At 41.3% G+C, this 72,089-nt stretch overlaps 1 protein-coding gene across 1 annotated transcript; it reads right to left on the bottom strand.

The window, feature by feature from the left end:
• Positions 1 to 24,604: 24,604 nt before the first annotated feature.
• Positions 24,605 to 55,012, bottom strand: LOC141105360 (membrane-spanning 4-domains subfamily A member 8-like). Its single transcript, XM_073595223.1, has 7 exons — positions 54,955 to 55,012; positions 48,782 to 49,069; positions 44,521 to 44,631; positions 43,464 to 43,520; positions 41,187 to 41,318; positions 33,291 to 33,413; positions 24,605 to 24,994 (listed from the first exon to the last, which is right to left on the bottom strand). The coding sequence occupies exons 2-7, from the start codon at positions 49,055 to 49,057 to the stop codon at positions 24,854 to 24,856; spliced, it is 840 nt and encodes a 279-aa protein (XP_073451324.1). The 5' UTR covers positions 49,058 to 49,069; positions 54,955 to 55,012; the 3' UTR covers positions 24,605 to 24,853.
• Positions 55,013 to 72,089: the final 17,077 nt, after the last annotated feature.

The following is a 72,089-nucleotide window of genomic DNA, read 5'->3' as shown; positions in this document are numbered from 1 at the left end:
AATTAGCAATTAACGCTCTTAAACCAAATAAAAGTCCAGGCCCAGATGGCATCTCTACCCTATACTATAAGAAATTCTCTCATATCCTTGCTCTAATTTTAACATTTAATTCTCTCAATAACGATCAATCCTTTTGCACCTAAACATTAACGGCTATAACTTCAATGATCCCCAGACCTCAGTCAGACTATACATCTTGTTCTAACTATAGACGCAATATCATTACTCAACCTTGGCATTAAGTTACTAGCGAAAGTCTTAGCGACCCGCTTAAATAGTATAATAGGTTCTTTAACCTCTTGGCATCCGCGCTATAGCCGAATAGATTGCGACCCACTTTCAATAACCAACCTCCTATGGTCTAATTCCTCCCACCGTAAAAAACTCAATAATCCTATAACTAAACATACATTAGCCATTTGGGATAAATGTAAATTAGTAAATGGACTACAATTTCCCATACAATATCTCTTTTATCATTTTTTTCATCTTTTATAATTTCTTAAAAATCCACTTTTCTATCCTGCATGGTCTTCCCCTAAATCTTTTAAAGCATGGACCTCCAATAATCTAACTCAACTCTGTGAACTAGCATCCTCTACTTCATTCAAAACTTTCCCTGATTTATGTGAAAGCCAAAAACTTCTTAATTCAGAGCTCTTTCGATATCTTCAGATTAAAAATTTTTTATGCCTTATATACAAGGAAAAATTAATTTAGATAAATGAACGTGCTTTGAAAATATATGTAAACGTGACCCACACACTAAAGTCACTTATTTCAACTCTTTACAGACCCATCATCATATGTGGCAAGATGGATCTTGGGTTTTTCGTGGGAAGCAGCCAATTGGGATCACAACTAAGTCATCCTCACAAAATATAGCTACCTTAGATACAAATTACAAAGTACTCACGCTGTGGTATTTGATCCCTGTCAGAATTTAGAAACATGCTCGAAATGATTCTCCATCTTGTTTTCGTGGCTGTGGTGATCTAGGATCACATCTCCATACTTGGTGGAATTGCCCGGTAGCAAAACATTTCTGGAAAGATGTATTTCTTATGATTTCAACACTGTTGGAAATTCCTATAAATCCTGATCCTACAATAGCACTTTTAAACTTAAAACCGGTCACTCTCTCCCCCCGCCAATTCAAACTCCTCTTACAGATCACTACATCCGCGAAACAAACAATTGCCAAAGCTTGGAAATACCCATCTTAATAATTGCTGAAACTAAAAATACAGTCAATCAAGTAATGATCCATACCAAAACAGAGGCTATAACTCAAGATAAAATATCGAACTTTGAGAATATATGGAATCCCTGGGTGACTCACTTTTTGCCTTCCAATTTTGATGCTTCCCTACTAAGACCTTGGTAATCTTGATTTATACTTCCATTCTCTCCATTCATGGTGTGTGTTTATTACCATGTACTACCCCAGGGACCCCTACTACCTCTCATTTCTTTCTTCCCTATGTTTTTTTTTCTCCTACCTAAGATTACTTTTTCTTTTATATCCTTTCTCTCTTCTACTTCCCCCCTATTCTTTCTCTCCACTTTCAATTTACTCTTTATATAGTTCTGGTAGAAGAACTTTTATTTCCTTTGTTATCATTTTACCAATCGTACAATATGTAGTATAAGATTTTAGATTCTATAATAAACTATTTTTTTTTTATTTAAAAACTATACCCTTACTAATAATTAAGACCTTTTTTTTTTTTTAATCTGAGGTCATCTTATGTTAACCTGGTCTAAGTTGGTTTTATCCTTTCTTATACAATGTATGACGTAATATTTTGAGTAGTTAGATCCATGCTAAAATAGTTTTAATTAAACTACTTTTAGTTTATGTTGGAACTACAACTCAATATTATTACCATATATGTGATATTTTCTTTTGCTGCCACCATATGTACTTATGTATGCTGATTGTTAAAATTCAATAAAGAAATTTGACAAGAATAAGGAAATTGAGACTCGCACTCTATTTTAGCCATATTTTAGGAGAAGGGCCTTATTACAGTTAATTCTCCATGTCATTCAAGGTAGATGCTTACACACGTTTACTCATAGTTACATAGCTACATAGTAGGCGAGGTTAAAAAAGACACAAGTCCATCAAGTTCAACCTATGTGTGTGATTTTATGTTAGTATTACATTGTAAATCCCTGTATGTTGTGGTCATTCATGTGCACGTCTAATAGTTTTTTGAAATTATCGATGCTCCCTGCTGAAACCACTGCCTGTGGAAGAGAATTCCACATCCTTACCACTATTACAATAAAGAACCCTCTACGCAGTTTAAGGTTAAACCGCTTTTCTTCTAATTTTAGTGAATGGCCGTGTGTCTTATTAAATTCCCTTTCGTGGAAACGACATAGATGTATATGTACATTGGTATATATATGTGTGAGTGTGTGCGTGTATAAGGTATATATCTGTATGTGTATGTGTATACATGCATGTATAAGTGTATCCTTATGTATGTGACATTATTTATTATTTCACAGAGGACCCTTATGGTCATCTTCCCCCTATGGATATGGATATTCGATCCATCTTGAGCTTTTCTGGGGGGGTGTACATATGTCCCATCTTGTTAGTAAGTACACACTATCATACCTTTTTATATATATATATATAATATATAATTGCACTGACAGGCTGACCCCCCCACCCCTTCAACCTCTGCAGCAATGCTGGCAGCACTTATACGTCTATTTCCCAAAGACAACCTCTGGATATGACGCTGAGCACGTGGTCTGTTCTGAGAGGAAGCTTTCCTGTTAAACTGCTGTATGGTCTTGGCCAACATGCTGCAGCTCAGTTTCAAGGTCTTGCCAATCTTCTTATAGCTTAGGCCATCTTTTTTTTTTGTTTACAAAAGTTTTATTTGGTAGATTCAAGAAGTAATTACAAAGTCCTGAGGACAATATCTTTTGAATATACAGTAATGTACATTAAGAACAGTATACAGTATTATATGGATACTCTAAAGATATATAACATATATAGCCAGTTACGAGAGAAAGAATACAACATAACCACATAGATCCTAATGCTGGGTAGAAATGAAAAGTAATTCTATGGGAATGTAACGAGAATATTGGTAAAAACATCTGAGAGTATGTACGGGGTAGGCAAAATGTAATAGAGTGGGATTTAATTATCAAATCCAGTGAATCCATTTCTTGTTGAAAGTATGCATACTGTCATGTAGTGTGTAGTGGATTCTCTCTGATAATTTAGGCATTTCCATCCTGCATAGGACCTGAGGCCAAGGTAAGTTTTTGGATTTCCAATTGAGGGCTATCATCCATTGGATAGAACTGAATAAGGAGTGAATCAGTCTAACACATGAAGGTGGTATATCAGGGATTGTTGCATACAGTATGCATAATTGTGGTGAGAGGTTGATTTTCTTTTTTGCTACTAATTCCATTTTACTAGCGGCAGCCCTCCATATTGTTTAATTTGAGGATTTTATGGTGAGAGTTTAGATTGGACCATAATAAACCTTGTAGGAAGTGTGGGAAGATTGAAGTTGTTTCGAAGTTTAGCCATGGAATGTGTGGGGTAGGGGCAAATTATTGGGCCATTTGTGTGAGTTTGGTTGCTAAGAAGTATTGCCAAATGTTTGGGAGGCCAAGTCCACCTTTATTTTGGGGCCTGAACATGAGGGTAGCTGCATCTTCGTCTCTTATTTGACCAAATCAATCTGTTAATCTCTCTTTATAGAGCTTCTATTCTGGATTTGGGGACGTTAATAGGTAGAGCACGGAAGTGGTATAAAAGTTTGGGGAGGATCGTCATCCTAAAGGCACAGATCCTACCAAGGAGGGAGCTATCATATGAGGACTATATTTTAAGTAGAGAACTAATGTGTGAGAAAGGGAGGTGTAATTAGTTTTATATAGAAACTTGTGATGGGATGTAATGTGGACACCAAGATATGTAAATGATTTGGAGCACCATATAAATTTGAAATTTTGTTGTAGACTGGTGGTCAAGTTAGGGGAAAGATTGAGTGGGAGGGCTGAACATTTGTTAATGTTGATACCTAAACCTGATAGGGCATGAAAAGAGTTAAGTTCAGATATAAGGTTGGGTATGGATGTGAGAGGATTAGTAAGAAATAAGCGTATAGACTTAATATGAATTCACTTGGGCCTTTACTATATCCTTTGATGTCTGAACTTTTCTTTTGGCTTGAGCTAGGGGTTCTATTGCTAATGCAAATAAAAGTGGGGAGAGGGGGCAGCCCTGTCTAGTACCTCTACTTAAGGAAAAGAAGTCTGAGTTGTGGCCTGGGATTTTAATTCTAGTTTGAGGGAGGTGGTAAAGGGCATTAAATCCATGGATAAATTTGTCTGTGATACCAAATTTAGGGAGTAAGTGGTTAAGGTATGACCAGTTTACACTGTCAAATGCCTTGTGTATGTCAAGGCTGAGAAGGCAGACTGGGGGTTTATGTTCTTGGTTAAGTTTTTTCGCAAACATGGCAGAGGTAGAATCGCCATGTAACAGAAATTTGGCCTTCAGTGTCTGCTGAAAGAATCGTATCTAGGGCCTGACGTTTAGATTGAATGAGTTTTGTGGTTTTGGGGGGAAGGGGATTAGATCAGCTTGTTGTAGAGATCTAGATCTCTGGTGAGGCTCTTAATTTCTGTGAGTTTAGCTTTATTTTTGGCTGCTGTTATACTAATCAGATGTCCCCTAAGGACTGATTTATGTGCTGAGCAGAGTGAGGTAGGGGAGATGTCGTTGTTTGAGTTATTTCTGAAGTAGTCTTCAATATGTGTGGTTATGTCTTGGAGTGTGGATGGATCTGATAAGATCGAGTCGTTCAGACGCCAATTGAATGGGGTAGGGGTAAGACCAACATAAGAAGTTTCAAATTCAACCATGTCATGGTCGGACCATGGACAGGGGTGGATTCGAGATCTCGAAGGAATTTGCCAATAGGATAGGGGTACTGAAGATGTAATCAAGCCTGGCATAACAGTCATGTGGGTGGGAGTAGTGGGTAAAAGCCTTCACACCAATGTTATGAGCTCTCCAGGAATCAATTAGTTGGAATTTGCTGAGTGAACGATTAATTGATTTGGAGAAGGCTTTCGAGGTGAGGGCAACTTTGCTTCTGTCTAAAGAGGGGTGTGCGGCTAAATTAAAGTCTCATCCTAGTACCATATGAGGGGAGCTAAGGTGGTCTAGAGTTTCAAAAAATTTGTTGAAGAATGATGTTTGAGCATCATTAGGGGCATATATGGAGGCAATTGTAAGTGAGCGTTTATTCATTATGCCTTTCAGTATGATGTAACGGCTTTCTATGTCTTTATAAATGTGTTGTATTTCAAATATGACAGAGTTACGAATAAAAATTGCTACCCCCCTAGATTTATAAGAGAATTTAGTATAGTAAAGTTGGTTATAAGTTTTGTCAAAGTAGTGCAGGTGATTTTCTGAGGAGAAATGGGTTTCTTGAAGGAGGATAATGTTGCACCCAGTCTTTTATAGTGTCTGAAAGCTTTTTTGCGTTTTTGTGGGGAGTTAAATCCTTGGATATTGTGTGAAAAGATCTTAAGACCCATTTTTAATGAACATATATGGGCAAATTATTTTGACTGGGCTAGAGGAAAACCTATATGAGAAGTGAGCTAAAATTGTACATATAGTAGGGTATAACAAGCTATTTCCAGTGCCAACACTACCAATGTGGATTAGAGATGTGCAATATAGTTTAAGGCTATAGCATAGAGCAAGAAAACAACTGTTGTATAATAAATTGAATCTCCTCTTGAGTAAACCTGTAAAAGGATAAAGGTAGAATCTTCCAGAAAGTACTATATTTAGAAACAATGCCATAAGAGCAAAAGAAAAATGTAATTTGTAATTTACCGTAAAGGGGCCAGAGGACTCAGTGTCATCTGACCTTACAAATTTTAAAGGAGGACAAAAAAAAGTCCTAAACTCACAAACCAGGTCTGCTGTGGCACTCAAACCAGTGGAGGAGCCGCACCAGGCCATGGATGAGAGCATAGGGTCAAACCAGCGACGGCGGATGTGCCAGGTAAAAATTATTTATCAATCATCAAGGTGCGAGGTAGGAACAACAATCTAAACATAACCTCAAGGGTAACCGAACGATTAAAATGTAATGCAAAGTGCAAACATGTGAGTTTAAAGCTATAATATTCACTCAGGAGAGAAGAGGTAGAGAGTAGAGATACCATCAGGAAGGGAAAGTCAAGTTCTGCATTGTATTGTATTTTGAAGGAGGGGTGGTGAACCCTCAGGTGTTATGGGCTGGATCCGTCACAGGGTTGTTGTGAAATAGGACTTTGAGACTCTGGTTTTTATGCTGCAAAGGGGGAGTTAAGACAAATGTATAAAAAGTGGATAAAACTAAAGATCTCATTTCCTCTTCCTCCTTTTTCCTTCTTCTTCTTAGGGGAAAGAAAAAAATAAAAATAAAAAAAAAAGTCTCTCCATTCAGATCAGTATAGTTGTTGTAAGAGACTTCTTAGCATGAAAGTTTAATGTAACGACAGTCAGATAAACTGGAGTAATGCAAAAGGAAGAAAAAAAAACAGTAACTTTTCTTTAAGGATTTGCTGCTATATATTTAGATTCAGAGCATGTGGCAAAAGAACTGGAAAAGATTCTTAGGCCTGGTCTTGGAAGGATTGGCGCCATCTTCTCTGGTCTCTTTGATTACAGCGAGAAGTGGGGGTAGATCAAATAGGTGATGAACGGGATGTTGCAGGGAGATGGTTCGGGGGTTCTGGTTTTAGCAAGCCCAGTTTGATAAGTAGATCTTTCCCTTCGATGATGTTATGAACCATGTGTGTGGTGCCATTGTGCATCACCGACAGTTTAAATGGGAAGCCCCAGAGATATTTGATTCTATTTGTCTGAAGGATTGTAGTGACTTCTTCCATCCTGCGTCTGCGGTCAAGGGTAGCTGGGGAGATGTCAGGATAAATTTGCAATCTGATACCATCTACGGTAGCTCAATATTTGGTTTATTTCTGGATGCCCTCATGATATCCTCTTTAGTGAGAAAATCCTTCATGCACAGTATTATATCGCGTGGAGGCTTATCAGGGAGTGGTTTGGGGCGAAGTGCTCTGTGAATCCTGTCGCAGGTAAAAGCTGACAAGGGCTTGTCTGGCAAAAGCATGTGGAAGACTTTTGACACTGCAGGGAAGAGATCTATGGTAGATTCAGGGATACCACGCACTCTAATATTATTTCTGCGATTTTGATTGTCCAAATCCTCCACGTGCGCCCGCATAAAAGAAAAGCTGTCTGCAAGTGTTTCATAGTCTCTCCTGAGGTCACTGTGTGCAAGGGAGAGTTTATCATGCTTAGTTTCCAGTACATCTGTCCGGCTTCCTATATCCTGTGTTAAAGCATTAGTTGATTTGTGAAGTTCAAGCTGTATCTTATCAGCTAACTTCTCATATATGGCCAAGAGACTGACGTCTAGGTCTGCTTTAGACAGGGGAGTGTTGTACTCACAGTCATTTGTAGGCCTCGGATGTGTCGGTGTGGAGCTGTTAGAGGCAGCCTGTGAGCCGACGTCATTTTGAGACATCTTTCCCTTCTGCTGTTCCAGGCCGAGCAGGTAGTTGGTTAAAGAATGTCCGGAGCACCGTTTGCTCCTCTTTTTGCTTGTCCGCATGCATCTCTATGTTCCTCAGGGGTGCTGGAGTGTTTCAGAGTGTTTTAGAGAAAATTAGCCCTGGGAATTTGGCCTGACGATCCCGGTCAGACGGAGCTCTCAGCAAGCATGTCCATCCCGCATCGCACCGTGCATGCGCCCCCTTGCCTAGGCCATCTTTATGTAGAGCAACTATTCTTTTTATCAGATCCTCAGAGAGTTCTTTGCCATGAGGTGCCATGTTGAACTTCCAGTGACCAGTATGAGAGAGCGATAACACCAAATTTAACACACCTGCTCCCCATTCACACCTGAGACCTTGTAACACTAACGAGTCACATGACACCGGGGAGGGAAAATGACTAATTGGGCCCAATTTGGACATTTTCACTTAGGGGTGTACTCACTTTTGTTGCCAGCGGTTTAGACATTAATGGCTGTGTGTTGAGTTGTTTTGAGGGGACAGCAAATTTATACTGTTATACAAGCTGTACACTCACTACTTTACATTGTAGCAAAGTGTCATTTCTTCAGTGTTGTCACATGAAAATATATAATAAAATATTTACAAAAATGTGAGGGGTGTACTCACTTTTGTTAGATATTGTATTTCCAAATTGAGTAACTGCATACAAGGTTAGTGATATTTCCATGTCAAAACTATGTCCCTCTAATTTAAAAAAAAAAATTAAGGAACCTGATCAAAGAATTCTCGCTAGTTACCTAGATCAGAAAATATCATATACTGTATTGGGGGCATTAGTGGTAGGTTAACCAAAGCACAAAAACACAAGGTGAGTATAGTAGCAAGTCCAAGTTGCAATCTTGAAACACCCAATACGAGGACAATATGCGACCGGTCTAAACTATGTGGCATGTTCACCAATGCCAGGAGCCTGGCGGACAAGATGGGTGAACTAGAGATACTGTTGTACAAGGAGGATTTGGATTTTGTGGGAATTTCAGAGACCTGGTTCAACAGCTCTCATGATTGGCTGGCAAACATTCAAGGGTATACCCTATACCGCAAGGACAGAGAGGGTAAAAAAGGGGGAGGGGTATGCCTATATATCAAGAATAATGTACAAGTGAATGTGAGAGATGACATCACTGAGGGGGCTAGGGAGGAGGTGGAATCTTTATGGGTAGAGCTCCAAAGGGATGAAGCTAAGGGGAAAATAATACTGGGAGTATGCTATAGGCCCCCTAACCTGAGGGAGGAAGTGGAGACGGATCTCCTATCACAAATTGGATTAGCAGCAAGGATGGGAAATGTTATCATAATGGGGGATTTTAATTATCCAGACATAGACTGGGCGGAGGGAACCGCGCATTCATTTAAGGCTCGCCAGTTCCTTAGTGTCTTGCAGGACAATTTTATGGGTCAGATGGTAGACGCACCAACTAGAAATAAAACATTACTAGATCTACTGATTACCAACAATACAGACCTGATAACAGATGTGGAAATACGGGGCAATTTAGGTAACAGCGATCACAGGTCAATTAGTTTCAGTATAAATCACACAAATAGGAGACATGAAGGGAACACAAAGACACTGAATTTCAAAAGAGCCAACTTCCCTAAACTACAAACCTTGCTAAAAGGCATAAATTGGGATAAAATATTAGGAACAAAGAATACGGAGGAGAGATGGGTTTGCTTTAAGAGCATATTAAATAAGGGCATTAGCCAATGTATCCCATTGGGTAATAAATTTAAAAGAGCGAACAAACATCCTGGATGGCTTAACTCCAATGTAAAAATGCATATAAAAGCAAAGGAGAAGGCCTTCAAAAAATACAAGGTTGAGGGATCATCCACAGCATTCAGAATTTATAAAGAATGCAATAAGAAATGTAAGGGTGCAATTAGGATGGCTAAGATAGAACATGAAAGACACATAGCGGAGGAGAGCAAAAAAAATCCCAAGAAATTCTTTAAGTATGTAAACAGTAAAAAAGGGAGGACAGACCATATTGGCCCCATAAAGAATGAGGAAGGACATCTGGTTACAAAGGATGGGGAGATGGCAAAGGTATTGAATTTATTCTTCTCCTCAGTCTTCACGAGTGAATCGGGGGGCTTCAGTAACCAAAACTGCAGTGTTTATCCTCATGACAAAACACAGGAAGCACCTACATGGTTAACAGAGGACGGAATTAAAATTAGACTTGAGAAACTTAACATTAATAAATCACCGGGACCAGATGGCTTGCATCCGAGGGTACTTAGGGAACTCAGTCAGGTGATTGCCAGACCATTGTTCCTAATTTTTACAGACAGTCTATTGACTGGAATGGTACCAGCTGATTGGAGAAAAGCCAATGTAGCACCAATATTTAAAAAGGGCCCAAAAAACATCCCTGGGAATTACAGACCAGTTAGCCTAACATCAATAGTATGTAAACTCTTGTAGGGGATGATAAGGGACTATATACAAGATTTTAGTAATAAGAATGATATCATTAGCAGTAATCAGCATGGATTCATGAAGAATCGTTCTTGCCAAACCAATCTATTAACCTTCTATGAGGAGGTGAGTTGCCATCTAGATAAAGGAAAGCCCGTAGACGTGGTGTATCTGGATTTTGCAAAAGCATTTGACACAGTTCCCCATAAACGTTTACTGTACAAAATAAGGTGCGTTGGCATGGACCATAGGGTGAGTACATGGATTGAAAACTGGCTACAAGGGCGTGTTCAGAGGGTGGTGATAAATGGGGAGTACTCAGAATGGTCAGGGGTGGGTAGTGGGGTTCCCCAGGGTTCTGTGCTGGGACCAATCCTATTTAATTTGTTCATAAACGACCTGGAGGATGGGATAAACAGTTCAATCTCTGTATTTGCAGACGATACTAAGCTAAGCAGGGCAATAACTTCTCCGCAGGATGTGGAAATCTTGCAAAAAGACCTGAACAAATTAATGGGGTGGGCGACTACATGGCAAATGAGGTTCAATGTAGAAAAATTTAAAATAATGCATTTGGGTGGCAAAAATATGAATGCAATCTATACACTGGGGGGAGAACCTCTGGGGGAATCTAGGATGGAAAAGGACCTGGGGGTCCTAGTGGATGATAGGCTCAGCAATGGCATGCAATGCCAAGCTGCTGCTAATAAAGCAAACAGAATATTGGCATGCATTAAAAGGGGGATCAACTGCAGAGATAAAACGATAATTCTCCCGCTCTACAAGACTCTGGTCCGCCCGCACCTGGAGTATGCTGTCCAGTTCTGGGCACCAGTCCTCAGGAGGGACGTACTGGAAATGGAGCGAGTACAAAGAAGGGCAACAAAGCTAATAAAGGGTCTGGAGGATCTTAGTTATGAGGAAAGGTTGCGAGCACTGAACTTATTCTCTCTGGAGAAGAGACGCTTGAGAGGGGATATGATTTCAATTTACAAATACTGTACTGGTGACCCCACAATAGGGATAAAACTTTTTCGCAGAAGAGAGTTTAATAAGACTCGTGGCCACTCATTACAATTAGTAGAAAAGAGGTTTAACCTTAAACTACGTAGAGGGTTCTTTACTGTAAGAGCGGCAAGGATGTGGAATTCCCTTCCACAGGCGGTGGTCTCAGCGGGGAGCATTGATAGCTTCAAGAAACTATTAGATAATCACCTGAATGACCGCAATATACAGGGATATGTAATGTAATACTGACACATAATCACACACATAGGTTGGACTTGATGGACTTGTGTCTTTTTTCAACCTCACCTACTATGTAACTATGTAACTATGTATGTAACGAGCAAACATAAGTGTCCCATGTATTTATAAAGTTATATATTGTCCATAAAAACAAACTTTTTTTTTCTAACATACTACACATTGATAAGATATATTCTTTGTAGGAGATGTGTAAGATTTAATGTTTTACTTATTTACAACTGTATTATGTTCAGTCCAAAAAAAACACAAATCTATTTTTTCTATGTCCATCTGAAATATTGCAAATGTATCTTTCCTATTTAAAGACCAACTGAACCTTAGGGTTAAATCAGCCAAATACACTCCAAAACCATACATATGAGGTATCACCAAAAACCCCAAAATTTGCAAAGTCTTATGCCCTGTACACATGGTCAGACATTGATCGGACATTCCGACAACAAAATCCATGGATTTTTTCCGACGGATGTTGGCTCAAACTTGTCTTGCATACACACGGTCACACAAAGTTGTCGGAAAATCCGATTGTTCTGAACGCGGTGACGTAAAACACGTACGTCGGGACTATAAACGGGGCAGTAGCCAATAGCTTTCATTTCTTAATTTATTCTGAGCATGCGTGGCACTTTGTGTGTCGGATTTGTGTACACACGATCGGAATTTCCAACAACGGATTTTGTTGTCGGAAAATTTTATAGCAAGCTCCCAAACTTTGTGTGTCCGAAATTCCTATGGAAAATGTGTGATGGAGCCTACACACAGTCTGAATTTCCGACAAGGTCCTATCACACATTTTCCATCGGAAAATCCTATCGTGTGTACGGGGCATTATGGTTTGTTTTCTTTAGAAAGCAGCCACAGCCTTAGTAGAAAACCTTACCAGTATGGTGTAGAGAAGGACTGTTGCATACGAAGTTGTCTTTCTGTAGAAGCCCAACACTCCCCATAATGAGTCAAAGTTACAACTCTTCAATCAGCAGGGAGCATGAGCTTTTCTAATTAAAAAAAAATACATTGACCCATAACCATTATAGTTGTCCATAAGCAATCTGAGAAAATAAATGGTTAAGCTACATGGTACACAAAAAAAATATTACCTCATCACACGATTCTCCAATTTGTGTAAAATCATGATCACATGCTGTTAGGTTAATGCTAAGAATTGGAAATTATTTTATCATGTTACATAAGGCTTAAAAAATTTTGGGTGGCTCAGGAGCACAACTGAGAATTTCAGGGTAGTGAATACGAATACCCTTTACATACAAAAGTTAAATGTAGTTTCAAGAAAATTACAAATCCCTTTAACATATTTGGTAAAATTACTTATAACACCTTGTCCTTCTATACATATACAGTAATATAGTATCGTACCTATGCAATGTTCACTTGATGAACGAGTCTCTTGGTACAGTGCCTTAAAGAAATACTCAACTCTGCACAATTTTACAACCTTCCCTAGTTACAAGGTTAAGTCGTTTTACAGTACACAGTAATGATATGTGGTGGAAAACAAAGGATGTAAAAAAAGAATGACGACAGCTATACATCCAAAAGATAAGAAGAAGGAAATTTTGACTACAGAGAATGAAAAGGAAACATAATAATAATAATGATAATAGTAATAATAATAATGATAAACGAAGCAAAGAAGAAGGCACTTCTAAGTGCAGTAATAAAACACTGACAAGGAAGGGATAAAAACACTTACAAGATGGGAGTGAAAAAAAGGCATATAATGAATCCATAACGTCCAGCATGACCTCCTGGGAGTAAAGACAACTGCAGGTGGAATTTCCAGCTGACCAGCGGTGAGAAACACTGTTTCGCTGATCCAAAATGGAGGGCCGTGCTGTCGGACCATGTGGTGCACCATGGAATCCAAGCAATTGGAAGTGACGTCAGAGTGGGCAGTTACATGTTTCGGGAGCAACAGATTGGTTTGAAGAAGGAACTACTGGACATGCTCCGAAACATGTAACTGCCCACTCTAATGTCACTTCCAGTTGCCTGGATTCCATGCTGGTTCTGACAGCACGGCCCTCCATCTTGGATCAGAGACACAGTGTTGGAACTTCAACCTGCAGCTGTCTTTACTCTCAGGAGGCATCCCGCTGGACATTATGGATTGATTTATATGCTTTTTTTCACACCCATCTTCTAAGTGTTTTTAACCCTTCCTTTTCAGTGTTTTATTACTGCACTTGGAAGCACCTTCTTTTCTGCTTTGATTTTCCTATAGAGTGTGCTTCCCTCTTCTGAAGTGCTGCTGTGGTGCATTAATCACATTTCAAGAGCCAGTCATATACCGTTGTTAAAGTCTCCTTGCTATCCAGAGCGCCGTATTCTCCACACTCCATAATAAGAATGATATTAATATCTTTATCATCACAACTATCACTGTTGTAAAAGTACGAGAGTTCCTTAAAAAGTTTCTGCACTTTTTTTAAACTACAATAAATATAAAAAAGTGCATAAACGTTTTAAAAACCCCTCATAGTAGATGTGGTAGAATTAGGAGTTGGGATTGTATATTGAACAATATTTTCATATTATAATGATTATTATTATAATTTATTATGAATAATAGCAGCAGAACTGATTAAGAGTTTGAGTTGTACTGTATATATACCAATTATCATTATTACTACAACTATTAAGTTAGGTCCTTCCAAATTGGGGCTACCAAGTTTGTAAATCTTCAGGTACCTATAACTGAAACACAATGGGGTTTATTTACTAAAGGCTAATCCACTTTGCACTACAAGTGCACATGGAAGTGAAGTCGCTGTAGATCTGAGGTGGACATACAAGGAAAATAAAAAAAAGCATTTTTGCTTGTACATTATTGGATGATAAAATCAGCACAGCGTCCCTTCATTTCAGATCTTCCCCTCAGATATAAAGCGAGTGAACTTGTAGTGTAAAGTGGATTTGCCTTTAGTAAACCAACCACAATGTTATTCTCATTCCATAGGGCAAAATAGAAAGCCTCTTGGTAGCAACAAATTCTTGAGCACGGATGCCATTTTCAATGTGTAATGAGAGACATAATTCCAAAAATGTAACTACATTGCCTTTATGCATAAATGGGAAAAAGATCCAGGTGAAGCACTGACTGACTGGAGTGAAATTTGTAAAGGTGCTTCCAAAAGTCAATAAATGTACTGGGATCTCAGCCCTTCTTTCTCTGTGCTCAGTTGTCGGTTAATTGCCAATACTCATCGATCCACAGTGGCTCACCCGTTGATCATCTCCTGCTTGTCAGTCAAGCTCACAGCCAGCCCCTTCTGGCTATTTAAACTGCCTGGTTCATTTCTTCAATGCCCTTGCCTTGGTCAATATATCTAGAGACTCTCTGCTGTGTTCCTGTTGATGACTTGCCTGGCTGACGTCCCTTCTGGTTCCTGATCTCTGGCTTCATGATTTCCTGGCTTGTTCTGACTACCCGATTTGGCTACCGAACCCTGGCTATGTTTTGACTACGTTTACCAGTGGTACCATTTTTACTATTTTATTAAAAGGTGTGATTTTTTACTGCATTTTCTGTCTCCATCTGTTTCATGGTTCCTGACACAGACAAATGAGATGTTAACCTTAAAAAAAAGCAGAGCCTTGGAGGAAACCAATCTTTTTTCCTTCAATGGGAAAAACAAAGAATGACAGGGACAAAGATCAATAAAAAAAAAGAATTTAGATTCTAAATGACATCATAATAAATTCAATAAACATAACTGATTCCAAGGAAACCAAAATGTGGTCTCCTTGAATGACCTACCTGGGACCCAATTGAATAAAAGGCACCGTAGGCCTGCATTGTACATGAGGATGCCTATGGTTCACCCACATCCCAGGAGCATCGAAAGAGCTCAAGAGATGGTTGACTGTCGGGTTAATTAAGAATAATATACCTGTATTCAATCTTCAAGGGGCACTTTCATTAGGTATCTAATTTTCTGATTACCTTTCACAGTTGTGAATAGACATGTGCAATTAATTTAATTTCGGTCCCAATGTAAATTAGGACAAATTTTTGATTATTCAGTTTCGTTTTGTTTTGTTTATTCCCAATTTTCGGAATGATTCGAAATTTGGATCAGCCAAAAAATGATCGACCGATTTGAATTCTGTGTGAAGAAAAGCAGGTTGTTAAGAGCATGGTGGCTGGCTTCCCGGCCCTTTCCTTAACAACCGATGACTCGTCAGCTGTCAGCGGGCTTCCCTGCTGAGAGCTGAAATGTAAACAAAAGAATACTGGCAAAAAAAATTCTGAAAAAAATACACCAAAATGTAGAAAAAAAATGGTGGGGTCCCCCCTGAAATCCATACCAGGCCCTTATCCGAGCATGCAGCCTGGCAGGCCAGGAAAGGGGGGGATGAGCGAGTGCCAATCCTCCTGAACCATACCAGGCTACATGCCCTCAACATGGGGGGTGCTTGTCCAAAGTACCTTGTCCCCATGTTGATGGGACACGGGCCTCTTCCCCCCAATCCTGGGCGGCGGTTGTGGGGGTCTGTGGGCGGGGGGGCTTATCGGAATCTAGAAGCCCACCTTTTAACAAGGGGACCCCAGATCCTGCCCCCCCATGTAAATGAGTATGGGGAAACATAGTACCTGTACGCATTCACCAAAAAAAGTGAATAAAGACACAACACAAGTTTTGACAATTCCTTTATTTAAAAAAAAAGTCCCCCCATGTAGATCCATCGTGAATCCCAATGCCGCCGCACCACCTGACCCAAAAAAAGACCTCCAGCCTCGTCAAATGCTCCCGTCAACTGCCTGCTCCTCGTGGAGTCACCCAATGACATCAGCAAGTGAGCCCGCCCCCTTGTGATGTCACATACGGGGGGGAATGCTGGGTCGATGATGTCATCGAGTGACTCCACTCCTTAGCTATTTAGGAGATGTCAGACGACAGAGCAGGCAGTCGCCGGGAGCATTCGACGATACTGTTTTTTTTTTTCTTTTTTCGGGTCCAGTGGTGCGGCGTGCATCGTGAATAATGATGTATCTACAATTGGAGATTTTTCTTTCTTTTTTTAATAAAGGAATTTTCAAAAACTTGTGTTGTGCCCACAGACCCCCACAACCACCACTCAGGGTTTTGGGGAAGAGACCCTTGTCCTTTGGGGGTGGACCACACACAGTTTTTTTTCTGAATTTTCTATTGCTGACCTCCTTTTCTGTACATTTCAGCTCACAGCGGGGAAGCACGCTGACAGCTGATGAGTCATCCGTTGTTAAGTACACGGCATCCGGCTTCCCAGCCTGCTCCTTAACAACCACTTATTCTTCACACAGAGTTCTAATCGGTAAATCATTTTTCGATCGATCCGAAGAATTGTGAGGGTAATTTATAAATTATAAATGAAATTTAATTAATTTGCAAAGGAATCAATGGAACAAAATTAGTAACATAACAAATTTATCTGAAACAAAATACATTTTTCCGTTCTGCACGTCTAGTTTGTGAAGGCCCTGGAGTACCTGGACATTAGAAACACCCACAAAATGACAATAGTTTAACCACTTTGCGCAAAACGATGTTCCCGTATGTCGGTACTTTGACGCTTAATACCCGGTATTTTCGGGAACGCTGTGCATTTCTCTTTAAGATAAAAGTGGTCTCCATGGCGGATTCACAAGGATGCCTGGCTGCGGACTGAGGGGGAGATGGTCCCCCGCTCGGCTCCATAGCACGGGAGGTGTGAAAGTGATGTCAAACGTCACTTCCGCCCATAGCTCTTAAAAGGAGAATTTTTTTTTTTCAAGTTACTTTTTTCTTATTATTGCATTTTAGTGTAAATATGAGATCTGGGGTCTCATATTTAGGAGGTCCTGTCATGCTTTTTTTCTTTTACAAGGGTTGTTTATTTTTTTCTTTCAAAATAAAAAGTAAACAGTAAAATAAATAAGAAAAAATAAAATAAAATTTTAAAGCGCCCCGTCCCGACGAGTTTGCGTGCAGTGTTCAAACCACACATGTGAGGTATCGCCGCAATCGTTAGATTTTTATAGAAATCGCCTATGGAGATTTTTAAGGGTAAAAGTTTGTCACCATTCCTTGAGCAGGTGCAATTTTGAAGTGTAACATGTTGGGTATCAATTTACTTGGCATAACATTATCTTTCACAATATAATTGGGCTAACTTTACTGTTGTCCTATTTTTTTTAATTCAAAAGAGTGTATTTTTTTTTAAAAGTGCGCTTGTTAACCGCTGCACAAATAGGGTGTGACAGAAAGTATTGCAACAACTGCCATTTTATTCTCTAGGGTGTTAGGAAAAAAATATATAATGTTTGGGGGTTCTAAGTAATTTTCTAGTAAAAAAAAATTATTTTAACTTGTAAGCAACAAGTGTCAAAAAGAGGCTCAGGATTATCTAATCCGTCCCTTTTTACCCCTCCCGTTCTGGTGGCTCCAGCTGTCAAGATCTTTAGGGACTTGGTTCTTAAAGACCTTGCGAAACTTCCCGTGAAATGTATTTGCCACCAGCCACTGTCAAGTGCCGGATTCAAGTCTTTGTGCGAACGGAAAGACTTAGTTATTCGTCTGGCGGACAAAGGCGGTGGCATAGTTGTTATGGATAAAAGTCAGTACGAAATGGAGATGCACCGAATTCTTAGTGAACCAGATACATGTAGGGAACTTCCAAATAACCCTACCAGTATATATAAGAGACAACTTCAGGATTTTATTACAAAGGGTTATGACCTCAACATTTAGAATAAAAAAGATAGAGCATTCTTAATTCCTACAGCGCCCAGCATTCCCACCATTTATTAACTACTCAAAATTCACAAGGACCCAGTACACCCTCCTGGACGGCCTATCGTGAGTGGCATCAATTCAGTCACATCACGTATAGGCCAGTATATAGATTTTTTATTTACATCCTCTGGTTAGACAGACACCATCCTATCTTAAAGGATACTGGTTCCACCATCAGACTTTTGGAAAACATTGAGATACAAGAAGATTTCATTATGGCTACAGCAGATGTGGCATCTTTATATACGTGTATACCGCATGAAAGGGGTGCTGAGGCCGTCCAACATTTTGGATCATGAACGATCTCTGGCCCCCTTTCAATGCGAGTATCTCATAGAACTTTTGGAATTTGCAACCAAACATAACTATTTCTGGTTTAACCAATGCTACTACCTCCAACAACGAGGGGTGGCAATGGGAGCCAAGTTCACTCCAAGCCTTGCGAACCTGTTTATGGCCAAATGGGAGGAGGATGTCTATGCCCACGGGACTCCATCATTAATTCTGTGGGCTAGGTATATCGACGACATCCTCCATCTATGGAGTGGCACCTTAGACTCTTTAAAACGATTCTTTGATAACCTCAATCTAAATGATAGGGGTATCTCTTTGTCATAGGAGGCAAGCAGAAATAAAAGAAATGTTTTAGATCTAGAAATAGAGATTGTAGACAAACAGTTTAAATTTCAAACCTATTTCAAGCCTGTGGACCGTAATGGTTTTATCCCCATAGATAGCTGCCACCATAATTCCTGGTTGAGCTCGGTTCCGCGTAGTCAGTTTTTAAGACTCCGCAGGAACTGCACGGACACGGATACATTTACAATACAGGCAGGGGTCCTTAAACAAAGGTTTCTTGACAGTAAGAATATCGATTTAGAATTACAAAGAGTCACTAATATAGATAGGGGGTCATTACTTGTGGTTAAACCCAAACGAGTACCGGATGAGAATTTTAAATGGGCTATGTTGACCTCGTTTTCAACACAACATAAACAAATCAAAACAATTATGAAGAGACACTGGGATGTTCTTAGACAGGATAGTATTCTCAGCACTGCATTACCTGAACAAGCCAAGGTCATTTTTAGGGGAGCACCATCCCTACAAGGTCGCATAGCACCTAATGTTATCAATCCACCGGTTCGTCCCTCTTTTTTTCATGATTTCATGTTTTTTTTTCCTTGTAAAAAGTGTGTCGTGTGTCAATACAATACATTGGGAAGATGTAAAACAGTTCAATTCACATCTACTGTCATGAAAAAGAAGTATACCATTAAACACTTCTGTACATGTGGCACAAAAAATATGGTATATTTGGTCACCTGCCCCTGCGGCAAGCAATACGCTGGCCGTACAATTAGGATGTTTTCCACAAGGGTCGGCGAACATATTGCTTTAATTAAAGGCAGTGATTCAAAGCATAGTGTCCCTAGACCTTACAAGGAATTCCATAATAGTGACCCTAAGGAATCACAATTCATTGCCATAGATAAGTACATTCCACCTTGCAGGGGAGGCGCCATGACCAGAGGAGTCTCTAGTCTAGAGACTTTCTGGATCTATGAGCTGCAGTCCCACTCTCCGTTCGGAATGAACGTTGAGTGGGACATTAATGCTATTATTAATGAATCCTAGTTGTGCCCGATGTTAACATCCCTATTCATTTTTAGATTCATATCCATTTAAAATATCTTCAGTCTCTGAGCTGTGTGTAACATAAATGATAATATAACGTATTTTTATCGTGTGTGCTTACGATTATTGTCATTGATGTAAGGGTCCCTTTAAGAGAATCCATCTCAGATGTTTGTATACACAATTTTCCTATTTTTGGAGTTATCCACTAACAATGAGGATGTCCCTTTCAAATATGTATAAAAAAACAGTATCTAACTGGTTACAGAGAAACACTTGTTTTTTATAATTTCCAGTTACTGATCTTTAACTTGTGACTTTATTATTTTTGGTTTTCTTTTTTATTAGGTAGGTTTATATAAGGTCCCTATAAGTATCTTTAGTATTTCCTTATACACAGTTTTACAAAAAACAATTTTAGTTTTATTTTTATTAGGGTTGTTTTTACTTCTAGTTATATCCCCAATACACTGAGATATCCCATGCCGAGGCTTGGTACACAGTGTGGCTTTACTAACATGTGATCGCACTGCGAAGCCTGACATGCGCTTTACGTTTTTTTCGGCTACTCTCAGCCCATTTCACAAATTGGGTTATGGGGATGCGTGACGATGAGGTGTCACCCCCACATGTTCGTCACTATGTTTATCTGACTGGACGCTCGCACGTTGTTCACGCCCACACGTTCGTCACTATGTCTATCTGACTGGACGCTCGTACGTTGTTCAGTGCGAGCATCATGTCTATTTACCACACATCTCGCCCAACAGCTCTTGGAACGCACGTCCAGTTATCATACTGAGTCGTGGAACACATGGCGGTCCGCCATCTTGGGTAATACCAGAAGTGTGTATTAAAATTGATGGTGACACAGCGCAAGCTGGATTCTTGTTATTGGGGTCACATTTCCTTTATAAGTGAGTCTGGCTGCAGTGGAGGGACACCCCAGACGAAGTCTGAGACGAAATGCATCGGTAAGGACTCCACTGCGCCATTATTTTATACAAGCGCTTGAAATCACTTTCTAAATGTAAGTGTTTTACTTTTAATAAAATTTTAAATAGTTCATACGGAATTATGCTATGTGGCCCTCTTTTTCCACTTCCCTTATCCAATTGATCAACATTTGACACAATCTGATGTGCAGTCACCCCTGTATGGTGACCGATTTCTTATGAGTTTCGGGACGCCCTGGGTTCCCATTACAGAGGATTCCCAAGATTCCATTCTGGTTGTCGGTTCATAACACAAGCCTGTTTGACTCATAGAACGTATGTTCTTTTGAGTTCAAACCATCCAGCAAGCTTACATCTGCCTTGGTGGTGGCTTTACTACACTGGTGTCTTTAAGTTTTCACCCATTATGTTGGATGCCAATGCGGTGATTAGGATCTTCAATTTCCTTAATGTACACTGTGGACTTTAAATCCTTTCACGGACTTATTTAATTTTTCACAAGATTTTTTATATATATAGATCTTCTATTTATTTATTCGGCACAGATCACATGTGGTATTTTGTGTGATTTTTTGTATATTTCTTTAGCCATTATGGTGTGTAGATTTATATAATTGAATTTACAGAGATTTTGTGATTCACCCTTCAATGTTAATGGTTGGGTTTTGTTAACCAACTCAAACACTTTAGCGCTACACTTATGCACTCTTAAGAGTCAAAAAGAGGCTCGGGGCTGAAGTGGTTAAAGAGTAAACACCCCAAGGTATTTTTAAGAGGCATAGTAAGTATTTTAAAGACTTAAAGACAAAAATTTGTACACAAAGTTGTCAATTTAATAAGATATTTTTCACATATAGCATGGGCATACTTGGAGTTTAACCCCAAAACACATTTTGCTACTACTCCTGAGTATGGAGTACCACATATGTGAGATGTTTGTCTTGTTTAGATTGATTATTTACCTGACATTGTATCTTGTGTATCACAAATTCAACCAATTGTAATTGTTTGGACTGTAATAGTTGCCTCTGTAGGAGTGGTCAAGGAATATAGCTTTGTGTAGCATCACATATAGCAGTCTCCATTCCTAAAAGCCAAGCAAGCCTAGCCTACCGGTACGTGGCTGCCACCAGGAATGCCATGCATACTGGCCAGGAAGTAGAGGAGGCTAAAGAAAGCAAGAACAAAAACGTTCCTATGATTCGAGGAGTGCAGTTGTCTGCAGGAGATGGCCTGGACTGGTGTTTTACAGAAACGTAGCCAGTGGGATGTGCAGATGGGTCAGTCCAGGTGGCAGACAGAGACAAGGTCAGCTGGCAGTCAAAGGATTAGTCCAGGCAGCAGGCAGAAGCAACACTGCACTGGTTTGGTGGCAATTAGGGACACTGCTGATGGCAGCACTGGCACTGATGTGGCTGGTGATTAGGAACATTTGGCAACAGAGATTTTTCAACATATTCTTCATCTGTTATAAGAAAAAGGTTATTATCGCCTCGAATTCTGTTTTCAATACTTGAATTAACCAGGTTTCCTTACTATTTTCTTAGTGTGTTCTGTAAGTAATTTCCTTTCTCTCCTACTGCATACTGTGTTCCCTATGATCTCCAAGGCTGCGCAAGTTTGAAAGGTATTGAAGTCATTCTCTTTGGGACACTATGAGGCTGAAAAACTGTGTGTAAAGGGCGCTAGCTGGACAAATAAAACGTAACGTGAATAAATTAAATTAATAAAACCATAAATGAATTAATCAATAAACAATGAAACAATACTGTGAATCAATTCATAAATAGATCAATGTATAATCAAATTGTTCATAATTAATCAATCATAAAAAAACTTAAACGTTCATATATTGCTGTGATTAATTAATCTTCAGTATAATCTCCAAACACCGTGCTCCTGAATTAATATGTGCTCCAAAACAATGTTTTCATTCACATTATGGGGCTGATTTAATAAAACGGGAGAATCTGTTGCAGCTCTGCACAGAAACCAATCAACTTCCAGGTTTTTTCTCAAAGCTTAACCAATTCCGCCCAGCCTATAGCAGAATGACACCCGGGTGGTGGTTCAGTTATCCTGACTGGGCGTCATATGACGTCCAGCAGGATAACAGCCACCGTGCGCCCGTGGGGGCGCGCATCACGGCGATTGGTGGTGTGTCAGTCTGACACACCGCTACACCCACCGATCTCGGTAAAGAGGCTCTGACGGAGGCTCTTTACCATGTGATCAGCCCTGTCCAATCACGGCTGATCACGATATAAACAGGAAGAGCCGCTGAACGGCTTTTCCTCACTCGCGTCTGACAGACGCGAGGAGAGGCGATCGGTGGCTCTCCTGACAGGGGGGGGTCTGTGCTGATTGTTTATCAGTGCAGCCCCCCCTGCGGATGCCCACACTGGACCACCAGGGACACCACCAGGAACACTAGGGATGCCCACAACAGATGGATGACCAGGGATGCCATCCTAGACCACCAGAGATGGCAGTAAGTCCCCAAGGAATGCACATCAGTGCCTGCCAGATGTCTCATCAGTGATGCCCAGTGGTGCCATCTATCACTGTCCATCAGTGTCTTCGATAAGTACCCATCAGTGCCACCCATAAGTACACCATCAGTGCCGCCTATCAATGCCCATCAGTGCTGCATACCAGTGCCACCTATCAGTGCCACCTTATCATTGCCCATTAGTGCAGCCTCATTAGTGCCCGTCAGTGAAGGAGAAAACATATTTATTTGCAAAATTTTATAACAGAAACAAAGAAAAACTTTTTTTTTTCAAAATTTTCGGTCTTTTTTTATTTGTTGCGCAAAAAATAAAAAATGTCAGCAGTGATCAAATACCACCAAAAGAAATCTCTATTTGTGGGTACAAAATGATAAAAAATTTGTTTGGGTACAGTGTAGCATGACCTCTTGGGCAGGAAGTGACAAAAGTGCCTGGTATTGAAGTGGTTCATTGAACAAGCTAAAGTTAGAAACGAATTGGCTACCATGCACAGCTGCCTCAGATTTTGCACTCTCCAGTTTAAGTAAATCAACCCCTATATACACTATATTGCCAAAAGTTTTGTGACACCTGCCTTTACACGCACATGAACTTTAATAGCATCCCAGTCTTAGTCCATAGGGTTCAATATTGAGTTGGCCCACCCTTGGCAGCTATAACAGCTTCAACTCTTCTTGGAAGTCTGTCCACAAGGTTTAGCAATTTGGCAATGGAAATGTTTTACCATCCTTACAGAAGCGCATTTGTGAGGTCAGGCACTGATATTGGACGAGAAGACCTGGCTCGCAGTCCTTGCTCTAATTCATCCCAAAGTGTTCTATCGGGTTGAGGTCTGGTGCAGACCAGTCAACTTCCTCCACCCCAAACTCAGTCATGCACACTATAATGCCAAAAGTATTGGCCCACCCCTCCAAATCACTTGGTGGAGGAGGGATTATGGTGCGGGGGTTGTTTTTCAGGGGTTGGGCATGGCCCCTTAGTTCCAGTGAACTCTTAAGGCGTCAGCATACCAAGACATGTTGGACAATTTCATGCTCCCAACTTTGTGGGAGCAGTTTGGGGATGGCCCCTTCCTGTTACAACATGACTGCGCACCAGTGCACAAAGCAAGGTCCATAAAGACATGGATGAGCGAGTTTGGGGTGGAAGAACTTAACTGGCCTGCACAGAGTCCTGCCCCCAATCCGATATGTCATCTGTGGGAGGAATTAGAGCGGAGACACAAACCAGGCCTTCTCATCCAACATCAGTGCCTGACCTCACAAATGTGCTTTTGGAAGAATGGTCAAACATTCCCATAGACACACTCCTAAACCTTGTGGACAGCCTTCCCAGAAGAGTTGAAGCTATTATAGCTGTAAAGGGTGGGCCAACTCAATATTGAACCATACGGACTAAGACGCCATTAAAGTTCATGTGCATATAAAGGCAGATGTCCCAATACTTTTGGCAATATAGAGTATGTTGATATAGTAGTGACAGAGTCACTTTATGAAGCACAATGTGGAAAAGACAGAAGAAATCGTTACAATTGGCCAACATCTAAAACAAATTTAAAGCTTATATGAGGGGGAAGGGGCATGTCTCTTTAGGAGATAGGAGATTCTCTTATACTGTTGGTACACCACCTATCCCATTTTGTGCCGTGTAAGGAGGTGGTTGTTGTGGAGGGTAGGTAGGATAGGTAGTATAGGATCCAGGAACTGTGATTGGTTGCAGAACTGCGGCACTGTTCTGTAGCACAAATACCTGAGAAAAAAAAAAAATTAGATTCATTAATATACAACAAGCACAAACAGTTGTATTGCAGAGTAGGTGCAAAATATATATATATATATATATATATATATATATATATATATATATATATATATATAAAAATCTCCCCCCTAGTCCTCAGAATCAGCTCTGCACTTGTTTAGAATACATCTCTAATGAAACACAGTACTTTTTAAAAAAAAAACTGAAAAAAAATAGAAACCAAAATGTTATGAAGGTACTCATAATAATAAGATCATAATAACCTGCCAAATTTTTTTTTTTTTTTTTTTTTTTAGAGAATAAAAGATTAAATCTAAATGGTCAATAAAGTGACATTATCACTTTTGTTCCCAGTTTTCTTTGTGCCGACTTTGCCCAATATATACAGTGCCTTGAAAAAGTATTCATACCCTTTGAAATGTTCCAAATTTGTCACATTACAACCAAAAACATAAATGTATTTTATTGGGATTTTATGTGATAGACCAACACAAAGTGGCAGATAATTGTGAAGTGGAAGGAAAATGATAAATGGTTTTCAACATTTTTTACAAATAAATATGTGAAAAGTGTGGGGTGCATTTGTGTTCAGCCCCCTTTACTCCGATATCCCTAATTAAAATCTAGTGGAACCAATTGCCTTCAGAAGTCACCCAATTAGTGAATAGAGTCCACCTGTGTGTAATTTAATCTCAGTATAAATACAGCTGTTCTTTGAAGCCCTCAGAGGTTTGTTAGAGACTCTTAGGCCAGGTTCACACTGGTATGACACAACAGTCATACCACTTTGGATCCGATTTTGCCCTGCGACTTGAAGTCCGACATGCGTCCGACTTCAATGAACAGGGATCCGACTTTGATCCCCGACAATACCAGACACTGTGTCTGGTATGAATCTTTAGGGGGAACTACACACCAAATAAAAAAAAAAAAAAGACATGGGTTCCCCCTCCAAGAGCATACCAGGCCATTCGGTCTGGTATGGATTTTAAGGGGAACCCCCACGCCGAAAAAAGGGCGTTTGGGTCCACCCCAAAATCCATACCAGACCCTTATCGGAGCACACAGCCCCGCAGGTCAGGAAAGGGAGTGGGGATGAGCGAGCGCCCCCCCCCTCCTGAACCGTACCAGGCCGCATGCCCTCAACATGGGGGGGGGTGGGTGCTTTGGGGCAGCCAAAGCACCCACCCCCAAAGCACCTTGTCCCCATGTTGATGAGGACAAGGGCCTCATCCCGACAACACTGGCCGTTGGTTGTCGGGGTCTGCGGGCGGGGGGCAGGTATGCCATTACTTATATTGGCATGGGACGGGGTCACCGGGTGATGTCATTCTGAGGCCCTGCCCCTTATGACATCATCACCTGGGGCATGATGGGGTGGTGATGTCATAAGAGGCTGGCCTCCGGTGACCCCGCCCCATGCTAATATAAGTAGTGGCACACCACGCACCCAGCATTAGAGCGGGAGAATGTCAAATCAACATCAGAAGAAGAACAGAGGCAGAAGACAGGCAAGAAGACCCAAAACAGCGAGAAGATAGCAGAGAAGACCCAGCAGAGGCAGAAGACAGCGGACAGAAGGAAAAGAACCGGAGAGGGCTAGAAGACATCAGCGGAGAGCGGAGAAGAACCGGCAGAGGCAGAAGACATCAGCGGAGGAGGCAGAAGAGCCGGAGAGGGGAGAAGAGATTGGAAGAGTTGACAAAGCTGCCTTAATAAGTTACACGTGTGATGTGTTTTGTTTTTTACATTTTTTTCAGGTGAATGGGTAGGGGTACAATGTACCCCATACTTATTCACATAGGGTGGGGGGCCAGGATCTGGGGGTCCCCTTGTTAAAGGGGGCTTCCAGATTCTGATAAGCCCCCCGCCCGCAGACCCTGACAACCAATGGCCAGGGTTGTCGGGAAGAGGCCCTTGTCCTCATCAACATGGGGACAAGGTGCTTTGAGGTGGGGGCGCAGGGCCCCCCTGCCCCAAAGCACCCACCCCCCATGTTGAGGGCATGCGGCCTGGTATGGTTCAGGAGGGGGGGCGCTCGCTCGTCCCCATCCCCTTTCCTGACCTGCTGGGCTCTGTGCTCGATTAAGGATCTGGTATGGATTTTGGGGGGGAACCCATGCCGTTTTTTTTTTTAATTTGACGTGGAGTTCCCCTTCAAGATCCTCAGAGCAAAAGTCGCATGTCAAATTCGGGTCAGTTAAGACTTTGACTTCAGCCCATTGAGTATCACTGAAGTCAGATCAAAGTCGAAACCAAAGTAGTGTAGGGAGCATTTTCAAAGTCGGACCGACTTGTGCCGGACCAGTTAAGACGGCTCCTATAGGGAAACATTGATTTTCACACATCATGCGACATGAGCTCCCAATGTCGGAGAGTTTGTCGTACCAGTGTGAACCCGGCCTTAGTGAACAAACAGCATCATGAAGCCCAAGGAACACACTAGACAGGTCAGGGATAAAGTTGTGGAGAAATTTAAAGCAGGGTTAGGTTATAAAAAAATATCCCAAGCTTTGAACATCTCACGGAGTACTGTTCAATCCATCATCTGAAAATGGAAAGAGTATGGCACAACTGCAAACCCTACCAAGACATTGCCGTCCACCTAAACTGACAGGCTGGGCAAGGACAGCATTAATCAGAGAAGCAGCCAAGAGGCCCATGGTAACTTTGGAGGAGCTGCAGAGATCCACAGCTCAGGTGGGAGAATCTGTCCACAGGACAACTATTATGCCGTGTACACACGGGCGGACTTTCCGACTGGACTGGTCCGACGGACTTTCCGACGGACTTTTGACAGACTTTTTTTTACGAACAGACTTGCCTACACACGACCAGACTTTCCAGCAGACTATGTCTGCCGGTCTTCCCGACGGACTTTCCGAATGAACGGACTTGCCCACACACGAACAAGTCCGTTCATTTTGAATGTGACCTGGGTACGACGGGACTAGAAAAGGAAGTCAATCTCGTCGCTTTTATCGGCGAGATTGACACTATGCTAGCCCCGTCGCGGGGCATACCAGGCCCTTAGGTCTGGTATGGATTTTCAGGGGAACCCCCTACGCCGAAAAAGCGGCGTGGGGTCCCCCCAAAATCCATACCAGACCCCTATCCGAGCACGCAGCCTGGCCGGTCAGGAAAGGGGGTGGGGATGAGCGAGCGGCCCACCCCTCTCCTGAACCATACCAGGCCGCATGCCCTCAACATGGGGGGGTGGGTGCTTTGGGGGAGGGGGAGCCCTGCGGCCCCCCCACCCCAAAGCACCTTGTCCCCATGTTGATGAGGACAAGCGCCTCTTCCCGACAACCCTGGCCGTTGGTTGTTGGCGTCTGCGGGCGGGGGGCTTATCGGAATCCGGGAGCCCCCTTTAATAAGGGGGCCCCCAGATCCCGGCCCCCCACCCTATGTGAATGAGTATGGGGTACATGGTACCCCTACCCATTCACCTAGGGAAAAAGTGTCAATAAAAAAACACACTACACAGGTTTTTAAAGTAATTTATTAGACAGCTCCGGGGGTCTTCTTCCGCTCTCTCCGGCCTCTTCTCCCGGTGTCCGGTTCTTCTGCCGCTCTCCGGCCTCTTCTCCCAGTGTTCGACCTCTTCTCCCGGTGTCCGGTTCTTCTGCCGGCTCCTCCGCTATCTTCTGCCGCTCTTTTGCTAGTGGTGGCCTGGACTTCTGGGTCGTCTTCTTCCCTTTTCTCTTCTTCCGATGTTGACACGACGCTCTCTCACGCTGGAATGGTGTGTGAGCGTTCCGCAATGACTTATATAGGTGGTGACCCCACCCCCTTATGACGTCACAGTCCCGGGCATGCTGGGACTGTGATGGCATAAGGGGGCGTGGTCACCAGGTGCTGTTGACCACGCCCCCTTATGCCGTCACAGTCCCAGCATGCAAATTTGTTTTTCCTATTGCAGCCAGCACGAGATGTAGTACCCTGCCCTTGCGTCCTATCTGGTCCGTTGGACCAGCATACAGATGAACAGGCTTTCCGTTAGGAACTGAGTCCGGCGGAGCTACGACGTAAAGATTTGAAGCAGGTTTCAAATCTAAAGTCCGTCGGATTTCCGACCGGAACGGTCCGTCGGAAGTCCGATGCAGCCCACACACGGTTAGATTGTCCGCCAGATTCGGTCCGTCGGAAAGTCCGCTCGTGTGTACACTGCATTAGTCGTGGACTCCACAAATCTGGCCTTTATGGAAGAGTGGCAAGAAGAAAGCCATTGTTGAAAGAAAGCCATAGGAACAAAAAAAATTTGTTTGTCGGAAATTCTGACGGAAAATGTCCGATGGAGCCTACACACGGTCGGAATTTCCGACAACAAGCTCCCGACCGTATGTACGCAGCATTAGAGTCTGCAAAAGACTTGAGACTGGGGCTGAGGTTCACCTTCCAGCAGGACAACGACCCTAAACATACAGCAAAAGCTACAAGGGAATGGTTTAGATCAAAGCATATTTATGTGTTGGCTTTAGGTCTGGACTTTGACTGGGCCATTCTAAATTGAGAATCTGTGGCAAGACTTGAAAATTGCTGTTCACAGACGCTCTCCATCCAATCTGGCAGAGCTTGAGCTATTTTGCAAAGAAGAATGGGCAAAAATGTCACTCTCTAGATGTGCAAAGCTGGTAGAGACATCCCCAAAACAGACGTCCCAAGTCTTCCGCGAGTCGCGGGAGTCTCCCGCATTTGACTGCGGGCTCCCAGACACCCACGAGCGCCGGGCGATCTCCCGGCTGGGCCTGTCGCTCAGCCACAGACAGAGCTGCCCGAGCAGCCAAATGGAGTATGGCCAGTGTCCAGATGGGAGAAGAATGATCCTTCCCAGGTTTGGATGCTGTTAAAGTGTGCCTGGCTGGATTGAGGCTTGCATGGTCTGAGTAGCAGTTAGGGGTGGGCAGAGCCTGCAGAGAAAGCTCATCACTCTGCACCGATCACTGTCTAGCCCAACAGTAACCAGAACTCTCCCCAGACCAGCTCACATGCTCTGGCACTGCAGCTGCCATTAAGGTAAAGTGCTAAAATGTATTTGTAGAACAAGCTAGGTGAGGGCCAGCAATACCAGATTTGTAAAATGTCCTGTCTGTATCAGTCTGTAATTAATGTAGCTTCCAGCAACTCTGATGAGATCACAGACCAAGACAACTTCTCTACTTCCCAGGATCATTAGAAATCTTTATTGGACATTTACTCATTTACTGAGGGATAGGTGTTTGATCACAGGCTTTGAAATTAATTCAAGCAGACCCCAACCTCACAGGCAAGCAGTTACACATATTCTTTAATGTCACTTAGAAATGTCTAAAAATCTCTGCAGTGACTTAGTATAAACTATTTTGGGATATTTGTATGTAGCTGCTAATATGTTACAAGAAATCTTTACTTTAGGCTGGCTATAAAACAAACTTTAGCCCCAGAGCAGCCCTCTTCCTCTGATAGTCACTATCCCTCCTTCAGAGCCCCTTATTATTTTTATTTATTATTTATACAGTGCTGTCAATTTACATAGCACTTTACATATACAGTCCCTGTCCTCAAGGAGCTTACAGTCTAATGTCCCTAACTCCCATACTAGGGCCAATTTAGACAGAAGCCAATTAACATCTCAGCATGTCTTTGGAGTGTGTGAGGAAACTGGAGTACCTAGGGGAAAACCCACACGGGTACAGGGAGAACATGCAAACTCCAAGCAGGTAGTGTCATAGTTGGGATTTGAACCAATTGCACTAGCAGTGCTGGGCAGAAATGCTAACCTCTTATGGAGAAATCCATTCTATTTTTTTCTTCTGTCCACCAGCTGAACAAAAAAAAAAAAAAGTATACTCACCTTTAGATTTACACTACAAAAAAATTGTGTACCCAGCTCCACCCTCCTAGTTGCCAGCCCTTCTTCATACCACCACCACATCCGTCCTCCTAAAGGTGGGTACAGATAGATTGAAATTCAACCAGTTCAGCAGGGAGCGGCAAAATTTCAATCTGTGTGTGGCTCTCCCCCTTCCTGTTTGACAGAATGTGATCGGTAGATTGACTTCTGTTGACTGGTCATGCTAGAAAACTTTAATTCGATCAGTGACCAAAGCCAAATGGCTGCAGCCACTGATCAGTGTATTCTGACAGCGGGGAGTCCCTACTGTCACAATACAATGGCACAGTGGGGAGGATTCCTTCGTTTTTTTTTCTTCCGCCCACCACCTGAACAATAAGGGAGCTAACTGTGTATACTCACCTTTAGACTTATACCACAGATGCTAGGGCATCTTTTCCTTCCAGTGACAACACCAACACGCAGGCATTTTTCCTCACACTGACTTTCCTCACTGTTGCCCCAATATTTTACTGGGGGATGTCTACTTCTATTACATTTATATGTTACATATGTTTTGATAAGACGTGTCGCTACAAACTGCATCCCACCCTCTACTCCACCTGGTGGGGGGGGGCGCAGTTTGACATCTTCGCCCTGGGCACTAGATGACCTTGTTCTGGCACTGCAGGAGAATGTGATGATGTCCTCGCCAGGGATTGCCAGTCTGTGCGAGGTGGAGGACTGTAACAAAGTCCCGCCTCCTAGATAGATGGAACAATGATCCAATGATACATTGAATCAGTGTGATGTGTATCATAGGAGGCAGGACTTTGTTACAGTGGCTGTCCGGACATTCAAATCCGTAATAGAGCTCTGTGTGAGCAGGTTGCATTTAACTGGCACTGGTAAGGATGCATTTAATTGGCAATGGTAAGGCTGCATTTAATTGGGGGGGGGGGTCCCCTCCCTGAAATTAGTTTTTGCAGGTTGGGATGTCTGCCAAAAAGACTTGCAGCTGTAATTGCAGCGAAAGATGGTTCTACAAAGTATTGACTCAGGGGGGCTGAATACAAATGCACTCACTTTTCTAAAAAAATTGGAAGGCAATTTATCATTTTCCTTCCACTTCACAATTATGTGCCACTTTGTGTTGGTCTTTCTCAAAATATGTGTATGTTGTTGTAACATGACAAACTGTGGAGAATTTTAAGGGGTATGAATACTTTTTCAAGGCACTATAGTTATACAGCATTTTAACAAAACACTGACTTTTGAATCTCCACTTAGCTTGTTTTAGTTATATCCTTTCCATAAACAGTAATAAGAAATACACCTTTCAGCATTTTACCTTACTATAAATTAAAAAGCCATTTAGAGACTAAAGTTTAAAAAAAATGCTAGGAGGTAGAGTTTTTTTTTGTTTTTGTTTTTTAGAAGAGACTTTGCTTGGTTTTCCACCAAAATGATGCAGTACAAGCTCAATGTGCACTCTTGGTGTTAGAAATGTCAAAAATGGATGCTGGTGCCAAGAAAATTTAACTTTGTGCATACGTAAGTGTTACATCATCAGAGGTGTCCAGTGGCTAAGGAGAGAAGAAATTGGATGCAGAGAAAATGGCAGCAATGGTGGATGAAGCAGCGAGGGGGATCGTGATGTTGCCAGCACTGGAGGAGAGTATACTGATAGGTAAGTATGCCACAATGTGCAGGTGAGTCATATTTATGGCAAATGCTCTCCCTTGGCCACCACCGTGTTGGAACTAATAAAATTAATATACAATATATGCAGTTTTAATATGGCTACAGGCGTCCTATGACCCCTTCTTCCCCTCTCCCCATTCCCCCTTTTTCTTTTAATCCCCAATTATTATTATGCCCAAACTGCCCTCTGTACCCCTATGTTTGTTGTCTTTGATTTCTAGACCTCTAGATTGTCAGCGCCCTCGTAGCCTTTCATGACCTACTTGGTATACAAGGAAACCTGTTCATATATTTTTATTATAATGTCTCTTTGAAGGTCACCATTTCTGAAATTCTTTCTTATACTTGGCAGTTTCATGGGCATTGGTTATTATATACAGATTTCAATGTTGTAAATCCTGTCTGTTTCATGTTCATTTGCTGGCCGGTGGTATATTTATGTTTCTCATTTGCTCTTTCTCATTGGTTTTCTCGCAATAAAGAGTACAATTAGAAAAAAAATTCTACCTACAGCTCATGGCACATTAGTGTTATTAATAAGCTGAATAAAGTTTTATATAAAAAAATAAGTAATGCGGTGTACCTAGCTCATTTGGCACCCAGGACTGCATATTTTTGCAGTGCACTGCATCACATTTGTGTGTGCTATAGTGAGATGTCATTTCAAATGAGTGGAATGCACAGTGCACTACTGATTTTGCACCAGACCCCTTTGACTTTGTGTTGAAGTTCTGACAACCTAAAAAACATCACTTCTCTGGCACTTACCTGAGCAGGTAATGGATTTGAGTGCTTCTGAGCCCGACAGCCAAACACAGAGAGGCTAACAGAAATGGAGAACTGCAGCAGATATGTAAGAATGAAGAATCCACGAAGAACATCACCTCCATACTGTACATGTAAATAAACACATTAAAGGGTGAGCACACCAAAAACTGGTTGGTAGATTCTTTGGAGTTACATCAACTAAGAGTCTCTTCACTCTCATGAGGACTTATATAATCTCACAGAGATTTTAGCAGGGATAGCTGGTATGCCCAAGACTCCCCAGTGGTCAGGAACGGGGCTGTTTTGAGGTGACACATTATAATGCACTCTGTGAGCCACATGGAAGGGACACTGATGGGCTTACCAAGTGCATAACACATATAAATTTGTGTAGATTTTGTTGTTCCAACAAGAATTGTTCATTGTTATACAAATAATAAATCATGGGTAATGAGGGATAAAGGGAATATTCATAATTCCCAGCAAATGGGAAGAGTTAAAAACAATTCAGAGGGACCTGAAGATGAAGATTAGAGAGTATAAAGAGAAACATAGGAGAAAACTCCAGCAAAACAATGTGGTTACAGGTTTCAAGCCAGTTGGTGGAGTGACTAGGGGAGGTGTGTGAGGGCAAATGAACTGAACCTGTTTTTTTTCTAACAGGCTTGATTCAGTGGTCCTTGCCTTGACCTCCTCAGATTGAACATGCTGTAGACAAGCAGTGTTGAGACAAGTAACCTCCACTCCTCATACTAGAGTGCTTCCTTATTTATTGTGGGTTCTACTTCCCCCTATTGGATAACCTCGCTGGCTGTTCTTTTTTATAAAAACAGCTCTACTCCTCTTTCATGGGAAATTACAATGACAAGGTGAGTAGACAGTCAAAGGGTAACTCCACTTTCGTGGGGAAAAAAAATAGCAAATAAAGAAAAAAATAATATAGCGCATATAATTGTGACACTAATCATTTTGTAATTGAATGTTATTAAAAATTACCTTTCCTTTTCAATCTGCAGCCAATTAAATTTTCTGACAACGCATTACAATATGGCTACCTGGAGTTTTCTGTACACAGAATGTGTATGGACCACTCCCCAGAAACATCATTTGCTGCTTGTGTGATTGGCTCACCAATTTTCCCAGAAGTCTGTCTAAGATACAAGTCAGATTTCAGGCATCCCTTGCAACAAAAATGTCATTTTTTTGAGAGATACTTTCAATAGGAACCCGTCTAAAGGGATTCAGGGCTAGCAGATTTCCTCATTAGTGTCCTGTAGCTCCACACCTGACAGGTAATTATGAAACCACTCCCATTAGACCCACTCAGTACAGAGGCACAGAGAAACACACATAGATTTCTTCAGAATAACAAAAGGTATAAATCGGCAACAAATTTTGTTATAATCCTTGCAATGTACATTGATCACCCAGAGGGGAATATTTTTTTCTCAACAAAAGTGGAGTTACTCTTTAAAGGAAACTTAAAGCAGGGAAATTAGCTGGCCCTGATAGTGTTGGCAGATTATCTGGGGGTGTCCTTCAATTTGTCTTTAACCTGAGCCTGAGTCTTCGAACGGTTGCTGTGTTGTGAAAGATGTTTTGCCTTGCTCCTGTTCCAAAGATACCGTGCCCTCGAGGATTACAGATCAGTGACTTTGACCTCCCACATCATGAAGACCTTGGAAAGACCAGTTGCAGCCCATGGTTAATACATATTTAGACCCGCTACAGTTCACCTACCAGCCTAGATTAGGAATTGAAGACACTATAATTTCCCTAATAAATCGCATGTATACACCCTGGCGAACACAGTGAGGATCATGTTTTTTGATTTCTTCAGTGCATTGGATACCATACCGGTGATTCTTGTCTCCATCCAAGGAATGGTTGTGGAGTTAGTGGAGAATTACAAGTATCTGGGGATGCAAATAGATAATAAACTGGACTGGAATAAGAACACTGAGCCATCTTTATTTTTTGAGGAGGCTGAGGTTTTATAAAACATCTTCAGCATCATCCGGTAGATGTTAAAGGTCTGTGGTGGTCAGTGATCTCCTGTATGCAGTGGCATGTTGGAGAAGCAGGCTGAGATCAACAGACTCATTAAGCTGATGTGCAAGACTAGTGATGTTGTTGGATTGGAATTGAATTCTCCAAACAACAGTGTCAGAGAGGAGGATGCTGTCTAAGGTACGTTCAATCTTGGACAACTCCTCCTACCCACTCCACAATGCAGTGGTCAGTCTGAGGAGTACCTTCAGTGATAGATGGGTACAACCACCATGCACCATAGAACATTTATTGTGTAACAAACAAATTATATAATTCTTCTCTGCAAGTGCTCAATGAGGATGTTTTCGTCTGGACTTATGTTCCAGATTTTTATCTTGTATTTATATTATGTTAGTATTAGTTTAATTTATGTGTATGAATGTTTAGTGTAATATTTAGGGGAGCAGTGTAATATTTGCATTTTTGTAGTTGGACTCTTCTGGAATTTGTTCAACCTGTGTTATGTATTCAATGCAGTGTTTTAACCTCCCTGGCGGTATGATTATTTCAGATTTTAGGTGCTGAAAGCGGTACCATTATTTTGCACAGAAATTTGGCGTTTTATATTGTAGGCCTGTAATTCTTAGGAATAGTTCACTTAAATCTGTCCAAACAAGAGTCTAGTAGACATCCCGGGTATGATAAAGTTTGAAAAACGAAATAAAAAATTATAATATAATAAATAACTATAAATAATTAAAACACATAATAATATAATAATAATAAAAATTATATAATAATGTAATCAAATCAAAAACACTGAAATTTGCTCAGTTGCAGAATTTTAGCTTTTATTACTTTTAGTGTTTGATGACGGATCTCCCCACAAATCACTATCGCTCAATTCTGCAAGTGATTATAATTTATTATCGCTTTTTTCTAGCTGGTCTAAAGCCACTTTTGATGTAAAGAGACAGTTTTGGTTGCTATGGACAATCTCCAGTTTCCTGGCAGAAAGAACAGTTTTATATATATAAAACTGCATGCAGGACACTGGGCAGACCACTAGGGACAAAGGGGATGTGTAGTTATTTGATACAGTACTGTAATCTGTAAGATTACAGTATGCTGTATCTGTACTGTGTGTTTCACTTTTGAATTTACCGCCGAACTCCGTCCCCGTGCGTCGCAACGCTCGCAGGGAACGGAGCTCGGCACTGTGAATCGAGCGAGACACAGCGGCTCGCCGATCACAGCGGGGAGACATCGCAGGATCCAGGGGACAAGGTAAGTAAACTCTTCCTGGATCCTATGATGCAAGCCCGAGTCTGGCTCGGGGATACCGCTTTTGGTATGTAAAATCCACCCCGAGCCAGACTCGGGAATACCGCCAGGGGGGTTAATAGGATGGTATGGTTTATTACAGTGCAGTATTTAACTTAGTTTTTAATTTTGTTTATTTCAGTTTAGAGTTATTTTACATAATGTTCTGTTATTGTTGATTTGTATATTTTTTGTCATTGTGTCTTTAGTTTTTGTATAATATTGTGATTTGGCTTTGTCTTTGTAGAGTATAACATAGTTGGAAATTATGACAAGGACATCTCTTTGTTGGAGCACATACACATTTACAGCTGAAGTTTAGCTAAAAAAATAAACCTTATATCACTTATCTTTCATGAAGTTTGTCCAACATTGTGCTGGCCAACTGAATCCTGAAGAAATTGTCACAGCAGGGATGTTTGTGTTTTTTTTCTGCCTCTGAACTTCTGGTGGTACAATGGTTAACAGTAGTGATGAGCTGAATTTTGCCCATATGGCCCCTGTTCGATGGGAGCTGATCATCATATATAGAAGCAGTATTTCTGCTTCTGTATGTGACAGCTTTCTGCTGTTACTGGTTGTTAACCACTTGCCTTCTAGAAGATTTACCCCCCTTCATGACCAGGCCGTTTTTTGCGATACAGCACTGCTTTATTTTAACTGACAACTGCGCGGTCGTGCGACGTTGCACCCAAACAAAATATATGTCCTTTTTTTCCACAAATAGAGCTTTCTTTTTGTGGTATTTGATCACCACTGTGGTTTTTATTTTTTGCGTTATAAGCAAAAAAAAGGTTGACAATTTAAGAAAAAAAAACAATATTTTTTACTTTCTGCTCTAAAACTTATATTAAAAAAAAGTAAAAATCGAATATCTTCATCAATTTAGGACAATATGTATTCTACTACATATTTTTGGTAAAAAAAATCCTACTATATGGATTGGTTTGTGCAAAAGTTATTGCGTCTACGATATTTCTATTTATTTTTTTATTCATTTTTTTTTTACTAGTAATGGCGGCGATTAGTGACTTATAGCGGGACTGCGATATTGCGTCGGACAGTCAGGACACCTGACACTTTTTGGGGACCAGTGCTAAAAATATGCACCATCACTGTACTAATGACACTGGCAGGGAAGGGGTTAACATCAGGGGCGATCAGAGGTTAACTGTGTGCCTGGCCAGTGTTTTCTAACAGTGGGGGAGTTGCTTTTACTAGGGGAAGGCATGGATCCATGTCCCTGCTTTGCAGGAACACAGGATCGATGTCTTCCCTACTGACAGAATGGCGATCTGGCTTGTTTACATAGGCAGGTCGCCATTCTGGCTCTCTGCCTAATGATCGGCAGATGCCGGTGGACATTAAGTCTGCGGTACCCGCAGATCAGGTCCCGCTGTGTCTAATCACAGCGAGTCGCCAGCGGAGCGCATGCACACCCCAGACCCTGAAGTGTTGGACCACGGACCACGTACTAGGTATGTGATCCAGTGCAGAGCGGCCACCCTGCCGCAGTATATGTATGTTGGACGGTCCACAAGTGTTAAGGAAGCAGCGGGTTCTTCCAGTGGCGTAGCGCGGGGGGTGCGAGGGGGGCGTAGGCCCCGGGCGCAACATTTGGGGGGGCGAAATCCTGCTCCAGTATGTGTCACCCTCTCTCCATACATCTAAACTCTATGTTCTGTGACCCCGCGCTCCGGCCGCCATGTTAATTCTCAGGCCGGCCCCTGGCGCCCTGTGATTGGGCGAAAGGGATCATGTGCGGCAGGTGGGGTTGGCCTCTCCTCAATTGCGCGGGAGCGGGGCTGGCCTTCGTTGTGGCTGCCATCTTCTCCTGCTCCTCTCCTGCTCACCAATCATGTCCCCGTCGGCCGTCACGGCAGGCAGTCTGTGGCCGCTGTCTTCTCCTCCTCTTCTCCTCCTCCTCCTTTCCGGCCCGGGTCACTGATCATCATGTCCCCGCCAGGGCAGGCAGTGTGACAGTCGGCAGCGCAGAGGCAAAGCAGATGGAAGAAAAAAAGGTAAGAGACTCACTCAGCCCGGGGGGAGTAGATATGGTCTGGGGAGAGGGAGCGGCCAGAAAGTTAGTGTATAGAGTAATGTATAGTGTTGTGGGTAGTGTATAGTGTATTGTGTGTAGTGTATTGGTCTGTGGGTAGAGTGTTGCGTAGCAGTCAGGATGTAGTGTATTGAGTAGTAGTGGTCTGTGGGTAGTGTATTGTGTAGTGGTCAGTGTGTAGTGTAGTGGTCAGTGTGGTGTGTAGTGTAGTCAGTGTGTAGTGTGGTCAATGCGTAGTGTAGTGGTGTGTAGTGGTCAGTGTGGGGTGTAGTGTAGTGGTCAGTGTGTAGTGTAGTGGTTAGTGGTGGACAGTGTGGGGTGTAGTGTAGTGGTCAGTGTGTAGTGTAGTGGTCAGTGTGGTGTGTAGTGGTTAGTGGTGTGTAGTGGTTAGTGCTGATCAGTGTGTAGTGGTCAGTGTGGAGTGTAGTGGTCAGTGTGTAGTGTAGTGGTCAGTGTGTGGTGTGTGGTCAGTGTGATGTGTAGTATAGTGGTCAGTGTGGTGTGTAGTGGTCAGTGTGTAGTGTAGTGTGGTCAACGTGTAGTGGTGTGTAGTGGTCAGTGTGTGGTGTGCAGTGGTTAGTGGTGTGTAGTGGTTAGTGGTCAGTGTGTAGTGGTCAGTGTGTAGTGGTCAGTGGTGTGTAGTGGTCAGTGTGTAGTGGTCAGTGTGTGGTGGTTAGTGGTGTGTGGTGTGTAGTGTAGTGGTCAGTGGATAGTGTAGTGTATTGTGTAGTAGTGTAGTGGTCAGTATAGGAATCAGGTAGGTCAGTGTGTAGTGTTTAGTATAGTGGTCAGTGTGGTGTGTAGTGGTCAGTGGATAGTGTATTGTGTAGTGGGTAGTGTAGTAGTATAGTGTAGTGGTCAGTATAGGAATCAGGTAGGTTGGTGTGGTGTGTAGTGTAGTGGTCAGTGTATAGTGGATTTTGTAGTGGATTGTATAGTGTAGTGGTCGATGTAGGAATCGGGTAGGTTGGTGGGGTGTGTAGTGGTCAGTATAGGAATCAGGTAGGTCAGTGTGTAGTGGTCGATGTAGGAATCGGGTAGGTCAGTGTAAGGGTCAATATAGGAATGAGATAGGTCAGTGTATTGTATAGTGTAGTAGTATAGTGTAGTGGTCAGTATAGGAATCAGATTAGTGGTCAGGTAGGTCAGTATTATTGTAGGAAGGGAAGGGACTCAGGGAGTGCGAATTGTCCGCAGATTAGGGGGCGCAAATTACTTGCCTTGCCCCGGGCGCTGACAACCCACGCTATGCCACTGGGTTCTTCTACCCGCAGCATCCCTGGGAACTGCCAACACCACTGGGACTAAGTAAGCAAAAAGGCAGGGATAGCAGTGACAGCACTGGTCATATGTGTGCAATTATGTTACCTCTATCCCCACCCCTTTCTTTATATAGCTGATGACAGCTACCTGAGCTAGTTTTACAATGTGGTGTGTGTGTGTGCGTGCCTGGTCACCTGTTTTTTTTGGCTGGCGGTGGGCATTGCAATTTATTTCTAGGTGATACAGTATCTTCTTTTTTTGAATGAGTAGGGGCATTATGTACCTCATACTTATTCACATAGTGGGGAAAATTGGTATCTAGGGTCCCCTTTATTCTAGATTCTTCTTGATCTTGTCCTGGCCCTCACAACCACTGGCCAGAGTGGTGGGGAAGAGGCCCCTGGAGTCTGATCATTCACAGAATTCTCTCCCCCATTCACAGATCATTTTATCAATAAGATAAAATAAAATTTCTCAAGGAGGGAGATTGAAGGTCCCTATTGGACCATCTGTACTGCTGTTCTGCCTGAAGATCTGAAGCTGTAACCATTGCAGCAGTGGAAATTCTAAATCAAGAACAGGACAGGCACCACTGCAAAAAAGATTTAAAAAATGAAAAGGATGCAGCTGCCTGCATGACATGGGACATGCTTCATTAAAAGGTAGGTGACTAAAAAGTTGGATATTTTTTTTTTTTTCAGCTAAGCTTTGAGAAGCTAGGAGCTGGTTCAACCCACCAGGCATCTAGGACTAAACGATCACTTTTTTGGGATGACTCAATATTTAAAAGCAATGTTTAACCTGAAAATGTAAAATACAGCTCCACGTTGATGTGCCTAGTCTGAAAAAAGTCCATTATATTCCTGGTGATAGTAATCCAACGCTAAAATGCATATACAGTATGAGGGGTATTTTGATTGTATTGCCTCCTTTGGGATGTGTATCTAAAGATTTTAGGTATTAAGGACTGGGCATAAAAAAGGTTATACTCATAGAAAACCACTGGCTGGACTACAGTCATCTGAGTCTTAGACAGAAGTAGGCAGGAGGTACAGTAAGTACCGTATCTGTGGGGTAGATGGTTTAGCTTAGGGTAGTTTAAGGGACGTCTTTATAAAAACTTGTCCTTTTAAATATTAATATGGAACTTCCACCAAAACATTTTATGGTTGGTAAAATTGGAAGAATAGGACTTTTGCCGTATTTTTACCCAGTTGGATGGATGGATAGATAAATAGATACTGTAGATAGATACTTACATCATAACATATATAATAATAATAGGAATAAGGATCATAGCAGTAACGCGTAAAGTAATCCACAATGTTCAGTATCAGTCCAATAACAGAGGAAATGGATATGATAATGCTTAAACTCAGGGAGCCTTTTATCTGTAAGAAAATAAAGACACTTTGCTTAAAAGCTCATCTTAATCTTATTATATTTTGTTTGGGCAGAATAAACATTGTTAAAATAGTTTTTACAGAAAATTATTTTTGTAAAATAATAAAACATGTTATACCGCATACACACGGTCGGAATTTCCGACAGAAAGAGTCCAATATGAGCTTTTCATCGTATATTCCGACCGTGTGTATGCCCCATCGGACTTTTTCCGTCGAAAATTCAGACGGACTTAGATAGAGGACATGTTCTATATTTTTCCGACGGAAAAAAATACTATCGGAAAAAACGCTCGCCTGTATGCTGTTCCGACGCACCAAAAACGAGCATGCTCTGAAGCAAATACGAGATGGAAGCGCTCGGTCTGGTAAAACTAATGTTCATAATGGAGATAGCACATTCCTCACGCTGCAAATTCTTTGATCTTTTAATGCGGACAAGAACGCACTGAAAAACAGATCAGTGCGTGTAGTCAGTTCGTAAGAACAGATACAAACCCCACAAGCACAAACTGAAGACCAGTAACGGACTGAAAAGCGCAAATCGTCTCTCACCAAACTTCTACTAACACGAGATAAACACAAGATTAGCAGGAGGAGCCCAAAGGGTGGCGCACTGGCTATTGAACTTACGTTTTCTAGTCCCGCCGTACGTGTTGTATGTCACCGTGTTCTGGACGGTCGGAATTTGGTGTGATCATGTGTATGCAAGACAACTTGAGCGGAACTCGGCAGAAAAACCTTTAGAGTTTATTCCGATGGGAAAACCGGTCGTGTGTACAGGGCATTACACGTACCTGCTCTGTGTAGTGGTATTGCACTTAGCAGCCCCCCACCTCCTCTTCTGGGCTCTTGATTTCGAATTTGTGTTTGCTATAGCCGACAAAACACACAAGTGTGTTCTAAAGGTAGAGAGGGCTCACCACGGCGAGTAGATACCAAACATGTCACGCTTTAAAATTGCGCATGCCTGTGAAGCTGCGACAAACTATATACATTTTGCTATCCATATGTGACACTTTATAAGGTTTTACAGGTTACCACTTTAGATTAACACAGGAGGTCTTGGTGCTAGAATTACTGCCCATGATCTGACGTTTGCGATGATACCTCACATGTGTGAGACAATCGCTGTTTGCGTGCACAGGTGACTGACACGTGCGTTCGCGTTTGTGCGCAAGCACAGGGGGATGGGGCACGTTAATTTTTTTAAATTATTTTTTACACTGTCGCTTTAATTTTTTTATTTTATTACTTTCATTGCTGTCACAAGGAATGTAAACATTCCTTGTGACAGCAATAGGCATGTGACTGGTACTTTATAAGACCTCAGATCCCTCATTAGCCCTTAAAAGCATTTAATCAAACCAAGATTGGTGAGATCTAATGCTTTTGATTTTTAAAAATGGCACCGTTTACATCCGGGTAACCCATAAGTGATGTGACCTCAAGGCTTCTGGGTTACTATAGCATAGAGCCCAACAAAGCTGATCTGGTCTTTGCTAGGCTTTATAAATACCTGGTGGAAAAGCAAGCTGGTCAATCCGGTACAGCTGCGGAAGACAGCTGGAGGGGGGGTGGGGATATCCCCTCTCACTGTTTGTAAAAGCAATCTAGTGGCTAGCTAGCTGCTAGGATTGCTCTTACAAGAAAGCCAGCCGCCAGCTCTAAAAAATTATACTGGGGTGATGCCTGCAGCTGCTGGTATATGTTTTGAAACTCCAGTGACATACAGGTACATCGCTGGAGCTGATGTGATTAATGTACGGCCACCTTTGCTCTCTTTTTTCCCCTTAATTCCTTAGTCTAGCTATAGATGGATCAAAATTCAGCCATTAGAGCAGGGACTCCCCGAAATTCAATCCATCTATGGCCATTCCCACTCAACAGAAGTCAATCCGGTGATCGGCTTTGGTCAAAGGGGTTGGAAATGTTTCATTTGATCAATTGCTGCAGCCAGTTGGGTTAGTGCTCTGAGACAATCACCACTGTCAGTCAAACACAAAGAATATGCTTACAGGAGATTATAGTCTGGCCAGAATTATGCTTAACGTGTGAGAATCCTTTTTTTTTAGCATGCTTTATGACCATAAAAGCAATCAGAACTCCATTATGTATATAGAGTCCACTTACCAGACACATGGAAGGCTTGGACACAGCTGCCACTGACAAAGACCCTGCAATGATGTTCTGCAAAATATAAGCAAAATGGACTTTAACTGGAAAACATGGTGGATCTGTGGTTTTAGGCTTTGCCAAGTAAGTAGAATTGTGGCTCAGCACTTAATGTATTCATAATGAACTTATTGAATAAGTATATTGATCAAACGTCATGATTTCACCAGCTGTGTGCTAGGAGATGGATAGACAGCTAATATCTTTAGAAGGTCAGCAACTGCAGCTTACTTTTTTTACCCAGCAAGGGGTTTAGAAACAAAGATAATGCTGGAGTCTGGCTATTAAAGCTTGTTTGGCTGTACTTCTTCTATGGATCACAGGAGTGCAGTTTTGTACTCCTGTAACCCCTGTTTCAGCAGAGAGCGGGCTGAAGTCAGTTCCCTGCTGATGTCACAGAGTCAGTCCAGGCTCAGGTGTCATCATGAGCATACAGTCAGGATCCGCCCAGATCACTGGACCAGCACCCGTCTCAGCCTCTCAGCAAGTCGATGAGAGCTTGAGCTGGCTGCTCCCACCCCGTCCACAGCCCAGTGCTCCAGTGAGCGGGGGAGGGGGGCGCAGAGCTGAGAGCTGTGACAGTCGGCAGCTCTCTACCCGGGGAGCTGTGAGAACAGAGTGATCAGCGGTGTTTGATCACTCGGTTCTCAGTGTAGAGGCACCTGGGGCACCTGATGCTGCATCCACCTAGGTAAGTTTGAATCCAAAAAAAAAAAACATACATCTTTTTTAATCTCTTCAACCACATACATCTTTTTTAAAACCTTCAACCTAGTGTATGCTGCTGTTTAAAAAACATGTACATTTATATACTTGGAGATCAGATGCTCCTCAGGGGAGGAGCTTGGTGTGTATGGTAGCTCCTATGGCATGATGTCTGATGTGTATGGTGGCTTCTCAGAGACAGCACCTGATATGTATTGTTTTGAAGTTCATGTAAAATATTGGCACCTCCCAAGTTAAGAGCATAACATGTTTTCTTACAAATATTATAAATATATTTTTTTTCACTTACAAAAATAGCTCCCCAGAATGGAATTCCACTGTAAACTGGAGCTAAGGATAATGTGTAAAATAGGCCAATACCCATGCCAATGTGTGCGATGCCCACAAGGATCAGGATGATCTAAAATCAGAACAATGAAATGGTTATTTTCCATGCTGACTATACCTAGTTCTTTCTCTCAAAAATGATGCTAATGGATAATGAATGCATCTTCATCCAGTAGCATGTGATACTGAACAGACAATGCAGTTATAAACCACTTGTACTCCTGGGGAGTCCATAAAGCCTTTCTAGCCATGTCCAACTGTGACTGATCAGGTGATCTTAGTGTATGCAGATCTTCCTACTAAGCTGTGAATTTAAAAAAATGATGGCAAAGACTGTGTGGGTGGGGTCACCCATGCATGTGGTGTAATGCTTCACCTGAAGGCGTGTCACCAATGCCCCAGGCCACGGTCATGTGAGGGATCAAACATTAAGACAGCCCCCAGCCTCACAGATGAGAAACTTGTGTGCAGCAGTAATGTACGAGGTTCCTCCATAAGCTGTTTCATTCCATGTCACTACACACTTGTAACTGATGTATGTTTGCATTAGGAGGGACATGCAGAGCCATTGCAGGGCCCCATACATGCTCATTAACCCTTTCCATTCGGTACCTAGTAATCAGGCCTTAGTTCTCCGTATTGCTAGTCTGCTACCAGTGACCGGAGAAGATGGACAGCTAGGGAAAGATTCGGAGCACCAATCCCACGCTAAGGAGGACCTATCACCTACCCAGGTACCATGCCAATTACTAGTTGCTGTAGCTGTTCTTCTTTGGCAATTACCTTCTCTTTTTAGCCTTGCATGTTAACCTCTTGTAGTGATGTTATACATACTCCATAGTGCTGTTACAGACTCAGGTTCTTTAGGAATATGCAAAAACCTGACATGTAACCATGTATGACATGCAATAATGTCTTTGTCCTAATTACACCTAAATGTAGCTGCCACAGGTTACCTGCACAGGTGAAGAATCTTTGGGAGAAGCCATAATTGGGAAGACTTGAAAGTTCATGTTTTGGAGGTGTCCCAGTAAATTGGAGCTACCACAGGTCCCAGGAAGCCTGTCCCGTGCTTCTTAAGCCCCTTGACCCCCTAGGATCTGGATCTCTTCCCTTTTATATTGCACGGGAGGGTGGCTGGACCCCAATGAAAGCCTGCAAACACACTCAGTGAAGGCAGCAAAACATTAACCCCTTCCCCCAACCTGGGCAGCTGAACATTAACTAAACATACAGTAGGCCACCTGCCATCAAAATTTACAGATTAGAAGATGGTAAGATCTGCTACAAAAAGATTTGCTCAGGCATTGCAATGTAAATAGTTGATCTTTTGCAGATTGGTTTACTACTCAATAAAACCTTGGAAGTCTCATTGAGGTTTGTGTGGGATCTAGCATAATCTAGATTTTATTTAGTTACTAACGGTGCAAAGGAACTGAGGCATAGGATTCCCTCCCTGTGATGTACTATGTCCAGTATGATAATTCTTTATTAGGGCAACATTTTATAACAAAATGTAGTATATTCTTAATATGTATAGGTATAGATCACCCCTGCACCCTCTACTACTAAATAATGTAGATCCTCATTGGATCCTATCTGCTGATGGGCCAGACATTTGTAAGTTGAGTCCAAATGACCCCCTTTACCAGTTTAAGCAGGATAAAGTGGCAGAGTAGACTTGCGGAACTATGTCATAGTAAGTAAGACTGATTAAGTAACATAATAATGAATGTTCTTGGACCCCTTCTCTTCTCTATCTACACCTCCTCCCTTGGTCACTTGATAACCGCCCACGGCTTCCAATACCACTTATACGCTGATGACATCCAAATCTATCTGTCTACTCCTCACCTCACTGCTTCTGTCTCCTCTCGCATTACTAACTTACTAACTGACATATCAGCATGGATGTCGCACCACTTCCTTAAACTAAATCTCTCTAAAACTGAGCTATTAATATTCCCCCCCGCCCGTGCCCCCCTCGACGACTTTTCTATCAAAATCAACAATGCAACCATCAGTCCCTCCCCTCACGCCAGTGTACTCGGTGTAATCCTAAACTCTGACTTGTCATTTCAGCCTCAAATCCAATCGTTGTCAAAAGTCTATAGAATTCACCTCCGTAACATCTCTAAAATTTGCCACTTTTTAACAAATGAAACTACCAAGCTCCTCATTCACTCCCTTGTTATCTCTCGCCTTGACTATTGCAACTCCCTTCTCATTGGCCTGCCTCTCCATAGGCTATCCCCTCTTCAGTCTATCATGAATGTTGCTGCCAGACTTATCCGCCTTACCAACCGCTCAGTATCTGCCAACCCTCTCCTCCAATCCCTACACTGGCTCCCAATCACCCAGCAAATTAAATTCAAAATACTAACCACAACCTACAAAGCCATTCACAACTCTGCCCCAAGCTACATCACCCAAATCGTCCTCTCCGCTCTTCTCAAGACTCCTACTCTCAAGCTCTCTCATCTCCTCCTCACATGCTCATCTCCAGGATTTCTCCAGAGCCTCTCCCATCCTCTGGAACTCGCTACCTCCACCTGTCCGGCTATCCCCTACTCTTGATACCTTCTCGCGGTCCCTGAAAACGTATCTCTTCAGGAAAGCCTATAAAGTCTCTAACTAATCTTTTACCACTTTCATCAGCTCATTCCCCACAGTTACAACCTTTTGTACCACCTGCCCCACCCTATTAGATTGTAAGCTCTTCTGAGCAGGGCCCTCTTAATCCTCTTGTATTTTATTGTATTAAACTGTATTGTCTCCCTTCTATATTGTAAAGAGCTGCGTAAACTGTTGTCGCTATATAAATCCTGTATAACAATAATAATAACGTCAACAAGACAGAGGATCATTGTTGTTTCCTTTGCTGCCATTCATTAAAAAAAGGATAACCTTGTTGGTTTCCCTTAAGACAGTGTAGCAATAACTCTCGGTGGAGCTGCTGGTGGCTGTTACCGTCACCTTCGTTACCTCAATTTCACCAGAACCGGGTCTAGGGTCCCGTTGAGTTTAATACCAGACAATGTAGACACCGGACACTTGAGTATCTTTTCCAATGCTTTAATAAACGTAACTGAAGGAAGTAGCAGGAAAGAGGTAGAAGAAGAGTTGCAGGGAAGTTCAAATACCTTTTCTTAGTGTAGTATTAGGAATTGGAATCTTATAGATGAATGTACTTTCCTCTTAGAGTTGAATCTTTGCCTGCCTGGATAGGTTTCTCTCACTAACCTAGCAGCCAGTACGCAGCACGAACAAAAGTCTCTGCCACAGACTTGAATGGAATAGAAACTCGTACGATCCTCTGCCACAGGAAGTAATGGTTTATGATGGATAGCAAACACAGCACTAGAACCTTTAAGCCGACCCAGCAGTACTATGCGGTAGGTTAACTTTAGGATGCGTCCTCCAACTGAGTCACCAGGCCCCTCTCCAGACCAGCACTCTGCATGATCCTTCCATGATGGGTCCTCCCCTGGGATCTTCTCAGTTGTCCAGCTTCTTCCCGTAGGACAGACAGCACAGGACCATTCCCCTGCCGCTGTGGTAGGCCCCAGACAGGCTTCTGGGCCCACCCACACGCTGCAGCAGCGTGGGCCTCCCGGTCGGAGCACCATGCGGTAGTACTCCTAACACATACCTGTCAGCCAGGAGGACCAGCAGGTGGAACGAAAAGAACACTAAAACATGGCGTCTGTCCCATAAATACCCTCTCCCAGAATGCAACTCGGAGGACCACCTCCACCGAGTTATCTCCGGGACAGAGGAGCACTCATACACTTCAACGTGTTGCCTTTCCAACACGGACCCATGGTGACAACGACCCCCACAGGCACAGTGTGAAACTACATGCAACTCAGCCAAGCTGGAACAGAGGCAAATCTGACTATGTATGAACAGACAACCCACTAAATTTACCTATAAGCAGTAGATTGAAAATCTACCAGCGCTACAACAGCAATACCTCGTAGCCTCCACTCTTACATGTGGAAGTACATAGTACTTAATAAAGTCAATTGGAAAGCAGTTGTTTTCAAGAAAGGTGCAAATCGAAATGCCTTGTAGATCATTCACAAATACAGTATACATATGCCTACCTATTATTAATATTTATTATTATTAACACATTCACCCAATTAAGGTATATTAAAATTCTTTTAGGAGCATGTACTTGCAAAACACAAAAAAAAACTTTTTTTCCCCACACTTACCCCCAAGATTTTTGGTTTACCCTTCAGAAATTCTTGATGGAATGTAGTTGACTGGATCATCTGAGGTATAACTGTAATCATTGGATTGTTCCATTGCTGAGGAGCGGAGGAATTCCACGGCAGTGCGTTAGTGGCATGCCACATCTGAGGGTTAGGAGATAGATTATATCCAGGGACACCTGGAGGAACATTCCACTGGGCAGGTGGAGGGGCAGCAGGATTGGATTGTTCAAAGTTATTATTCTGTGGTTTGTTGCCGAACTGAGTTGAAGACATTTTTCAGCCTCACTAGTAAAAGAAAAAAATAACAGAAATTGAACACCCAGATTGACTGAAGTTCTTGTACACACTCTGTGCAAATATTTAAAAAAATGCAAATATGGTTATGATAAAATATGGCCCTGTGATTTGTTGTGGTAAGTCATTGGAAGTGGACATGTTGGCGGGTCGGCAGGTTTTGTTTTTTGCCAGGTGAGCAGCTAAAGGTCATTATGATTGACATGGATCTACATCGTTTTGTTTGTGAGTACCCCTGATTACTCATAGTAAAATCTACCCCTTATGAATTCACATGGGGGGATGGTATCTGAGGGCATCGGGACAAGGTGCTTTGTAAAGGGAACCTCTGTGGTAAGGTACCCTCCCCCATGTTTGGAGTACGTGGCCCCATATGGTTCAGAAGGAGGGGTACCCCCCCCATTTCCCAGCCACCCAGGCTGCATGCTCAGTTAATAGTTTGGTGTGGATTTGGGGGGATCTCCAAACTTCTTTTTCTGTGTGGGGTTTCCCCTTAAAATCCATACAGTATCCTAGTAGTCTGGTATGTTTTCTTTTTTTCACCTATGTAGTCCCCTAGGATAAGGGTCTGGTATGGATTTTGGGGGGGGAATACATGCCCCTTTTGTTTTTTTTTTTTAATTTAGTACATGTTCTCCATTGCAGTGCCAAGCTTCCTGTGCTTTTTTCCACAGTAATGTGTCTGATAGCCCTAAAATTGGCAGAAATTAACAACCTGATTTGCCTTTAATGGGACTTGCCACTAAGGATGAGCTCCGGCGTGTTCGTATGGCGCACGTGCCGAGCCCGCCAGGAAGTCGGCACGGCGCAGCGCTAATCACAGGCAGGGAGACATTTCCCGATCTCTGCAGCCGCACATCGGGAAATGTCTCACTGCTTGTGATTAGCGCTGCCCCGTGCCGACTTCCTGGCGGGCTCGGCACGTGCGCCATGCGAACACGCCGGAGCTCATCCCTACTTGCCACTATGTTTGGGTTTACCAAACTTGGAAGAAGATTCACCAAACTCTTTGGCATTAAGCAAGGGCAGATTTATATGTCACTATTAAAGACGGGAGAATTTCAGTATCCCTATGTAGTCTAAAGAGAAGGAATCATGTCTTTATTCCTTGTATATGGGGCACCCAAGATTTTATATCCTGTTAGTCATTTTAATTTGGGTTTGTCTGTGATGCCCCATCGTTATACTGGGCAAAATTCTAAGGGTTCATTTACTTGCTAACCAAATATCAACAGGACTTTTGTAGTTTGCTGCAGGGTCAGCTGTTCCTTTAATAGTCAACCTAAGGCCGCTTTCACACCGGTAGACAGGGGGGCAGTAAAAACAGTCAGTTGAGCAGTTCTACCTCCCCAACCACCCACCTAAAGCATAACATGCATCCAGAGGGGACTGTAAATATGCTGCGGCCGCAATACTTTGCTTCATTCCTCCGGCAAATTGAATTACGCATGCCAAGTTTGACTGTAAAACTTGCCTGTTGAAGTCAGAGCGGCTACTCTGCAACTGCAAGCTAAACACTTGGCTAGCGGATGCAGTGCAATATGTCTTTACAAATCCTCTTCCAGCTGAAAAAAAAAAAAACGGCCGAAAACCCCAGCATTTAGGAGAGGGCAGGATTGCCTCCTAGAAGCCGGGGCTCTGCAGTCCTCTGAATAGTGATCCACAGCAGATTGATTTTTAATGGGTGGTAGAAACTGTCTTATGTGTGAAAGAGGGTCTTATTTGGTGAATCTGTCAAGATATACTTCCCACTGCCGGGTATCCATCAGGAATTACCAATGTTTGTATGAATCTACAGCAGCTGACAATGATTAAATCATTGTTGTTTGAAATTTGATAAAAAAATGGATGAATATGTAAAGTGTGTTTTCTGTGAGCATGTAGTTTATCTTTTTATTGCAGTATTTAGTATCAGTGTTCTGGGACAGCAAACATGGCTGTCCCATGTACAAAGTTATAGTTGTACATTGTACGTAGAAAATAGGTTTGCTTTTATTTTTTTAAAGGAAACTTTTTTATTTAATTGAATTAATTACAATTATTGCATAGTTAAAGAGGACAAGTGCCTAACACTCACTAAGCCAGTCAAAAATCGTATTAGACGTCAGGTTATCGTACACGTCTATTACCTAAGTACAAAAAAAGTGACCTTTTAATTTCAACCCATATACAGTATGTTGATACGTTAGGAAAATATCAAACAAGCAGCATTGTAGAGTACAATTCCAGCCAGGGGGACCACATTTTTCCTAATTTGTTTCAAACAACTTAAGGCCTCATATGTCAACTTATATGTTTGGTTAACAAGTCCAAGCCATGGGGTCTGGGTGTGAAAGAGCTGTGATTTCCATTGAATTATCAGAAGCTTTTTAGCATAAAAAATAATATTTATGGTTCGATAAGTCTGAGCCCTCTAAATATTCCAACAGGCATCTAGGAGGGTTACAAATAACGGGCATTTGGAGAACAGAACAAAAGTCAGTGACTGTGGGACAGTGTTAATTTCATTGACTAAAATATTTTCGTCTACTAAATTAATACTATTTTAGTTGACTAAAATATGACTAAAACTAAAATTCAGATGAACAATTCAGATGAATAAACTAAAACAATTCAGATTACTAAAATGATATTTTAGTCAAAAGACTATAACTAAAACTAAATTGAATTTATTTTACAACGGCTAAATCTGTGTCTGTAGTGCATGTTCAAATCTTAATACCATAAATAATAAACATCTTATTAGATTTTTACTCCAGGAGTATATAATGTTTGGCAGTTCTAAAGAAATAATGCATTCAAATTTAATTAAACCCATTTGATTCTAACAATTTCACTTTTTATACTTTAGGGGGTTTTAAGGCTAAACAAAAGGGGTGTGTTTTTGTTTGCAGTGAGTTCATGAGCGGTAAACACAGGGTTGTAAGTTTGTAGTTTTAAGGGTGTATTTTTGATAGGTAGAACCAGAAAGATGTCCAACATTGTGACCCCCCTGGCTCCTCACACCCACACTGGTAATTTTATATTATTGAATCCCCCCCCCCTTTTTTTTTTCTTCCCCTTTCCTTTTTGAAGTGAGAGAAAGTTAGGAATAACTATATATTAAAGGACGATTTAACTAATTTTGCAGAATGAATACTCTAGGAATGTTATATGTATATGTGATTGTTGATGTAGGAATGTTATATGTGACTGTGGATGTTTTGTATTGTTATTTCCTTTTTTCAACGAAAACATTTAAGAAAAATATTTTAAAAAGAAAACTAAAATGACATTTAGTCAAAAGACTATAACTAAAATGAAATTGAATTTATATCACAAATGTAATAAATAAATATTAAACATCGTATTAGATTTTTACTCCAAGAGTATATAATGTTTGGCAGTTCTAAAGAAATAATGCATTAAAATGTAACTAAACCCATTTGATTTTAGTCAACTAAAATACAACTAAAACTAAAACACCTCAGATGACTAAAATATGACTAAAACGCCATTTTAGTCAAAAGACTATAACTAAAACTAAATTGAAATTTGATGTCAAAATTAACACAGCTGTAGGACCAGAAGGTGCATACTGTATGACTGGGAATTCCAAGACTAAGTGGTAAAATGTACCGTGGTTGGAGGGACATTTTGGATAAAAGGGAGAGGGCAATTTATCCATTTTAAATAAAATGCATGGGTGTACACGAATATGTACAATGTAAGATCTTCACTTGGATTACTTTATACTTAGAGGAAATACCTGTGGAGACCTGGGAAGGTACAATGTCCTGCCAGGTGTCGTCTGATAAATCCGATATATCTTGACTTGATGAGTAATAGTTTGAGTAAAGCTGTGGCTACACATTATACAATTCTTTTGTACAGTTTTTCTTTAGATTTACCAAAACCATATAATGTGAGGTCAAACCTAAACACTTTCAAATTGTATGCAATGAGGCAGGCTCTGGCACTACATAGTTGAAGGTACATCTAAAGAAAATTGAACAAAAAAAAAATTATAGCTATAGTCTATTGGTTTTGGTTTAAAACAGTGTCGAGTAATATACTGTATTGATATTAATTTACCTGACTGAAAAAGCAGCAATTTCATTTTAGTAATCTGTAAATTTACATTGTTGAGGTCAAATTGCGCTACTGCACTGTGATGTATTTGTAAGTTTCTAAAATATGCCGCATTTGGAATACCATATTCTATATGGAACATAGAAAAGGATTTGAAAGATACCTTTGTTAGAAAGATGGCACACTCGTTTGTATGTTGTACTCCATACCTTGTCCAAAAGTGTCTGTCTGTTCTCCTGCAACTGCGGATTATACCAGATGGGCATTCGGTGAATAACTTAGCTCTCCAGCAGAGGTGGTTGTATTATTAGCCTCTGGATAACACCACCAGTGGCCTTTAATGAGTTGTGGGGCAAAGTAGTAGATTTGAAGGTTGGGTACAGCAAAGCCACCTTCTGACAATGGTAGTTGTAGTGTGTTTTTAGCTATCCTAGCAGGCTTACTCTCCCAAATAAAAGACATAACCAGAGATTCTATTCCCTGAAAATGGCGTTTAGTAATATAGATTGGTGAATTGCCTAAGATAAAAAGGAAACGTGGCAGGAAGATCACTTTGATGATATTTATTCTGGTTAGCAAATTTAGGTCCAGTTTAGTCCAAACTCTCTGGCTGTTTTGAAGTCTAACAACCAAGAGCTCCAAATTATTCATTATACGTTGAATGGGATGCTGCGTGATAATACCTAAATATCCGAAAATGTCAACCCGCCTTCAATGGGACAGGAGAGTGGGATCTGCAGAGCCAAAAAAAAAAAAAAAAAGAATCCTCCCAGTTCACACCGAAGCTTGAGAAATGATCAAAAATTCTGAATGGTAGTTCATAATTTCCAGAGAGAGGATTACGGATCTGCTGAAGAAAAATTATCATATCGTTCGCGTAGAGAGATACTTTTTCCTCCAATCCATTTATGATCAAACTCCAGGTATGTTTTTTACAATACTACTACTACACATTGATAAGATATATTCTTTGAAGGGGATGTTTAAGATTTTTATATTTTGTGTTTTACTTGTTTATTATGTTCAGTACTAAAGAACATAAATCAGGTTTTTCTTTTGGGTCATGTATATTTAAAATGAATGATTATAATCAGACCAACTGAATTTTAAGTTTAAATCGGCTAAATATATTTCAAGTTTACCAAAAAACAAAAAAAAGTGTAAAGTTTTACTGTTTGGTTCTCTTTAGCAAGCAGCCACAAACATGAGTAGAAAAGAATGTTCATTGACAGTATGCTGTAGAAAGCAATGGTTTCTCCATAGAGGTCCAACATTCTCCATGATGAAGATACAGCTCTCCAATCAGCATGAAGCATGAACTTTACTGATTGCACTTAAAAAAATACATTCCTAATCACGATAGCTGTTTTGTCAAATATTTGCAAAGTTCATAAACAGTCTGAGTAAAGAAATTGTTAATCTACACGGAAGACTGAAAGAAGAAATGTTCCTTATGATGAAATGTACACAAAAAACATATCATGTCATTGCACAATGCTCCATTTGTATGAAATCATGGTCATGTGCTATAGTGTAGCTAATATGAAAAACGAAAAAACTAAAAATATTCCAGTTCTTATAACCTGTAATGAGATACGCCTTAAAATAATTTGGTGGCTCAGTAGTGTGACTGAGAATCTCAGGGTGGCTAAAACCCATTACACACAAATTTTAAAAATTAAATATGGTTCAATGCAAAAATCAGATTTTCAAGAAAACCCTTTAACATTTTTGATAAAATAACTTATAACATCAATGGATTACACCTTGTTCTTCTATCCATATTCAGTAATATAGTACCGTACCTGTACAATGGTCATTGATGAATAAGTCACTTGGTACAGTGCCCTAACATAAGTATTCAACTTTGCACAATTTTACAACCCTATCTAGCTACACGGTTAGGTTTTACAGTACACAGTACTGATGTGTTGTGCAAAAAAAAAAAAGATTGCAAAAACAAATGACGAAAGCTACACACCCAAAAGATAAGGAAAAAATTAATAGCATAGAAAGAAAAATAAATTAATATTAATATTAAATAATACTTATATAAACACTACTAACACTATGTTGCAGAAGTAGTAGAGGTGGTAGAATTAGGAGCTGGGATTGTATATTAAACAATAGTTTTATACTATGATGTTTATTATTATTTATGAGTAATAGTAGCAGAGTTGACTAGAAGTTAGAGTTGTATTATAACACAATTATTATTATTGCTTTTATTATTAAATCAGGTCCTTCCTATCTTTCAGGCTGGGTTTACACTTGTGCGGAGCGGTTTGCAGCAGGGGTCTGGTGCATCCCTGTTCTCCATTTCAGGGGCGAATCAGGTCAGAATTTTTGCCTGAATTCGGACCCGAAACAGAGCCAAAGATGCACAGGACCCTTCTGCAGTGCACTCCGTGGCCGCCCCGGAGATGTGTGAGCCGGTCACACTCTCCTGTTGTCATGCCAACTGATTGCAGGGAAACCTGTGTGAACCCAGCCTCAAAGATAATTGGGGGGCACCATACTTGGAAATTATCAGATACCTCCAATTAAAACACACCGTGGGGGGGGGATTTACTAAAACTGGAGAGTGCATAACCTAGTGCAGCTCTGCATAGAAACCAATCAGCTTCCAGGTTTTATTGCCAAACCTTAATTGAACATGCCAAAGTTAGAAGCTCCTTGGCTACCATGCAAAGCTGTACCAACTTTGCAATTCCCACTTCCAGCAGTATGCACAGTACCAGCGATATTATCTCAAAAGGATGTAAATAACACAACCATAGTGCAATACGACAAAACGCGTAAGCCAGGACGGGACTACATGACGTAAGCACGCCACATGCTGCGGCCATCTTCAAAATTTATTTGCTATGCTTTTCTGTTTTTTACGGCACACAAGTGTAAATACCCTGAATAAATGAGTGGTTTTAGCTTCTCAGACGTATTGCACTATGGTTTTGTTATTTACATCCTTCTGAGGTAATATCGCTGGTACTATGCATATCGCTGGAAGTGGGAATTTCCTACTAGGGACTACAACCACCGCATACTTTAGTGATCTGCCGTGATGGATGATGCAGATATCTTAGTGCCAATTGGGAAGGAGTATTAGAGCTGTGCTGTGTTGTGTTGAGCTGTGCTGTGATGGGTCAGTCCATGTCAGACTGAACTGTACCAGACTTGGCCGTGCCAGAGCTAAAGAGCAGACTGCTGTGCTGGACACTGAGCCTGGGAGAAGATTGGGAGAGTGGGCATCTACCAATGAAGATCGCTGTTCAAGTTGACTCTGCATCTGCTGCCATTGCTGCATTGCGGTTTAAGGGGGCCCCCCACCATTCAGACTACTTGCTGCTGCTCGAGGACTGCCGCAGAGGGATTCAGTGAGAGTGTCTCAGACCCACATCATAGCTAAAGCTGTAAACCCTTTCCTTCAGCTTAAACCCGATAACAAGTAATCCTTATCCACTGTCACTTTGCTACAGGAGACCTTTACCATTCTTCATGAGGTAGCAGCCATCAAAGCCAAATACAGGTCTCTAAGCCATCAAAATTTCAGAACACAGACATGGCTTAACTCTCCATCTGCCCCTCCCCCTGGTTATCTAATACTGCTTTAAACTTTATACTCCCAATTACTACTTTGAGCTGGCTTCAGTCTCTGTCTTGCTGCATTAAGGAGCCTTCCTACCTACCAGGTCTGACTTTACACTAGGCCTCTGTTGATTGTCACCCTTTTTGAGTTATCTACACCTCCCTGCATGCCAATGCTCAAAGGGCCCCAAAATTGCCGGCGGAAACTTACCATGAAACTGTCCAGTACATTTCCCTGAGAGCAGAACTGGGTTGCTGATTTTGAGCTTGAGCTTTCAAGGCCTAAGCCTAGCCCCTTTGTCTGAGAGCCCTTGAGTGACTTAGCATGTCATCTTTTTAGCATTCTTCTTGGTCCCTTGAGGCAAAACCTCTTATACCGCTCATTTGTAGAGGTACTGTTTAAGCTCTTAATACTGCAATATATGCTGAGCTAGCCCTCAGAGATAACTCTGTTTATTGCATTGTATTTGCTTTGTATTGCTTACAGTGCCTTGCAAAAGTATTTACCCCCCTTGGCTTTTTACCTTTTTTGTTACATTACAGCCTTTAGTTCAATGTTTTTTTAATCTGAATTATATGTGATGGATCAGAACACAATAGTCTAAGTCGATGAAGTAAAATTAGAAAAATATATACATAAAACTATTTTTCAGAAATAAAAAACTGATAATTGGCAGGTGTGTATTCACCCCTTTTGTTATGAAACCCATAAAAAGCTCTGGTGCAACCAATTACCTTCAGAAGTCACATAATTAGTGAAATGATGTCCACCTGTGTGCAATCTAAGTGTCACATGATCTGTCATTACATATACATACCTTTTTGAAAGGCCCCAGAGGCTGCAACACCTAAGCAAGAGGCACCACTAACCAAACACTGCCATGAAGACCAAGGAACTCTCCAAACAAGTAAGGGACAATGTTGTTGACAAGTACAAGTCAGGGTTAGGTTAAAAAAAATATCGAAATCTTTGATGATCCCTAGGAGCACCATCAAATCTATCATAACCAAATGGAAAGAACATGGCACAACAGCAAACCTGCCAAGAGACGGCCGCACACCAAAACTCATGGACCTGGCAAGGAGGGCATTAATCAGAGAGGCAGCACAGAGACCTAAGGTAACCCTGGAGGAGCTGCAAGGTTCCACAGCAGAGACTGGAGTATCTGTACATAGGACGACAATAAACCGTACACTCCATAGAGTTGGGCTTTATGGCAGAGTGGCCAGAAGAAAACCATTACTTTCAGCAAAAAACAAAATGGCACGTTTTGAGTTTGCGAAAAGGCATGTGGGAGACTCCCAAAATATATGGAGGAAGGTGCTCTGGTGTGATGAGACTAAAATTCAACTTTTTGGCCATCAAAGAAAACGCTATTTCTGTTGCAAACCCAACACATCACATCACCCAAAGAACACCATCCCCACTGTGAAACATGGTGGTGGCAGCATCATGCTGTAGGGATGTTTTTCAGCAGTCGGGACTGGGAAACTGGTCAGAGTTGAGGGAAAGATGAATGGTGCTAAATACAGGGATATTATTGAGCAAAACCTGTACCACTCTGTGTGTGATTTGAGGCTAGGATGGAGGTTCACCTTCCAGCAGGACAATGACCCCAAACACACTGCTAAAGCAACACTTGAGTGGTTTAAGGGGAAACATGTAAATGTGTTGGCATGGCCTAGTCAAAGCCCAGACCTCAATCCAATAGAAAATCTGTAATCAGACTTCAAGTTGGATGGTTTGCGCTTGTGAACAGCAATCTTTAAGGAGCTGGAGCAGTTTTGCCAGGAGGAATGGGCAAAAACCCCAGTGGTAGGATGTGGCAAGCTCATAGAGACTTATCCAAAGCAACTTGGAGCTGTGATAGCCGAAAAAGGTGGCTCTACAAAGTATTGACTTTAGGGGGTGAATAGTTATGCACATTGACTTTTTCTGTTATTTTTTTCCATTTGTTGTTTGCTTCACAATTAAAAAAACATCTTCAAAGTCGTGGGCATGTTCTGTAAATTAAATTATGCAAATCCTTAAACAATCCATGTTATTCCAGGTTGTGAGGCAACAAAACACGAAAAATGCCAAGGGGGTGAATACTTTTGCAAGGCACTGTATATGCCTTGACACTGATGTACCAATCTGCTTTGTTACATTATAATGTGTGCAATCATTGTATATCCCCTGGGAGTTCCCAGCTGAGCTGAGCCCTCAGCTAGGGCTAAAGAGAGCAGAGGACCCAAAATTACCAGTGGCTCCTGCAGGGGTAGTTCTACAGACCTGTTATTCATTTGACTTTTCCCAAATTTCAGATTCATACGGAACCATTGCTTAAAGACCATAGAAGTACATTCTTAACATCAGTAAATACTCCCCTCTGTAAGCTTGGTCCCTACCCACTGCCATCTATTAAGAAAAATAAACTTAGCCCCTCTATCCCTGGTAGGACTGTTTTTAGATACTTACTAAACGGTCTCCACGCCACACCATTTCTATCTCTGTACCATTGTCATTGATTGTACATGTGTTTACCCTGTCATTTCTCTTTTTAGTTATAATTGCTTTAAATTGCTCATCCAATGCCACCATAAATACAAAACAAGAAAAAAGAACCCTCTAGGGACTTTATCGGCAGAGTCAACCATCTATGTATAAAAAGCAAATGCCAATCTTTATTATAAAAATCATTAAAAGACCAAGGGGTCAATACAAATAGTATCATGATTTCACATGAAATAACATAAAAGTACAACATAGCACCATATAGTAATGCATATAACCTGCTGATCATAAATACATCAAGAAAAGTGCCAACAATCAAGTAGCTTGGTCAGTCTGGATATAATCAAGCAGATCCCAATGCATTTTGGAAAATAATTTCCTTCTATCGATAAAAGATGGGGTACATCCATTCTTATAATATCATGTATAAGAGTGAGCAATATGCAAACATCAAATGCATAGCATTAACAATAATAGGATAGGCTGATACTCAAGTGCACTCACATTGTACAGAAGGTAATCCATAAAATTAATACCAGATCACTTGAAGCTGATGTCCCCCAGAGATATTACAAAGAGGGGTGTCATTCAGTCCACCACGCACCCCCACAGAGGCCACCCGTCTTGTTCTGTATCTATAATTTTGGGATGCTTGCAGGAAATTATGTTTTGAACATATTACTTGGCTCTATTCTCTGATCGTACAGCATGAAGGGCGAAGTAACTCCTAACCCCTGAACCAACCTGTAGATTAATATTTGATGATGTCTGTTGATTCTGATATCTAAAGGTTGGTTCTTGTGAACCTCTGCCATGTTATAAAACACTAAAGTTTGTACTTTTCATACTCTATCTGTAATCTGCATAACAAATGTTGTACTGGTGTACTGTAATTTTTCTTTCTTCTTTTATATATTAACAAAATAAGGAATCATGGGGGTTATTTACTAAAACTGAAGCATACAAAATCTAGCGCAGCTCTGCATAGGAGCCAATCAGCTTCCAGGTTGTATTGTCAAAGATTAGTTAAACAAGCCGAAGTTATAAGCTGTTTGGCTACAATGCACAGCTGCACCAGATTTTGAGTGCACCAATTTTAAAAAATCTCCCCCCATAGTTGGACAAAGAAAAAAAAATAACATAATTTTTTATTTACACAAATTTGTCAATTTAAGAAAATATGTTTACACACAGCATGGCATACTTAGAATTTCACGGAAAAAAACTTCTACTGCTCCCGATCATGGGGTTGGGGATATCATGTGTGAGACTTTTTCAATGTTTGTATTGATTATCTACCAAACATTGAACCTTGTGTATCACAAAAATCAATCAATTGTATCAAAAACAATTTTCTGTAATGCTTGCCTCTGTACAAGTGATCAGGCAATATAGCTTAGTGTAGCTTCAACTACAGTAGTCCCCGTTACTGCAAGCCAAGCCTATCTGTACATGGATGTCCTCAGAAATGCCATGTTTACTGGCCAGGAGGTACAGGAGGCTGAAGAAAGGAAGAACAAAAGAGTTCCTGTGGTTCTAGGGGTGCAAAGGATGGCTGGGATTGGTGTCTCACAGGGCATAGTCAGCGGAATGTGCACATGGGTCAGTTCAGGCGACAGACAGAGACATAAGCAGACAGAGAATCAGTCCAGGTAGCAATCAAAAATGTGGTCAATTAACAGGCCAGTGCAATACAGGCGGCAGGCAGAGGCAACACTGCACTGGTGTTGCAGCGATCAGGGACACTGTTTATGGCTGCACTGGCTCTGGTATGGCTAGCAATCAGGAACATTGTTGCTGGCTGAACTTGTTTAGTGACATTATCATTGATGTGTCAGCAATTAGGAACACAGTTGATGGTTTACACTGGTCTGGGGATACTTGGGACTGGTGTGGCAGCAATTAGGAACGCTGTTCCTGGTTTATAGTGAAAAAAGATTAGGGTACAGCACTGGCACAATGCATCAATTGTAATAATATATAGTATGGCAAGCAGTAAATTGCATAAACGAAAATAATATATGTTCCACAAAAACGATTTGATTAAAGTCCAACTTATATGATGGTACTCTGTGCCACTCTAATTCACATCAACACTGGTGCCTCTTGTGTGATTAAATCATACAGTGTCTTCCACTTGTTCAGCTTTTGAGAACCGTGGTACCCCGACTTCACATTGCACACACACTAACCAGATGGACGTGACCCCTTGTATTACCAACTGAGTCAAAATTGTGCCTTATGAGACCAATATCAGATGTAACCAGCATTTCAATAACTTTTCCATACTGGTTCCTTGTATACCTCCAGTAATCCAGTATACCTTCAGTAATATGGCCCAAATATACATACAGTACAATACACAAAGGAAAGGGAAGTAAGGCCTCAGTAAGGTGAAATACTGTTTTATTGTTCAAAAGAAGAAAAGAAGAACATAAAATATCAAAGATAATTTTTAAAACCAGAAAGAGCTGCTACCAATATGTCTGCCATGCGCTCCAAGTAGCAAATATGACATCACTCAGAAGTCCCGCCTTGTGCATTTTGACATCAACATGGAACATCCTCATTTGTATTTCACAGTTGCTGGCTTACACTGGTGTGGTGATACTGGAACTGGTATTATATGGAACAAGGTTGATGGCATACTCTGGTCTGGTAAACATGCAACTGGTGTGGTGATGATCAGGAATACTGTTGCTGGCTTAGGCTGGTCTGAAACACTAGGAACTGTTATGGTAGTAATCAGGAACATTGTTGCTGCCATACACTGGTCTGGCAAAACTGGGACTGGTGTGGTGATCAGGAACACTGTTGATGGTATACACTGGGAGTGGTGTGGCGACAGTCAAGGAGGAACTGGAGTGGGTGAAGTTTCATAGATGGTAAATAGGTGTAGGGCACTCTGGATAACAGGACTGGCCATAGATAATGTCTGCAGTGTGGGATGGATACAATTCAGGCAAAATGGTGTCTCAGACCACTTGGGCGGCACTTCATGAGGGAAGCAATCTCTGGTAAAGACAAAACAGACAGAAAGGCGCCTCGAAGTGCAGCAATACAAGACTTTAATAGCCCAAAGGAGTTTAGTAAGTTCAGGAGATGACAGGTATTCTGCATGATTCAGGTATGAGGAATTTGGCTTCTATTTTATTTAAGATGTCTTTTTTTATACCAAGGTGTACTATTTTCTCCAGTTCCTTTCTATATTGGATTGTGGGATTTCCAACTAATTTTAAATGGTAAGAATTAAGAGAAACTGCACGATCGAACAAGACTTCTTAACCCAAGCCACTTTTATACGCAGCAGATTCAGAGATAAAGGTTATACTGAAAAATGTATTCAAAGACAGATAGACAAAGTCAAAAACCTGGATAGAACTACTATGCTACAGAAAAAAAGACAAGGATAACCACTAACGGATGTCGGAAGCATCTTTTCTAATACTGAATTACAATATCCAACACAAAGAAATAGAAAAACTAATAAAGAAGCACTGGCACATACTGAAACGTGACAGACACCTCAGTAAAATCCTTCCTGAAAGACCGAACATACTGTACAAAAGAGCACCAACCTTGAGAGACATAATTGTAAAAAATGTTATTTAACCACCTACAACTAAGAGCTATACCTTCTTTAAGGGTAAAGGTTTTTTTCCCTTGTAAATACTGTTTTGCTTGTCAGCACTCCAAGAAGCCACAAATAAAACAAACACAGTTCACCTCCACTAATACAGGGCAAATTTACTCGATTAAAGATTTCATCAGTTGCCACAAGGAGGGGGTAGTACACATTCTTCAATGTAGCTGCAACCTACAGTATGTGGGGGGAACAAAGAGACCCCTGATGGTTAGGATAAGGGAACACGTTCAAAACATCATTAAAGGTTTCCCTAAACACAGTGTATCAAGACATTTTACACAAGTACATAATGATCCAAAACATTTACAATTTTGGGACATAGAGAAATGCGTTAGACCATGGAGGGGGGCACATAAAGTAAGGTCTATTAGTCAAAAAGAATCAAAATGGATACACACTTTACATACTCTTGTACCTGACGGCCTCAATGTGGAATTTGACTTAAACAGTTTTTTGAGTAATTTTTGATTTTTACTTTGAAATGATGTATTTAATATTGTATGCTCATTGTGCCATTTCCGGATTAACATTCTCTGTATCTCATTGATTTCTTCATTAATTATCATCTCATGTGTTCATGAGATGCTACTTTCATCCCTAAATGCAATATAGTCGCGTCCTATTAATTAGTTTGCACTACTCCCCATTGGTATGATAATAAGTGCTTAGGGAGTCTTCTCCCATCATACTATTGTTGCCTCCATTTATCCTATTTTCTCAATTTTATTTTAATTTTATCCACGATATTTATTGATTTAATATGATCCTTCTTAGGACATAACTATTAACATCCAACCCTACCTATAAAATGGCCACTGCCATGATGGAGACGGATCCCATAAGAAAATGGTCACTCAATTTTATTCCAAGAAGGTTCAGATTTTAGTCCATCTTCACCTTCCAAAAAAAATGTCCGCTGCCATGGTGAGGACACATTCTTCAAAAAAATGGCCACTAATTCACTTCCTGTTTTTACATATTAATAGGGTTGTTCAACAACCAATCTGGTTCCCCTGATGAAATCATATGTTGTGACGTAACACATAGGGCTTGGCCGGAAGTTCGAGAAACCGGAAGTGACGCAATTAGCGTGTTTTACACGCGCTGTACACAGATAAGCTTGCTTTTAACTAATTTTAAAGAGGCCATTTGGCATCTTTAATAAATGGCATAATTTTTACATATTACACTATGGGAGGCCTGTTTTTTTTTACTTCCCCTAATGATGAATGCTGAACATTAACCACTGAACCATGGGACTTGGAAATTGACCCAGTTCACAACAGAGAGAAGACTCGTCCAATAGATCGTGACCCATATCCAAAATCCCCTACACGGACATCTGTTGGGAACCCGGACGCCATACATCTGGTCCCACCACATGATATTGTTCTGAAACTTATTTTTCTCCTTTTGGAGGTAAGAGCTCTGTGAGCATTACGTGGCTGTTCATTAACAAAGATCAACATTTTTACAACATAGATGCTTATTTAGAAGATTTGTCACCCTTATGGACACTCATGATTGTCGCCACTAATTGATAATCCTGACTTGGACATATATATATATATATATATATATATATATACACACACACACACACACACACACACACACACACACACACACACACACGCAATCTTCTTTTCATTTTGGATTATATTGATTGTGTTTATTTTACACATACATTTGGATATTATCTCACTGCATTATTTCATATGTAATGCCACGTACACACGGTCGGACTTTTCGGCTACAAAAGTCCGACAGCCCGTCCGACAGACTTTCGACGGACTTTTGGTGGATTTGCGGCAGACTTTCTAACGAACGGACTTGCCTACATACGATCACACAAAAGTCCAACGGATTCGTACGTGAAGACGTACACCGGACTAAAATAAGGAAGTTGATAGCCAGTAGCCAATAGCTGCCCTAGCGTGGGTTTTTGTCCATCGGACTAGCATACAGACGAGCGGATTTCTGGGTCCGGCGTAGTTACGACGTAAAGATTTGAAGCATGTTTCAAATCTAAAGTCCGTCAGATTTGCGGCTGGAAAAGTCCGCTGAAAGTCCGGGGAAGCCCACACACGATCGGATTGTCAGCCGGCTTTAGTCCGTCGGACTTTTGTAGACGAAAAGTCCGACCGTGTGTACGCGGCATTAGAGTTCACTCTGAAAACTGCGCAGATCATTATCATTATTTACTGTTTTTTTTTTTAGTGTACACTTTAGATCTAGCAGCGGTTTCATATATTTTACTTTTAGTTTGGACTGTTTATAACATATTTAGTAGCGCGAGGGATCTTACTTTAATATACATATACATAGCCTATGTGGACAGACAGCAGAAGGGTAAAGGAATGGCTTTTAACTGTGTCAGACCTCTCCCTTCTGTCCCCCAACACACAGGCGCAAAATAATAATTGCAAATGTCATAAACCTTTAATAATAGTCAACGGAAATGAAATGTATCCTGCTCTTTTAGAGAGTTCTAGATAAATTCAAGCTCTATAAGCACAGTAAAGGAAATCCCTGCAGCGAGTAGGGAGGTTTGAAGTAGTCCTGTATTATAAAGAAGCAGTCCTTTGGTCTTCAGCTAACCTTGTGAAAATTGCAAGTGAAGAATTCCTGAGTAGAAGAGCAAAGCAAGTTGATTGAACTGGATCAGTCCACTCATCAACACGTCCAGGTTTTTCCTTTGGCCTGGACGGGTGTTTCCTGCCTCAGCCCTGGGTCAGACTTTATATATGACACACCCCCCGTTTTCTTCTGTCAAAATAAAAAATAAAAAGTAAAATAAATAAGAAAAAAATTTTAATAAATTTTAAAGCCCCCCCGTCCCGATGAACTAGCTCGCAGAAGCGAACGCATACATAGCGCCCGTATATGAAAACGGTGTTCAGACCACACATGTGAGATATCGCCGCGATCGCTACAGTGAGAGCAATAATTCTAGCTCTAGACCTCCTCCATAACTCAAAACTGGTAACCTGTAGACATTTTTGAACATGATTTTTAAGGGTAAAAGCTGGTCGTTATTCCACAAGCGGGTGTAAGTGTGACATGTTGGGTATCAGTTTACTCGGCATAACATTTTCTTTCATAATATAAAAAAAAAATTGGGCTGGCTTGACTGTCTTAGTTTCTTAATTAAAAAAATGTATTTTTTCCAAAGTGCGCTTGTAAGACCGCTGCGCAAATACGGTGTAACAGAAAGTATTGCAACGACCGCCATTTTATTCTCTAGGGTGTTAGAAAAACATATATATATATATATATATATATATATATATATATATACACACATATATATAATCTTATATATCATATATATAATCTTTGGGGGTTCTAAGTAATTTTCTAGCAAAAAAAAATGATTTTAACTTGTAAACAACAAGTGTCAAAAAGAGGTTTGGTTCTTAAGTGGTTAAGTTGGCCAAATCCTGCTGTATGTGTCAATGGACGCAGCAGCAGGACTCGGGAGCGCCCCCGCATGAGTGTCCCCAGAGAAGCACTTCCCCGTGGGGGCACTCGATGTGTGGAGGAGCCAGGAGCGCCGCGGAGGGACTCCAGAAGAGGAGGATCGGGGCCACTCTCTGCAAAACCAACTGCACAGAGGAGGTAAGTATAACAACATGTTTGTTATTAATAAAAAAAAAAAAAAGCAAAGCTTTACAAATCACTTTAACCACTTACAGATCAGAAGGATTTACCACTTCCTGACCAGACCATTTTTTGCGATGCGACACTGCGTCGCTTTACCTGACAATTGAATGGTTGTGCGACGTTGTACCCACAGAAAATTGACTTTTTTCCCCACAAATAGACCTTTCTTTTGGTGGTATTTGATCACCTCTGTGTTTTTTATTTTTTGTGCTATAAACAAAAAAAAAATAAATAAATTTGGGAAAAAAAACAATATTTTGTACTTTTTGCTATAATAAATACCCCCCCCCCCAAAAAAAAATGTTATTAAAAAACTACATTTCTTCATCAGTTTAGGTCAATATGTATTCTTCTACATATTTTTGGTAAAAAAAAAAAAAAAAAATCGCAATAAGCGTATATTGATTGGTTTGCACAAAAGTTATAGCGTCTACAAACTATGAGAAAGATTTATGGCATTTTTATTTTTTTACTTTTTTAGCGGTACTGCGACATTGCGGCAGATTGGACACTTGAAACATTTTTGGACCATTGACATTTATACAGCGATATGTGCTATAAAAATGCACTGATTACTGTGTAAATGTCACTGCCATGGAAGGAGTTAACACTAGGGGGCGATCAAGGGGTTAAATGTGTTCCCTCTTGAGCGTTTCTTGCTGTGGGGGACTGAGACATAACGCTGTTTGTAGTAAATACGAACAGCAGATGTGTCTCTTCTTCACTGTCAGAACACTCGTGCCCGCAATCGCACCCACTGGCCACACGCATCGGGTCCCCCGCCGTGCCGCGCCACGCCCACGCCTGCTATGGCTCTTAAAGGGGCAGACGTACCGGTATATCGATCTGCGGTAACAAACCACTTTCCGACGTAAATGTGGGTGAGCTGTTTGACAAGTGGTTAAAACACTTACCCTACAAAAAATAGACACAAAAAAGAAAGAAAGAAAAAAAAGATAGGATATAATTCTTCTCCATAGTTTTTCAAAAGAGACCCTTCTTTAAAAGGTTTGTATAACAGTTCCTAAGCTGGAAGTACACCAGCCAGTTGAGCAAGAGTTGCCAGATGAACAAGAGTTAAGTGAACATGTATGAGGTCTGCCCCATGTGCTCATCGGGAAGTGTTACTGGAAGTGAGGTATCAGAGGTACGCTGACTGGTGAAATGGGCAGAGGCTCTATGTGTCCCTCCTAATGCAACACAAGCACTTGTACAAGTGTGTAGAATATGGGACACTATCTAGGAGGAATTCCACATACAATGCTACACACAAGGCCCTCATCTCTGAGATGGGGCACTGCCTAAATGTTTGACTTTCACATGACTGCAGCCTTTGTCTGGTCCCAGCATTGATGAGCAAGCCTTCGGGCAAGGTGCAATTCCCGTTATAACAACTGATCCTGCTTGCCGCCTGGTGTAGCCCAGATGAACATACCCCGGGATAGGCCTCCTGTGTGACTCTTACACTTGGCACCCAACAAGTTAATGGGGAACACATGGAGGTGTCATTTTCTTACTACAAACATCCACTATGCCCATGCAGAGTGAGGAATGTCTCTGGTGGTGTGAACACTGCAGAGAGAATGATTCTGTAAGGAGATAAGGCAACTCATTGCCTCCTAGTGGCCAACCACATGACCTACAGGCCATTAACATAGAATTCTGATTAACTGTTAAGTGCAGGGAGTAACACAATTCAGGTCAGAAGCCAGTTGATAAAGTAGCCCCACACACTTACAGAATTTCCCAAATTTCACAAGCCCTCTCACGTTTTCACTTGACACTGTAATCTTAACTCACACTCTCAACTCCGCATCTTTAGTTAATTCAGTTTCTTGGGCACACAGGGAAGCCACCATAATTCTGATTCGCATGGCCTTGCACATTGCAACCCGAGGCTAGGACCCCAGGTAAACCCTATACTGCAGGAGGCTCCAAGATGAAGACCAAGCCACTAGGTGAGGAACGTGAGCTCCCATAATTCCTCTTCCCTGGCTGCTGCTACTCTTCATCTTCCTCAACAATCATAAAGGTTGATTGTGTTGTTCTCTTATATACACTTAACCACATGGATTAACACTTGTACTTGTCTCTACTCAACCCAGAGGTCTAACATGGTTACACTCCCAGTTTCTAAGTTCTTCTCCATACACCGTTGTTACACCTTGTTTTCACACTCTGATTACTTCTTCCCCGGTAAAACAAATCTGACACTTTTCTTTGTAACAAAAGTCCTTTAACTGGCAGACCTGTACATTCAGGCTGGGTTCACACTATTGCGTATTGAATGCGGGTTTCCTTGCATCCAATTTGCATAGCAGGAGATTGTGACTGGCTCTCTATGGAGCCGGTTCACACATCTCTGCAGCGGCTCTGATGTGAATTGTACAGGAGCCCTGTGCATCCTTTGGTCCTTAAAATTCATTTATTACTAAACAATAGGTTAACCTAAATCACACTGTAAAAATAAAAACGTGCAGTGCATTGAAAAAGTATTCATACCTCTTGAAATTTTCCACATTTTGTCATGTTACAACCAAAAAGGTAAATGTATCTTATTGGGATTTGATATCATAGACCAACACAAAGTGGCACATAATTGTGAAGTGGAAAAAAAAATGATAAATGGTTTTCAATTTTTTTTACAAATAATTATCTAAAAAGTGTGGCGTTCATTTGTATTCAGCCCCCTTTACTCTGATACCCAAAACTAAAATCTAGTGGAACCAATCTGTGTGTAATTTAATCTCAGTATAAATACAGCTGTTCTGTGAAGCCCTCGGAGATTTGTTAGAGAACCTTAGTGAACAAACAGCATCATGAAGGCCAAGGAACACACCTGATGGGTCAGGGATAAAGTTGTAGAGAAGTTTAAACCAAGCTTTGAACATCTCATGGAGCACTGTTCAATCCATCATCTGAAAATGGAAAGAGTATGGCACAACTGCAAACATACCAAGACATGGCCGTCCACCTAAACTGACAGGCCGGGCAAGGAAAGCTTTAATCAGAGAAGCAGCCGAGAGGCCCATAATAACTGGAGAAGCTGCAGAGATCCACAGCTCAGGTGGGAGAATCTGTTCACAGGACAACTATTAGTCGTGCGCTCCACAAACCTGGCCTTTAAGGAAGAGTGGCAAGAAGAAAGCCATTGTTGAAAGAAAGCCATAAGAAGTTCAGTTTGCAGTTTGTGAGAAGCCACGTGGGGGACACAGCAAACATGTGGAAGAAGGTGCTCAGGTCAGATGAGACCAAAATTCAACTTTTTTGGCCTAAAAGCAAAACGCTAAGTGTGGTGGAAAACTAACACTGCCCATCACCCTGAACACACCATCCCCACCGTGAAACATGGTGGTGGCAGCGTCATATTGTGGGGATGCTTTTCTTCAACGGGGACAGGGAAGCTGGTCAGAGTTGATGGGACAATGGATGAAGCCAAATACAGGGCAATCTTAGAAGAAAACCTGTAAAGCCTTGTACACACGATCGGACTTTCCGACGGCAAATGTGTGATGACAGGCTGTTGGCGGTAAATCCGACCATGTGTATTCTCCATCGGACAATTGTTGTCGGGTTTTCCGTGGACAAATGTTGGCTACCACCTTTTAAAATTTTCCGCGAACAAATGTCTGTTGTCAGATTTTCTGAGCGTGTGTACACAAGTCCATCGGAGAAAAGTCCAAAGTACAAACACGCATGCTCAGAAGCAAGAACGAGCCAGAAGCAGTGGGTCTTGTAAACTAGTGTTCGTAATGGAGAATTAACATTCGTGATGTGGCAAATTATGAAATCTCTCGCAGCGCACATTCTCTTCTTCTTTAATGGGATAATAATGAAGCTACTTTGCTGGTGATACTGATGGAGTTATTGCAAACAAATTTTCAAAGGCTTTTTTTTCTAGTGATATCAAGAATAATATTATTATGCTTTTTTTTTTTTTTGGGCAAATTACCACAACACCATTATCCCGTACTTTTTAAGATCAAAGATACAACTACGTTGGTGTCCCTTGTCATTTTTACATTGTATTTTTTTAAATGTAACTGCCTACTCCCAAACTGTCATTTGAAGTAAAACACATAGCCAAGTATTATTGTCCACAATTTTTTTATTGTGCATTAAAAAAAGAAAACAAATACAATTAGACATGCTATCTGTAAATAGAACTTAACCAAAAAGTGCATTCTATGCATCCAAAAATATAGAAAATATACCAAATCAAATCATTATTTAACCAAAAAAATAATGTCAAAGTAATAACTCCAAGGCCAATAATAAATAACACGTTATCTCCTCTGAAGCCGCAACATGGCTGGTTGACGAACGGCTGTTCAGAAACAAACTGAAAAGCGCGAAATGAAAAGCGCAAACTGAAAAGTGTGAAATGAAAAGAGCGAATCACTCACCAAACTTCTACTAACACGAAATTAGCAGAAGTAGCCCAAAGGGTGGTGCTAAAGAGCTGAAAAGCAACGTAGTATGTCACTACTTTTATATTTGTTGGCCAACAATTGTGTGCCGTGTGTATGCAAGACAAATTTCGGACAAAAGTCCATGGTTTAGTTGGCCAACAATCCGATCGTGTGTATGAGGCTTTAGAGTCTGCAAAAGACTTGAGACTGGGGCTGAGGTTCACCTTCCAGCAGGACAATGACCCTAAACATCCAGCCAGAGCTACAATGTAATGGTTTAGATCAAAGCATATTCATGTGTTAGAATTTCCCAGTCCAGACCTAAATCCAATTGAGAAGCTGTGGCAAGACTTGAAAATTTCTGTTCACAGACGCTCTCCATTCAATCTGACAGAGCTTGAGCTATTTTGCAAAGGAAAAAAAGGGCCAAAAATGTCACTCTCTAGATGTGCAAAGCTAGTAGAGAGACATCCCCAAAAAGACTTGCAGCTGTAATTGCAGAGAAAGGTGGTTCTCCATTGTACTGACTATTGGGGGCTGAATACAAATGCATGCCACACGTTCAGATAATTATTTTTTTTTTAAATTTGAAAACCATTTATCATTTTCCTTCCACTTAACAATTATGTTATACTTTGTGTTGGTCTATCACATAAAATCCCAATAAAATACATTTACATTTTTGGTTGTAACATGACAAAATGTGAAAAATTTCAAGGGGTATGAATACTTTTTTAAGGCACTGTATGTCTTCCACTCCTCTGTGCCCTTAATCCACACAGTGCACTCACCAGATGATGTTGACTTCTTGCATAACTCGTTGAAAGCATCCTGGGAGGACAATCTCCAATCTTGTTCTCTCAATATGCTCTCTATCCTATGTAAGGAATACGAATCAGAGCTAGAACAATTGGACGTTTCTATCAATCATTGGTATTCAGACCATGCATCGGGTGTGTCTTCCTCGAGATATAGCAAGCGGGACAAGGCCCTGCGCGCACATCTGGAGGAATACACACTAACTACAATAAACGATAAAGAAGGAAAATTTTTGAGAGATCTAGCGGCTCACGAAAATGGCTATGCTTACAAATGGGAGAACACCAAAGAAACTAAATCTAGAACCAAACC

This window comes from Aquarana catesbeiana, linkage group LG08 (assembly GCF_042186555.1).
Source record: "Aquarana catesbeiana isolate 2022-GZ linkage group LG08, ASM4218655v1, whole genome shotgun sequence".
Classification (NCBI taxonomy): Eukaryota; Metazoa; Chordata; class Amphibia; order Anura; family Ranidae; genus Aquarana; species Aquarana catesbeiana.
The sequence above is the reverse complement of the archived record's forward strand: the minus strand, read 5'-3'. Positions and strand labels throughout refer to the sequence as shown.

Excerpts from the sequence above, each read along its gene's own strand:
- LOC141105360 (XM_073595223.1), bottom strand. The coding sequence starts at position 49,057 with ATGTCTTCAACTCAGTTCGGCAACAAACCACAGAATAATAACTTTGAA. Across the intron at positions 43,521-44,520 it reads CATTCTGGGGAGCTATTTTT|AACATCATTGCAGGGTCTTT; the intron begins GTAAGTGAAAAA and ends TATATTTTGCAG. Across the intron at positions 41,319-43,463 it reads CCAAGCCTTCCATGTGTCTG|ATAAAAGGCTCCCTGAGTTT; the intron begins GTAAGTGGACTC and ends ATTTTCTTACAG.